The following is a 71,161-nucleotide window of genomic DNA, read 5'->3' as shown; positions in this document are numbered from 1 at the left end:
TGAAATCATACAGCATTTAAAAAAATCTGGTTTATTTCACTTATAATGTTTTCAACGTTCATCTAAGTATTTTATTACTTTTAAAGACTGATAAGCGCTTTTAAGATAATAATCACAACATATCTAACAAATTTAATTATAATTTTCTAGTGTCATTGAATTAGCTAACCTAGGTTCACGTTTCCAAAAGTATGTCTTTAAATGTCCTTTTACAGTTAGTTTGACAGAATCAGGATCCTAACAAGGTCCACACTATATTTGGTTGATATGTCTCTTAAGTCTATTTTAACCTACCATATTCTTTCTCCTTATTTTTCATGCCATTTGTTTGTTGAAGAAATGAGGTAATTTGTTCTGTAGAATTTTCCTCATTCTGGATTTGGCTGATTACATCATCAGCATTGTTTAACCATTTCCTCTATCCTCTGAATTTCACAAAAACAAATGGTCAGATCTAGGGTCCGGATTTCATTCAGGTTCAACCCCTTTGGTGGGCTGTGCACTTTCTATTACATCACAGCAAGAAGCCCTTGTATCTGATGGCCTCAATTCTTGAGATATTAAAACAGATCTATGGGTTTGGGTGCTGCCAACCCAATACATCCATTGATAATATGGCATTTAAAAATAAGTGTTCTTGCTTCTGGTGGCCCACACCTGTAACCATAGTGCTTTGAAGGGCTGAAGTGGGAGGGTGGCTTGAGCCTAGGCATTCAAGACCAGTCTGGGCAACAAAGTGAGATCCCATCTGCACCAAAAAAAAAAAAGGAAATTTAAAAATTAGCTGGGCATGGTGGCATGTGCTTGCGGTCCCAGCTATTTGGGAGGCTGAGGCTAGAGGATCACTTGAGCCCAGGAGATAAGGCTGCAGTGAGCTACTATGATTGCCCTAATGCACTCCAGCCTGGATGATAGAGAGAGACCCTGTCTCTTTAAAAACAAAAAAAGTGTTCTTAAGACTTTGTAAATGATTGTAAGCATACCTATGTGTCTGCGTCTCTATTTATATCAGTCACCATTCTTAGCCCTAGGGTTGTCTTTATTTTTCTGTAGATCTTCACAACCTCCCCAAAGTCCCTGTTCAATCTGTGATGTTCAGTAGCCACTCCCAGAATTCTTGAGCTCTCAGATTTCACGTAAGATAGCTCCCTATTTCCAATTAGTCCTTGAGTTGCCCACTCAGGCACACACATCCACCTAGAAGGAATCGTCACCCACCCATCTTGGTAGCCTGCTCCAATGTCTAAGCACTCACAGAGCATCAGTCTTCTCTCTGTCTGGTCTAGCCCTCCCTGTGAAGTTGAATTCCATTTCCTCCCATTTGGGGCTCGGTGGAGCTGAAGAGCAGCTGGCCAGCAGCCCCTGTAGATGAGGCCTGGAGAAATGATGCATGAGGCTAAGACACATCCTAGGTAGTCTACATGCTTCATGAATGTAATGGAAGATTGGCAAGGACTATAACATGTGTTATTGTAAGTTTCTAGCTGGGATTCATTATTTTTCTTTTAAAATTAAATACAAATAACTTATTTATAAAAAGTAAATATTCAGAGACTATGAACTAAACAAACAGACAAACTAACAATTTTCCAGAGTTGGCATTGTGCTTATTTTGTGCCGTTATAAATAAACAGAGTCCTACTGGTGTCAGATTTAAAAAGTCACTCTACCTCTTACACATTTTGCCTTACTAGGGTGGAAGGGTCAAAGAGCAAGGAGGGAGAAGACGGAGCAGAGACAGAGGGCAGAAGAGTCTCAGATGAGGGTGTCAGGGGGTACAGGAGAGCCTGGGTCTATAGACACAAACAGAACATGTTGCTGAAACTGCCCAGACTCTATTTCAATCTCTAGTCTGTAAAATGGAGATGAAGCGCCCCGCCTGACCCCTTTTTAGGGTTGTGGGAGATGCAGACGAGCTAATGGGTGTGAATGTGCTTTGTGGGCTGAAGCTACTGGGCCCCTTACAGGCCTACAGGTCAGGGGAAAGAATAGAGTGTTGCCAGCACCTGTGCGCAGAATTAACCCATTGGTTGATTGCCTGGCCACCTGGACTTAGCATGTATTGAACTGAATACATGTGCAGGGGCTCACAGCCATTCCGATTCTACAGACTGGTTAAGTTTCACAACAGAAATCCAGGATAATTACAGGGTTGTCAATTATTGTTTTGCCATCTACTGTTACAATTCTATTTATTTAAAAAGTAAAAGGATATTTTAATAATATCTCAACCACTGAGGATGTTAAGATGAGCAAAATAGGATACTCACTCCCAAGGAGTTAATAAAACTATAGGGAAACACATGTATAAAAATATGTACATAAAGACCAAATAGATGTGTAGCCCCTAGGACTCTTTTGCTGGTTAGAAAAACACAGTATAAAATGGCTTAACAAAAAGTGGGGACTTGCTGGTTCATACAACTGGAAACTGCAGAAAATGTGGCTGCCACCCAGTTTGATGTAGAACCTCTTGACTCTGTCCTTTTTCTCCAGTTGCACGTGGCAACCTCAGCAGCCCCAGGCTACAGCCCCTTGCCTTCAAGTCCAGCTAGTAAGTTGCCTCCAGCAGCCCCAGCCCAGTACTCCCGCAACACAGTGGCTCTACATGGATCCTGAACCCCTTCCTGGACCAACCACAGTGGTCCCTGGCCTGGTTTGCTCTGACTGGTCACCCAATGCACACGGACCAGAAATGTGAGGGGAGTGGCTTTCCCAGAGGAAAACTGGGAAACTATTACTTGAATTGGGATGGATAGATGCTGAATGGCCAAGAAACAAAAATATCGTCTAAGAACTATGGGAACACAGAAAAGGTGTGTCCATGGCCACCTTCACAAGCCGGATGACCTGTTCAGTCCCACCCTTAACAAGTTTCACTTTGGCTTAATGCTCTGCTGTCACTGACTTGACATTCGCAATAATTTCTGAACAAGGGGCTCCACATTTGCATTTAGTAATAGGCCCCGCTAATTACATGGTTAGTCCTGGATGTGACTTAACATTATTTTACCTACACAAGGAAGTGACTTTGAAACTGGATTTTGAAAGATAAAATGAAACAGTAGTTTTGCAAATGGAAAGGTTTGGGTGGCAGGAGGAGGAGGAAATTCCGTCATCGACAAGAATGTTGGATTGAGAGGCTTGATGAGAAAATGAAACCACTAGCGCCTCAAGCGGTTGGGGCTTAAAGTGCCTGTGGGGTGTGGCCCCAGTGGAGTGGGAACAAAATATTCCTTCAGTGAACTGGTATTCAACACAAGTGAAGTGAAATTTAACATGAGAAAAAATAGTTTATATTTTTTAAACTTCCATGATTCCAAATGGCCTTTACAAGATAACTCCTCTTTTCCATCTCACTTTTCTACTGCACACTAAGGCTAACTTTCCCCTGTGTAATGTAAGTGCCTACTGATCTTATCACTAGTGTGTTAGCAAGGTTAGCATTCCACTTCTGTGATTTCACCACCCAAATATTTATGAATCAGAGAGATGTTTCTAAGAACATGTTTTCCAATTGTTTACTTTATAACAATAATAGTGTGCTTTAATTACAAAGATGACGTTTTACAACCTAAATAGAACAAGCCTCAGTTGTGTGGGAGTTCATTGCTTTGGTGATAAAAGAGAAACACAGACAGTGACTCAGGTGGAACATTTGTTTCATTTTCACTTTGTGTTTCCTTTGGTTCTACATGTCAGAACATGTAACAGAGCCAAGGCAGCAGAGTGCTGTGGGGAATGTGAAAGTTAAAGCTAACGCTCTGTATGTCAGAAAGAAAGGACAAGGTCCCCTCTCACCCACTGGCTCCCTTTCAAGGCCAATGCGAAGGGGGAAAAAGAAGGTGGCTTCCCTCTAGCACACGAATGGTGAACTAGTTAACAGTCAGTGTTTTGTTCCCAAATTCTTTAAAGGAATGCTGAAGAGATAACACTCGTTCTTCTGAATTGAGAATCTCTTTGAATTCTCACTGCTGTCTTATTTCCATTTAAATTAAGCCTAAGAGGAGAAATTAATGTTGGGGTATCTGCTAAGTGCCCAGTGTGGAGCCTCTGTCTGTCTTGTTCATTCTTGGATTTCCAGCTCTTTGAACAACGCCAGGCATGCAGTAGGCACTCAATAGGTGATTAATAAGTGTATGAATTTATTCCTCACAGCACTTTTATGTGAGGAAGTTGTGGGGGCAAATTTTCAGATAAGAAAACAGAGACTAAGTGTTGGAAATTGAGGGAAAGGGGTGATTTGTCCAGCAAGGCACATCCAACACAGAGAAAATATGGGGCCTCTTCAGTGACTCACTTTTATGTGACCAGGTATGTGTCTCGTCTGTAGAACCTTGGTCAATAGGGAATGACTACAAGAAAAAAGGGGCCCTTAGAAAGTAATACCACCATCATGATCATCATCCTCATCACCATCATCGCCTGTAGACACAGCGCTTATAATCACAAAATTGAAGAACTGTAAGGAATTTCAGAATTTATAATAATAGAAACTCCCATTTACTAATGTGTTGTTATATTCTGGGTACTGACTTATCTCTATTTCTCTCTCTCTCTCTATTTAGCCAGCTAGCTATCCATCCATTCATCTATCTAGCAATCATCTATCTATCTTTTCACCCCCTGCCCCATATCAACCGTGCAAGGTGGGTCATACTAGCTTTATGTTCAATGTCCCAGGCCAGCAAGTGGCAGAGGTTGAGACTCTTGCTGCCTTCTGGAGCCCTTCCCTTAGCACAACCTCCTTGACTAACACGGGAGGAATCTGACCCTCAGAGAGGGACCTCAGGTTTCTCAGCTAGTGCAGAACCGGAACTTGAACCTTGGCCCAGGGTTGTTTCCACTTACCACAGTGTTCTCAGTGTAGATTAGAACACTTTGGATTTCTTTCTGTTTCGCTTATGTAAGTCACTGTGAGGTTTAGCAGGACAAAAACTGAGCTTATTGAATATTAATTCATCATTCCCTCTCCTACCTTAGAAACGATTTTGTTATTTCCTGGATTCCATCTTAGCCCCTGGCACATGGTAGGCGTTCAAGGAGTGCTTGATACATTTAATTAAGCTAGGATTTGATTTGGATGGAATCTCAGTCTTAAGTACCCCTTAATGGCAGGACTGGAAAAAAGTAGACAAATACAGTCTTTGAAAGACACACAGTAATATTAGTTTTTGCCTTCATGAAAGTTTATACTTTCATCTTTTAAGAATTAGCACAACCATACTATAAAACAATTGGAAAATTCAGAAATATATAAGTAGAAGAGAGAAAAGGTTACCCACTCATACTTCCAACAACTACTTTTAATATTTTATGGAAATTTCTTTATTTCCCTTATTCTATGTATTTTGTTGTTTATTGATCGATTTTATTGAGTTATGATTGTTCTGTGTTCATATGTATCTTGTTTTTTAAAATTTATTTATTTTTAATTTTTACGGGTACATAGTAGGTGTGTATGTTTATAGGGTACATGAGATATTTTGATACAGGCATGCAAGATGGAATAATCACATCTTGGGAAATGGGGTATCCATCCCCTTAAGGATTTATCTCTTGTGTCACAATCCAATTATACTCTTCTAGTTATTTCTAAATGTACAAGCAAATTATTTTGACTACAGTCACCTTGCGATGCTATCAATAGTAGGTCTTATTCATTCTATTTTTTTGTAACCTATTAACCATCCTCACTTTCCCCCACCCCCACTACCCTTCCGAGCCTCTGGTAACCATCCTTCTACTCTCTCTGTCCATGGGTTCAATTGTTTCATTTGTAGATCCCACAAATAAGTGAGAACAGATGATGTTTGTTTTTCTGTGCCTGGCTTATTTTACCTAACATAAAGACTTTCCGTTTTATCCATGTTGTTGCAAATGACAGGATCTCATTCTTTTTTATAACTGAATAGTCTCCACTGTGTATAAGTACCACATTTTCTCTATCCATTCATCTGTTGATGGACACTTAGGTTGCCTCCAAATCTTGGCTATTGTGAACAGAGCTGCAACAAACATGGGAGTGCAGATATCTCTTTGATATACTCATTTCCTTTCTTTTGGGTATATACCCAGCAGTAGGATTGCTAGATCATATGGTAGCTCTACTTTTGGTTTTTTTGAGGAGCCTCCAAACTGTTTTCCATAATGGCTGTACAATTCACATTCTCACCAACAGTGTACGAGGGTTAACTTTTCTCCACATCCTCACCTGCATTTGTTATTGTCTGTCTTTTGGATAAAACCATTTTAACTGAGGTGAGACGATATGTATCTTGCATTTAAAACTCACATTATCTCTACAGCATTCCGTAAGTTGTAACCTCTTTGTGACTATCTTTTAAAATAGTAGCATAGCACTGAAAAAAGACTTATTTAAATAAGTGTCTAGTTTGTCAATTCTCAATTATGTCAGGCTGAGCATCATTGACTTTTCCTGGTTCTTGAGGGACAATTCCTGGTCCTCATTAATCACTTTATAAGAAAGCTAGCTGGGGCAAATATTGTTATCCAAAGCCTGAGGGAAAGCACAGATTACAGCTGTGAACCAGTGAGGTAGATTTTCACGGTACTTGGTAATTATCTGTAAATTTCCAATAATCCACACTGACTCCTACATTACGCCTTAGGCCCCAGCCGGGCTCTCCTTCCTCCCTCTCTCTCCTCTCCCCCCTGAGTCTTTCCATTACATTGATATCCCCAACATGCTGATGGCTAGGGACCATTCCCTTCTTTGACATCCCACTGCTAAGCATTTTGTCCCAAAATGCACTTATTAGTCTCTTCCCACTTCTACTCCCTACAATACCCAGTCGGTTTCTTCCCACCCCAGTGCTATGCTATATAACATGTGAGATAGGGGGATTCCTCCCCTCTCCATCTACCCTAACAACCAAGCTGCTGCCAAAATCCAAAGATGTCTGCCTGGAAGTTTCCCCAAATCATCCCCTCCTGTTTTCCTCACCAGCCCTGCCTCAGGTGAGGCAACACTGCTGTACTCCCAAGACTGACCAGGTACCTGCTTAGGGTACCTGTAATGGGGAGGGCCCCCAAAAGTGAGGGAAGCTCAGCTTTAATGAAGCAATCCTGAATTTTTCAATGAAAAGATCCAGGGGGGAAAGGCTATTTTAATTTCACTACGCATAAGAGCATTGTGTTTTGTGAATAATTTTTATTTTGAGTGAACAACATATGAGAGTGGGGATACCACCATCTTCTCAGTTCATCCGGCCTCCGATGGCCTCACCTGACCAGTGTTGCAGCCTCCTGATGGCCCTCCATGGGCATCTTCCTCTCCCATCCAGCCCACCCTCAGCCCTCTACCAGCAGTCTTCTTGGAAAACATCTGCTTGTGTCCATCTGCCACTGACAGACCCTGTGACCCCCTCCCTTTGTCTCTGGGGATAGAGTCCAAACTGATTATTACATCTTCAAAGCCTATCACAGTCTGTTCTTCCCCGACTTGCTTCCCTAACGTCCACTCTCTTCCACGAATACTCCTGCTCAGCAATTGCCTCACTGTTCTCCAAACACGCTGCATGTTCTCTCCATTCTGTATTTTCATCCACTGAATGAATGCATATTCACTGTGGGTCTGGCATGTGCCTGGAACTGTGCAAAGAGCTGGAATTAAGGACAGAGATGAGTAGGGCACAGCCCCTTCCTGGCACTCACAGCCTCTTCATATGACTTTCTCTATGCCTGGAATGCCTGTCCACTTCCCTTGCCTAGAAAATGGTCAGCTCAACATCCAGCTCCACAGTCACCTCAGCCATCAGCTCTTGCCAGCTCTCCTGGGCAGAGTCGTCCTGCCCCACTTTAGCCCTTGCTGCATCAAGCTGTAACTAGTTGTTGTCAAGTCTGTCTCCCCATGAGCTGTGAGCACCTGGAAGGCAGATATGCATCACTGTGTACCTGCAGCTTCTGACACGGTATCCAGCATATAGCTGGTGCTCGTTAAAATGTTGGAGGACTAAACATACACACATACATATATATAATATATATAATACCCACTATATTGCTGCACATCTGCTTCATGTATATTAATTTGCCACCTAAACAAGATTTTTAACTCCTCAGGTCAAGAAACGCTCTTATATTGCCCTTCTATCCCCAAGGTGTCTAAGTAGACTGCTGAGAGCAGTGTCTGGTAATGGGACACAATTTTGATGCATTGATTGATAGGCATAAACTCACTGGAGTGACTCACTTTGCCCTCTGCCACTCTAGTTTCAAGTACAAGTTCATCATCTGATGATTCAAGTTCATCGTATTTTGGGAAAAGAATAAAAGTCCAAAAAGCTCTACTCAGTTCACTCAGTCGATAACAGGGCTTATGTTTGTGGTTAAAGCAAATTATGAAATAATTGCAAATTTGGCAGAGGGGAAAGTATCCCTGAGGGCACAGGGATCTGGAATTTATTAAGCATGAATCCTCTGGGACATCAGGAGTAAGAATTTTCTGGTAAGGTCAGCTCTAGAAGCATCTGTGCATTCAGCAAGACTTCGGTAAAGTGAGGGTGCTCATTTTCAACAAGGGAGGCAAGGCTAAAGAAAAGTAAACACACGTCATGCTCTCTAAGATTCTGAGGACAGTATCGCTTAATATAAGTTTTGAAATAAGTCAGATCTGTGTTTAAATCAAGTGCCTGCGAGCAATTTTCTTAACCTCTCTGTGCTTTGGTTTCCTCATCTGTAGAACCAAGATAAAAAAAACCTACCTCACATGTTATTATAAGGATGAAATAAGATACTGGGTATTTTTAAAGTGCTATTATGCCTGGCATGTAGTATGTGCTCAGTAAATAGTAATTACTAAATATGACCTGGCCACACATCAAGTTTTTTAAAATTTGTTTTCAAATCAGTCAGTAAGTCAGCCTGAGGCACAGAACTTTCCATGAGGGTCTAGACACTTTGGTGTCTCAGGTTTCCATATGACTTGGTAGCTTCAAGGATAAGGCATGAAGAGGGAAAAACGTAATCTTTATTTAATGGCACTTTTGAGGGTGAATTGTTTTTTAATTTTGGGGGTTATATAGTAGGTGTATATATTTATTGGGTATGTGAGATATTTTGATACAGGTATACAATGTATAATGAAGGTGCATTGTTCCTTAATCTCATGATTAAGGAAACAGATATAAATGAGGAAATAGATATTATCCTCATTTTACAGGAGAAACTGAGGTTATAGGTCCTTCTCAAAACAAAATAAGTGGTGGCAACAGAAGGATTTGAACTCAGTTCTATCTGACCACAGGTTCTTTCTGCCATCCCTGGCTTCTACCCTGCACCACCCCCTTTTCAGCCCCAGGGATAGTATACCTTGTCAGCCACTAGCTAAGGATGCCCCTGAAATGTTTTAGGGTGCTCTTCTTACAATCAGCTTTTTTCACCTTGACCCTAATCTTAGCAAAAGCAGCATCTCCCCGGGCGGAGGGCAAAAAAGGGGTTCACGAGTCTCAATGGCTGCTAAGGTTCCTTTTGGTATGAAAATTTATGATTCTGACACCATGGAGAGCCACATTTCCTCTGTAAGCTCAGTTTTCTCATCCATCAAATGAGGGCCCTGAACTGCATCAGAGCATCCCAAGTTTCCCGTGAGCACTTGCCAGGAGGTAGTATGTATCGTGGCTATGCACTCAGACTCAGGAGTCAGACTGCCTGGGTTGAATCCTGCTCTACTGCTCACTAGCTAGGTGACTTCTGGCAAGTTATTTACCCTGTCTGTGCCTCAGTTTCCTCATCTATAAAATGGAGATGTTCACAGGTCCATCAAAGGGTGGCCACAATAATTAAAAGCATTAACTGTATGTAAAGGGCTTAGTACATAGCCTGGAACACCCAGAATGCTACATAGCAGCATTTTACACTTAGAAAGAAGGGAGGGAACTAATCCTCTCAAGATCCCAGGAATAAAACTTTTGGCAGCCGATGCTAAACTGAGAATGTATTTGATATCTTCTCTCTTTCCTTAGAAATCCTTGTATGACTTACATTCAAATTCCATGTATCTATATATGTTTAATATAACACAACATTTTAAGGATTTTTTATTTAAGGCAGACACTCAAGTAAGAACTCCTTTGTTTATCTTATGGCCCTGGTACACCTGTGTGTGCTCATGTCCAGTTTGAGAAAGATGGAAGTGAATGACTTCTAGGGTCCTTTTTGCTATGGTGTCTTTTAGTTTTGAGAATCAACAAACATCTGCACCTGTTCAGGCGCAGACTGAGGTGACCAGCTACCTGGTAGCCACTCATGTCACCAAACTGGCATAGAGATGCTAGAGCTACCCGAGCTACAGTGAGAATTTTGCCTGAAGGCACAGGGAGAAGCAGAGCCTGGCTGCTCTAATTCTGTACCACTAGCCCATGCAGACTACATTTTCTGTTTCAAGGTAGATGAAGAGAAAATAAAGGAGGTTGAGAAGTAGAGAGGGGCAGGGATTAAAAAAGAAGGGAAAAGCGCCTGCAGGATTTTTTGTTTGGATGTTAGGAAACAAGGAAAATGCACAAGTGGTCACAATCTTTGGGGGTCCTTCCATCTTCTACCATATATATGCCCTGTGTAGCATTTGAAGGTAGACATCAAGACTCATTCTTTAACCCCATTTAAGCATCCTGAGCAATGATGGTATTTGATGCCCCTTCCCTTATAAAAAGATTTAAATTTGTATAGCATTCAAGCAAATATTAGCAACATTCTAAATTCTAAAAGTAGAGAAATGATTAAACAAATCATACAACATCCATTGGCAAGTTATGGTAATAAGAATCAGCATAGTGGTTACCTCTGGGAGGCAAAGAGGTCTACTTGTTGAGCGGTGGGTTACCAATGTGTTTTATTATCAAAATGTATACGTATATATGTGTGTGTTCTATGTAATCTTTTGCATATATGGTATACTTTATAATGACATATTTTTAAGAAGAAAGACCATATACGATTCGAGGTAAAAAGAAAAAGGGCAAATTTCAAAAGTGCATGCAATCTAAAATCATAACTATATTTTAAAATCATGTACATGAGAAAAAAGATTAGAGGGAAACACATTACAGTGCTGACAGTGTTGAGATTGTGGGTAATATTTTTTTCTTGTCTGTTTCCCAAATTTTCATAATGACAAAAAAATTATAGTAAAATTTTTCCCAAAGACATCTTTTATTTTCAAATTACTTTCACATCTACTATCTCATTTGATTCTTACAACCTAGGGAGAGTCAATGCTAAGTAGTTCCGTTTTATAGACTGGGAAACTGAGACATCATGTTTATGACTTGTATACTCACTGTATACTTACTCAGTTGACTGGAGGTAAACCTGTGAATGAATCCCAGGTCTCCTGAGTCCTACTAATCCCCTGACTTCCAGGACTTCATGTTGGATTCTGGGGTCTCCAGGATTTAATCTCTCAAATGGGAGTATCTGCCACTTGGGTTTTGGCCCTGTAGACCAAGGTAGATGTCTATGGTTGTTGATGATGGGCTACACGTAAGAAGTCCCCAGAGATGTAATCCATGCCTGGGGTGTTCTGCCACGCCCCTCTCTCACAAGGCACCTAGTCCATGGGGATGAAAACTCTTGGAAGTATTGGAGGTGGGAGAAGGACAGGCTGTGTTTAAGTTGGACAACATTTCTTAACTCTAGTTTTTGGAGGGGAAGAAAGGTTGCATAAATGGGTCTGTCCTTGTGGTATTCAGTGCCTTACCTATGATGTCTTCTCTCTCCCCATCTCTCTTAGGGTAAGTTGCCAGAAGCCCATAGGGTGGCTTTGGCAGAGGGTCCCCATTCAGGACCATCAGAGCTCAGTCCAAGGCTCCTCACTTCAGAAAAGCTGGGAGCCTTAGAAAGGGGGAGTGCCTTGCTCAAGAATATCAAAGACAGAACCAGACCCTGAACCCAAATCCCCTGCTCCTAGCCCAGGATACTTGGCAGGGCCAGCCAGCATTGAGGAGAGCCCCAGGTGTGTGGTGGAGTTGCTATGATGGGGAATGGGGACCGCTCTCATCGGTGTCTGCCTGGGCTCTCATACCCACCCCCTTATGATTGTCATTCCTGGAGATCGCTCGACTTCATCCACTATTTGCCACTGACAAGGGGTACTGAATGAGTTCCTGGAGAGATTCAGGGGTACCTCAGAAAGCTTTTCTTGATTCATAATTAATTAACGATACCACTATTGAGGGCTGACTGGGTGCCACATCCTCAGAGAAATGTCACAACAATTTTACGCATTAGGCGCTATTGTTAGTGTCATTTTTTGTTTGAAGAAATAACTTACTTAAGGTGACACAGCATCTAAGTGCTGAATCCAGAATCCAAGTGCCTTCCACACTTTGGTACCTACTGTGTGATGCTACACCTGTTTCCTGACAATGCCCATTTTGGACGCTTTTAAACTAGCAATCCCCACATTCAAACTGACTTTGTAGAAAGAGTGGGCTTCAGAAACAGAATAAAGTATAAGAAAATCGACTCCACTCCCTTTCCAAAGCAAAGAAGTAGGTTGAGCCAGGCAGACAGGGCTGCTAGTACTCTGCCGCTTCTCTGGCGGATCTTATCTTGTGTTTCTAGCATTCTGGGCGCGAATACAGTCTTAAGGTTTACAGAACAGAGTAATGGGGCAGAGGAATGTGGGAAGGGATTGTGCACTGAACTAAGAAACTGCTAGAACTATTAAATATCTCGAACTTTTTTTTTTTTTTTTTGCGTTGGTTCCCTGCAATGTTTTTCTGTTTAGATTTGGTTGCCACGAGTGGGCTGTTTTTAATTACCCAGTTCCTTCCCCTCCCCTTTTAATTTTTTCCCTTCCTTTTGCACATGTCCCAGCATGAAGTCTCCAACTCTTATCTCACGCAGCAAAACATACCAAGGCTGATCTGAATGTGGATTCCCCAGGCCAGTTCACCAGCATAAAACCTCAGCAATCTTCAAGTCTCTGCTTAACCCTCTTTCATTGAGGATTAACCCCTGAAATCACCCTAAACAGGGCTTCCTTCTAAGGCAAGACAGCCATTCTTTGGTTTGCGTCGAGAGGAGTTGTGGTGTGGAAAGTTTTTCTGTGCCCTCCTCTGCATGGCACTGCCTGTGTGTGTGCTGAGAGTGTGCACACTGGACATTGGTGGCATTAACTTAAGTCAGGGTAAAATGAGGATGCAAAGGACTCAGATGTTGATCACTCTCCTGTGGCAAAGACCTCAGGGGCTCTGCCTTGCTCTGTTCTTTTCCAGTCTCTCAATTCAGCAGGCATTTCACGGTTCTCCTGGGGGCTGAGGGGAGGGAGGCAGGCAGTAGTTTTTGTTTTCCTTGGACAAGAGTTTCATTCAAGTGGGAGTGGACTTAGTTCTCTGTCAAGATTCTTATCACTTTTAGGGTTTAGAATGTCAGGATCAGACTTCTGTGAACAGCGGACAGCATTTCTATCCAGGTGTAACTTGGAGATTCCAAACTAAGAGTAGTAATTAGAATGAAGCAAGATTGATAAAAGGAACTGGAGGCACAATGGTAATAAAAATAACCCGACCAGGGTGTTAGGGGCTTCTCCCCAACCCCAATTACCCTTCCCTTCCCAAGGCAGAGCCCCTGAGGTTTTGTGGAGGCCGGTCTGGCTGTTTATGTACTTGACGACCTAACTGGAATTTCCCCTTAAGGACGGGACCAGATCTCCACAGATTTGGCTTGGGTGTATTAATGGAATCATAGTTCAACCTGTAAACTGGTGAAAGATTTCTGTTTCACAGCAGAAAAAGAGTAAAAAGCTTCACATGTTCTCCCTCCTCTCCTTGCTTCACTTTATAATGGTGCTATTGATTCCAGGACAATCTATAAGTAGATAAAATAGCTAAGTAGAGATACCAAATAACTTCATTCAAATGCACAAACACTCCTCCATCTAATCCCGCCCGGTGTTCTCGGGGTTGCTCCGACACGCCCGGGGTTTACCTGCGCGCACTCCAGCGGGAGGGCGGGTTGTGGAGGCGTGCTGCGCGGCGCGCGGGGGTGAGGGCATGGGAGCGGAGGGTGGGGCCGGGAGAGCCGTTACCAGGGCAAAAAGTAAAGCGAAAACACCCGCCCTGCACTTCCCGCGCGACGCCGCTGGAAATCGGGTCAGGTGCAGAGCAGGATCTCTGAGGATCCCGCGTGGAACCCCAGGGCTCCAGGGCCCGCCGGGGCGCAAAGACTTCCGAGGCCGCCCTCCGCGTGTTCCCAGGCCCCTGGGGAGAGGGGTGCTCTGAGTGAGGTCGGGCTTGGCGGCGAGGAACCCCGGTGGGGGGGAATTGGGGACTTCAAGTGAGACCCGGGCTCCAGACACCTCTAGTTTCTACCCCAAATTAACAAACTATGACCTTCGGCCGCCTCTCTCCCAGTGGCAGGTGGAAAGGAGGTGTTTCTGCCCTTCGCCGTGCCCCCACACCCTTCGGCCGCGCAAGTCTCTCTCCCAGGCAGGTGCGAAAGTCCCGGGCCACACTTGTGTTCACAAAGAGTCATCCACAGGCAGTCAAGAAGGTTCCTGGTTCTGCCACTCTCTGAGCAGAAACTGCTGGGGTCGGGGAATAAGAATCAGGAAATCGTTTTTAAGGTTCAAACCCAGTTCTGCTGAGGTCTCAGCTTGAATCTCGGCTACAGGGCCCCGCCTTTCCCGCCACCCTGGCTTGAGGGCAGAGGGGATTTCTGCTGCGGGTTCCGCCTGTGGTCAGTGCGTCCCCATTCCGGGCCTTCTGGTCCCAGTCCAGTAGGCTCTGGGAGCAGAAGAACACGTGAAAGCTGAAGATGGGTTTTCCCTAAATATTGCCTGAGAGCGGGGCGACCCCCAGGCCTGGGCAGGTTCGCGAACCCCAAAGCACCTTCTCTTTCCCCCTCGTCCTGGCCGCTGGCTTCTGCCCCCTCCTACGCTCCCACCGGGTTGCCTCTGATTCCTCTGGGACTCCGATCTTTTCACGCTCTTGTTGGTTTCACTGAGACGTTCTTGTCGATTTCAAACGCTTTGTGATTGAAAAAAAAAGAAGAAGAACAATCGAACCGATACTGTCCTACCACTAGCCCTAGTCTCGGAGCCCGGAGCTATCTTGCGTGTGCGTCTCTGTGGAGGGTCCGGGGCCGCGGGCTCCGGCGCACGGTGCCAGCCGAGGGCTGTCCTCCTCTTTTGTGTTAACCGGCGGGCTTCTCGTAGTCCCCGCCGCGGAGGTCACACCCGGCGGGTAACGGCGTGGATACACCGAAGGGTGACTTTGGACACCTTCCCCACATCACAGACTAACGCTTCTGCCCCTACTCTGTTCCTGCTAGAGAAGTAGGAAGCCAGTGGGGGAAGGGGTATTTTCCTGAAGCTCCAGAAAATGACCACGCATTTTAGAGAAAGGTCGTGCCCGCTTCCCAGCCTCACCTAGTCTGGGCTGGGGCCGGGACCCGCCTCCCCACCTTCCCCGCCCCCCCCGCTCCTCAACCTAGCGGAGGGAGAGATGCCAGCGCGGTGGAGTCATGCCGCTGGCTTGGGCACCATTGGTCATGCCTGGAACACGCAGCAGCGAGTACGCACATCTGGCGGCTATCCCGGGCGACTCCGGTCCTGATATGGAGAGAGAGGGCGGGCTGGTGTGTGTCTCAGTGAGCGAGGCTGGGGGAACGTGCCTCGGCTGGCTCCTCCCCGAACTTGCATCACCAGTGCTCCCCCATCTCCACCCGCCTTCCGCCCCGCCTTGGCCCCTCCCCCACCCCCCTTCCTCCGCTCGGTTCGGCCGGTTCTCCCGGGAAGCTATTAATAGCATTACGTCAGCCTGGGACTGGCAACACGGAGTAAACGACCGCTCCGTCAGCCTGAGGGCTATAAAAGGGGTGATGCAACGCTCTCCAAGCCACAGTCGCACGCAGCCAGGCGCGCACTGCACAGCTCTCTTCTCTCGCCGCCGCCCGAGCGCACCCTTCAGCCCGCGCGCCGGCCGTGAGTCCTTGGTGCTCGCCCGCCGGCCAGACAAACAGCCCGCCAGACCCCGTCCCGACCCTGCCCGTCCTCCGGACCCTGGCCGCCCCGAGCGGAGCCTGGAGGTGAGCGCTGGGAGCCAAGGGAGTGAGCGCGACGAGGGCGGCTTGCCTTCATTCCCTTCGCGCCCCTCTAAGTAACCAGTCCGCCGACCCCTGACCCACCCCAGATCCGCGCCCCCAGTCTCCGGCTTGGAAATAACTCTGGCTTGAACTTCTTCTAAGCCACCGCTGCTCCTCGGCGCTTCGAAAAGTTTCCCGCAAAGCGAAAGAACTAACTTTCTCTTTTGACTTGGGGCGCGAAAGGTTCCTGGTGACGGAGGTCGGGCGTCCACTCTGCCGCCAGCCTGGAGCGCCGCTTCTCTGCGCAGACGGCGCTGGCTTGCGGGGCTGGGAGAGGGCGTGAGGTGGGTGGGCGGGTGCGCTGGGGTGTCCGAGGCTGCCCAGCTCGCCGTCCCGCTGCATCCCTCGCTCCGAGACACGGCACTGAGGGAGCCGATCCTTCCCGGGGTCGGCAGAGAGGCACGAAGGCCAGAGGCTTGCGGGAGGGCTGCCCCAAGCGCCGAGAGGAATGAATGGGGAAGGGGCAGGAGGGCGGGCGGCGTCGCGTGCGCGGCCGCTGGGGGTCGCCCTGGGCACCCCGGAGCGCTGGCGGCAGGACCGTGAAGGCAACCCCGAGAAAAAGTTAGCTGGGATAAGTTTGGAAGTGGAGAGCGCTGGTGTCGCGCTGTCCCAGGGCGGACGACGGGAAGGGCTCCCGGCACCGGTTGGTGTCTGGAACCTGAGCCCGGGACTCCCACACACCTGGGACTCTCACTCTGGCTTTTCCTTCGGCGGGTCCGCGGGAGACCCACCGTGGCGGGGAAGCGAGGGTGTGGAGCCAGTTGTGCAGATATTTGACAGAATGGCTTTGTGGTCTAGTGCCAGGACTCTGAGCGCTTACACTGCAATCGATGTCGTTGAGCCCCAGTATGTCGAGCCGGTAAATAAGGGCACATGGGCAGTACCGGCCCCCTCTGCGTGTTGGAGGGCACAATGCAGTGGTTGGACCAGATAACTGCTAAGGTCCTTTCTGTCTGGAGATTTTCAGATTCTGGAGTGGTGTAGTGGGAAGAAAAGGAGCCAGTGGGGGGACTTGAATGGTGTGGGTCTCTATCTAATGTCATTGACCGGTGTCCAGACAGTGGGGGAAAGGGGACTTTTCTGCAGGGCATCTTTTCCCTCACCAGTTTTCTTTCCACTGGAATCCTTCTCCTTCTTTGCTCCCCCACCCCCGTTTTCGTCTCTCATCTACTTCCTTTCCTCCTAAACGTTTTCTATTTCCTAATTTCACTGCATAGGTCACATATGCTTTTCTTACAAATAAAATAGTTACTAAATCCTTGATGAAGCCAGAAAAAAAAAAAAAAAAAAAAAAGGAGAGCCAGAAAATCTGGATGTTCTCTCAATGTACCTCTTTCGTTGTAGGTGACAGTCATATCTTCTGTTCGAAGTTTCTGTCTCCACAACTTCAAGTGAAGGCAAAAAATTGGTATTACTGTCCCCGTTGTTTTGCAGTTCGCATTGGTTGTAGAATAATGCTACAGCATACAGGCTCCTGCTTTGAGGATATCCTGGTCAAAGATGGGATGAGGTGAGGATTGCAGTTACTGTCAGAATTGTTTCAGAGACAGCAAAGAAGGCAGCACCCCACGCCCGCAGTGCGGATAAGATACAGCACCCAGCATCTGTGACAGTGCTGGGAGCCTTCTTTTTCTCTCTTTCTTCCTCCTTGCCCTTTAGCCATTATAGAATTCCTTTCTCTCCATGGCCCTTTTCTTTGATAGCCCCTCCCTGCCTCAGTCCTGTCAAAGTCTCCTCTGTGGTTGGTACCAAGTGCCCGGACTCTTGACCCCTTATCTACCTGGCTAATGGCTCTGTTCTCTGGTTGCCTTGTTGCTTGGTCCCTTGAGGTGGTGATACCTATTGGTGATGGACCAAAATGAGCAGTTGGTGGGCGGTCAGCAGCTTGGCATGGGATGGGCCACTCACCAGCTTTATGAACTCAGGCAAGTCATTTTTACCTCCCTGGACCAGTGTACTCATTACAAAATGAAAATCTGACCTAGATGATTCTATATTGAGAGGGCGTGATTTCCATTAGATAGAGTCCATGATTCCTTTCTTTTTAAAATTGGCTGGGCATGGGACAAGGCCAGTGGCTTCAAGTGTTACCCAGCCAGGGGAGGAGGAAGGACATAGTCAAGATGCCACAGAAGCTTTCCAAGGGAGAAATGGTTTATAAGTGAGAATTGCTTTTCTTTCAAATATGTAATGGAGAATGCTGGTGTCAGCAAATAGTGGGGTGACATCTACCTGGTCTGTGAAGAACCTGGGGTCAATCAGAGTACAAAAGAGGCTCTGAATGACCTGAATTTCTTGAAGGTTTTAGTTAATTCCTCACTCACAGGGCTTTATTGAATTGATAACAACAGAATGAGTTTTTCCTGAAATGGAGAAGATGGAGTCACAGTAATAATGACTACCCAGTGTGTATGTAAATCTCATATATCCTTCTTCACAGCCCTTTGGGGCAGGCAGTTTTGATCTCAAATTACAGAGGAAGAGAATGAGAGGCCCAGAAAGCCTAAGTGATTTGTTGGTGAGTGCTTAGTTTGTGAGTGGCACTGATAGGTTTAGAAACATTGTCTCTGGCCCTTGATGCCCAGCTTTGCACCTACAATCTTCAAGAGGTCTGGGAGGAAGACCAAGATATGAAGAGTTAGTGAAAGGCCAGTATTGGCTTCCTAGTAACATAAGATGGTTAGCGAGCAATGCTTAGTGGAAAGAGGATGAAAATTAAAAGTGAAAATTCAATGTAGCTGTAGCTACTAGGAAATAAAAATCTGGGAGCTGAATTTCCAGTTAAAGGAATACATGAGTAAAGTTTCACTTTCTTGAAAATGATGAAACTACCAATGGTACAACATGATTTCTGATTGGAAATAATCAAGCAGAAACAAAATGCAAGTTCTTGGTAGCAAGTCTGAACAATTTTATGATCAGCATAGAAAGTCACCTCTGATCTGAGGTCCCCAAACAATTTTTTTCAATGATCAGGATGTTTGAGGATCTCAACTTTCTGAAAAATTGTCTGACAATTTAACTTCATTTTCTTGTGGGGACACAGCCTGAGTCTAGGCTGAATCATAACTCAAGAGACTGAGTAAAGGAATAACTAGAAAGTATCCCAAGAAGTTAAGCTTTAGCCTAGTGCCAAGAAAACCCAGATCTCTACAGATACATCTGTTTTATTTTCTGACTTTTAACATTTTTACAACCATTTCTGTCCCCAAGTAAGCCCACCCAATGTTTTCCATAAAAGCATTCCATACCACTGACATTCTTCAGCTTCTTTCATTGGGACTGCTGACTTTACATAAGAAGAAGGGTCGGGGATGGGAGTCACAAACAGCAGACCCCAAGCCCTGAGAGCTCATTAATAAACCTAGTTGGGTGGTGAAATGGAACTACAGTCTACTGCAGTGAAATTCAAAGTACCCATGTAGAAGGGAGCCATTCAGGCCTCCGATCGAAGACTAGCCCAGTGGTAGCTCTGAATGTCATCCCTGAATCACTGGGTTTTTAATAAAGTTGGAAAGGGCAGGGAAACATGAATACATGGGAGAATCTTAAGCCTCTGGCTTTAGAAGTCTAGTTTCTCAGAATTTATTGCCTGACAGCGACAAGTATCCTCCCAGCATCCTAAGATTATAGGATTAAATTGAGAGAAGAACTTCAGTTCTGACTCATGACACAGGGCTTTGGGAAAAGAATTACATATATAGCCTGGGTTTCTTTGACTAGTTAAGGGCAGCTTTCATTGGCCTGGAAGTCTTGCCTCCATTGGTGTATGTTGGATCTCCAGGGGGAGTTGAAGTCAGGGTATTCTATTCAGAAGCCTTTGAGATCAAAGAGGGTGACCAGCCACCCTCCCTCCTGGACCCCACAGAGCCTCTGTCAGAGAGCCAGCCCTGGGCTGGAGAGATCTCTGGGAGGCCTAGTAATCATGGAGCTCCTGGCCAAAGGAATGTTTTCCAGGGCATATTCATGTATTAGTTCCTCAATTCCTCATAGGATATTATGGGAAAATAGGGTGATTGTTACAAGCCCTCTTTAACAGAGGAGAAAAAGCTACTGGGAGGTACAATGATAACACATAATGGAGTAAGTGGGCTTCAGATTTTCATCTTCTGACCCCAGTATGAGAATTTTGTGGATAAGAGACCCACTTGCTCACACTCCCAGAGGGCAGGTAGCAAGCAGCCTGGGTGTGCACCCTGACATAAAGATTAGCAGTTCATTAAACAGAGTTCAAGTTATCCCCAGGAATCTTTACTTAGCCTCGCCTCCATCACTTCATTTCCAGGCCTCCCACCTACCTTAAGGCCTGTCCCCCAAATATTTGCTCAGGTTTTTTGTTTTGTTTGTGCAATATAACATAATACTGGTTTGTTTTTGTAATGTATAATAATATTTGTTCGTTTTTTGCAAGGTACAAATTAAGGGCATGAATCCTGGAGCCAAACTAACTTAATTCCAAATCCTGATGCTGCCCCATATTAATTCTGTGACTTTGGACAAATGACTTAGTTTGTCTAAACCTCACTTATCTCATCTATAAAAGGGGGCTAAATCCTAACTCACTGGATTCTCATGAGGATTAAATGAGATAGTGCCCCTAAGGCTTCTGATATGAAGGAGGCACTCCTTAAATGTTTGAGACTTGCCAGAGGGCTTCTTCTCTGTCTGGACTGTGTTAATGACCACAGACTCCCTGGTGAGAGGAATGCCCAGACCACACTCATCCTACCCTCATCCCTATACTCATTGCCACTTGGGAACCAACTGCAGGGAGGAGGGGGAATGGCCACTGCTGGAGGGAGTACACAGCAGGCCAAGACTTATGGGGGACTCTTCCAAATTGGGTCCATGTAACTGTCACTACTTCTACTCTTTTTTTTCCTTTTGTCATCCTTTTGGGTTCACTAAGCTATAGAATAATAGAGGGAGATGAATTTAGCAACTACATCGCTGAAGCTTCTCCCCCAGAAGTTGGGCCCAAGAAATGGGAAAGAGAAAAGTAACCTTGGACTATGGGGGGCACTTGATTTGATGACCCCATCCCCACTTCATTTATTCAGTTGGCCAGTGAGGCATGTCGAGTCAGGTGCTGGGCCAGGCTCTGGGTAAAGCAATGGTGTAGACTCAATGCTTGCATTGGAGGAGCTCTCAGTCATTTACCAGACACAGACTGGGTCCTAGAGAGCTGAAGTGACTGGCTCAAGTCACTGCTCTTTAGTGCCAGAGCCAGCCCCAGGGTTCTCTGTCCCCACACCCAGCCTAAGTCTCTCCCTACACCACAGGTCTGAACAACTCCCCCACAATACAGCACCTTACTTTTCTTTAAGGCCTTTTGCTTTGCCAGCCTTAAGCTTAAGAATCCACCTCCCCATCCCCTGCCAAAGTCTGGGGTGAAGAAACGCACCTGGCTACAGTTACCTTTCTCATTCCCATTGCTTGGGCCCAACTTCCGGGAGAGAAGCTTCAGAGATGTATTTGCTAAATTCAAGGATTTCCCACTTTTTGCTTTTACTTCCACTCACTGATAGTTTCAACTTGATGTCAAGCCTCTTTGCAAAAGAGGCTGAAAATGAGGTTACTCATGATCTTTAAAATGGCCTCACTGATTTTTAAAAACTGTTCTTCCTCTTTCAGGACTGTTTGAGGCCACATTTGCACAGAGGCACACCAGCCAAAACTCATAGCTCTTGTGAATTCAGAGTAGCCTGAAACATCATCCCTTATAAACTTCAAATAAGCATTTTGTTCATGTCACTGAGCTGTGTGTATTTTAAGAACCTGTTTTACTTAAGATGAGGATGGCACGAAACGAAAACAAAACAGAAACCCAAGGGCTTATGGGACTTTTCTCTGAGGGTGGGGTTCTGGTGTTGGAGGTCTGGTGGAGGAAAGGGACTTGATCCCATGCCCCAGAGCCCCTGAAACAGTTTGGGTTTCAATGTGTCTTTCAGCAAAATGATGCTTCAACACCCAGGCCAGGTCTCTGCCTCGGAAGTGAGTGCTTCTGCCATCGTCCCCTGCCTGTCCCCTCCTGGGTCACTGGTGTTTGAGGATTTTGCTAACCTGACGCCCTTTGTCAAGGAAGAGCTGAGGTTTGCCATCCAGAACAAGCACCTCTGCCACCGGATGTCCTCTGCGCTGGAGTCAGTCACGGTCAGTGACAGACCCCTTGGGGCGTCTGTCACAAAAGCCGAGGTGGGTTCTACCACAGGTGTTCATTCTTTTAGCACATGTTTTGCTCACAGCCACTGTGTGTTGGGCATGTTCTAGGCAGGGGGCTGTTGTTGAGAGTGAAACAAACGAAACCCCTGCCCTCAGGGAGCTTACCTTCTCCTGGGAGGAGACAGACAATACATAACATGTAAATACATTAAGAGATGAGTGCAAAGGAGAAAAAAGCAGGGAGTGAGGCAGAGAGAACAGGTAGGGGTGGGGTTGGTGGGTTTAAAAACTTTTCAGGCCAGGCATGGTGGCCCACACCTGTAATCCCAGCACTTTGGGAGGCCAAAGTGGGATTATCGCTTGAGTCCAGGAGTTTGAGACCAAGCTGGGCAACACAATGAGACCCAGTCTCCATAAAAATATTAGCTGGGCAGGGTGGTACATGCCTGTAGTCTCATCCACTTGAGAGGCTGAGGTGGGAGGACCGCTTGAGCCCAGGAGGTTGGGGTTGCAATGAGCCATGATCACCTCACTGTAGTCCAGCCTGGGTGACGGAATAAGACTCATTTTGCTTTTAGAGACGGTGTTGCTCCATCACCCAGGCTGGGGTGCAGTGGGGTGATCACGGCTCATTGTAGCCTCAATCTCCTGGGCTCAAGCCATCCTCCTGCTTCAGCCTCCCAAAACACTGGGATCACAGGCATGAGCCATTGCACCCAGCCAGGGTTGCTGTTTTAAATTAGGAAGTCAGGGAAGGATTCACTGATAGTGGCTTTTGAGCAGAGGTCAAAAGGAAAGGAAGAAGGAAAGAGGAGAGGGAAGAAGTCATGTGGGTATCTGATAAAAGAAATTAAGGGCACTGAGGTGGGAGTATTGGTGCCTGGTGGGCTGTGCAGTGGGGCAGAGTATGGGGGTGGGAGAAAAATAGGGGCTGGTCATATTGGGTCTTACAGACTATTGTTGTATAGATGTGGCCCTGTGCTCAGAGTGAGGTGGGAAACCACAGAAGGGTTTTGAGCAGAGAAGCAACAAGATTCAACACACACACACACACACAGGCACATTTTTTTTTAGATAGAGTCTTGCTCTGTCACCCGGGCTGGAGTGCAGTGGCATGATCTTGGCTCACTGCAACCTCTGCCTCCCAGGTTTAAGCAATTCTCATACCTCAGCCTCCCAAATAGCTGGGATTACAGGTGCCCGCCACATGTCTGGCTATTTTTTGTATTTTTTTTTAGTAGAGATGGGGTTTCTCCTTGTTGGCCAGGCTGGTCTCGAACTCCTGACCTCAGGTGATCCCCCTGCCTCAACCTCCCAAAGTGCTGGGATTACAGGCATGAGCCACCACGCCCAGCCTTGATTTATATTTTTAAGTGATCACCCTGGCTGTCATGTTGAGAATGGGCAGTAGGGGCAAGACAGAAGCTGAGTGCACAGAAAGGAGGCTGTGGCAGGAATCCACATGAGTGGGTGTGGCGGGGGACTGCGTCAGGAGGGAGCAGTGCAGGTGCGGAGAAGTGGTTGGCTTTGGATCTGACTTGAAGGTAAAGCTGATTTGCTGATAGATTGGATGTGGGGTATGAGAGAAAGGGAAGACTCAAGGGTGACCGAGTTTTCTGGCTAGCACAGCTGTAAGAATGGAGCGTCCATTTGCTGCTGAGATTTGGGATTATAGGGGTTAGGGTGGTGGCAAGAGCAGGAGATCTGTCCTATTCTGCACCCCTGTGGAGATGTCAAGCAGGCAGTTGAATATGTGAGTCTGGAGTTCAGAGGAGAGTCTGGGCTAGAGATAATAGAGTTGGAAATTATCAGCATATAGATGGCACTTAAAAGCCATGAGTCAGGATGAGGCCACCTTCTGTGTCCAGTTGTTCTGAAGAAGCGTGGAGTGTGGTGGTCCCTATTTTTATCACTACTAGGACCCAAGCACCCAGACAGTAGAGCAAGGACCAGGCAGCCTGCCCCACCCTTCCCTGTAGCAACGTTCACAGCCTTGGGACCAGGTGTTGCTCCAAGTTCACTTCTGTCTTACACACTTGCACTGTTCCACACTTGGCAACCTTGCATAAGACCCCTGGAATAATGAACATGGTGAGAAGTCTGGAAGGCGGCTTCTGGTGATGTCATAGTGGCTTAAGGATGTCAGAGCTGAGGTTCCACCATTTTATTGGACTTTTCCTCGTGGTGGCAAGTGGAAGTGTTTCACGCTTACTAAACTGGCATGACTGCAGCCTTTGGGCAAGGAGTAGTGAGACTGACCTAAAAGATGGTCCTAGTTCACCACTTGCAGGTGGCACCCCAGCATGGGCCGATTAATGCCACTTTGGTTGGGAATGGGCTTAGGTGCCTTCTCTGCAGGAGCATCATAGGCTTCTCCCAAATTTGGGAAGCTGGTGCTCTGATGCTCCAGGTGAAGTCAGAGGTGAATGGGGTTTGCCCTTGCGTCTTGAATCGAAGAAGAGGCCGGGAGAGGGTGGCTAGGTGATGATCCTGAGGTCATTCCTGGTTCCCAAAGAAAGGAGATGTTTACCAAATAGAATCTGTTTCGGCTTTAAATGATTACAGTTAGTACCAATAGTTATCAATTGGCATATTATCCTCATCTCAAAATCCAAATGCATTTTCAAAATTGGCTAACTTTTAATTTACTAATATATTGCTGGTATAATTTTAACTTTGACTTTTGTTCTTCACTCACGTGTGTGTGTGTGTGTGTGTGTGTGTGTGCGTGTGTAGGGGTTTTCACACAAAAGTCTAGAGCTTTATTTTTTCGGGGTCCTTTAGCGCTAGCACTGGACCTTGTCTGCCAGCTTTTGCTGGCAGTAAAAGGCAGTGTATTTGAGATAGGTGGCATTTCTTACTACCCTTTAAATGTGTCCCTTTTGGATTTTATAGGTAGCCCCTGAAGAAGATGAAAGGAAAAAGAGGCGGCGAGAAAGAAATAAGATTGCAGCCGCCAAGTGCCGAAACAAGAAGAAGGAGAAGACGGAGTGCCTACAGAAAGTAAGTGCCTTCTAGCCTTCCCTTCCTCTCACTCATGCCTGTCCTCACCAGCTTCATGTGGCTATCAGAAGAAGAGTTAGAAAACCCCTTACCTGGTTATAATTTCCCAAGAAGGGCCTTGTAGCTGGTAGCAGAAATGCCAGTTGCAGAATAAGGAGGTGGCAAAGCACTAAACACAATGGATGTGACTGTGGATGTATAAAAGCCGGTGTGTGAATTCGTCTGATGCCCGACTCCCAGCAGCCTCGGCCGGTTCATACATGTCCATCAGCTTCCAGGCTGCAGGACATGCCAACCCAGTTAAAGAGGCTTCACTTGACTGTTTTCCTGAGAAAAGGAAGCTGCCAGCTCTCATTTGGCTCACTATGAAAAGCCTTTAATTAATCTCTTCAAACAAGTAATTTCCTTAATCCACAAGCAGTGGTTACATTTGCTTTGCATTCTTGTCTGGTTCCTAACTCTACAGTCCTTCTCCCTGGCTTAGCCAGCAAGCTGAGCCCCTGGGTGCATTCAGCCGGCCCGCCTTGAGACACACTAGGGGGTATTGCTTTTGTGGGTAGGCAGGGTGGCCGGTGGTGCCCAGCAGTCTTTCCAGTGGTTGTGTCCCTCCTCCAAATGTGGTTAGGCCAGGGCAGAGTCTTAACCCAGGTCCCACAGATCCCCAAAGGGTTATGTTGATTGCTTCAGGGGATCAGTGAAAATTAGGGAATTTCGTGTGTTGCCATATACATTTTTTTCTGGGGAGATGAGCTTCTCATTGAGATCTGTGACTCAGAATCGACTAAGCCTCCATGAGTCTGGATTTCTCCCCAGCTCCCAAGGCCCTTTTGGGTTCCAGAAGACCTGCATATGGGCTGTTGACTCATGCAAATGAGGTATCTGAACTATTGGTTCCTCTGCAGCTTCAGTATTAGTAGAGTCACAGGCGGCCTCTGTGGCATCACCAGGGCTTCTCTGAAGAAGAGGGTCTGCATTTTCCTGAACCTAGTGCTGCTCTCCCATCTCCCATCTTCCTCTCCCAGCTTGATGGGCCCCAGGGTGTCCCAGGTGCACCCCTGCATCCAGGCAGCAGTCCAGGCCACTCCCTCCTCACTGGCCCTTGGCTCCTTTCTTGATGCCTCTGTTGCTTGTACCCCAGGAGTCAGAGAAGCTGGAAAGTGTGAATGCTGAACTGAAGGCTCAAATTGAGGAACTCAAGAATGAGAAGCAGCATTTGATATACATGCTCAACCTTCATCGGCCCACGTGTATTGTCCGGGCTCAGAATGGGAGGACTCCAGAAGATGAGAGAAACCTCTTTATCCAACAGATAAAAGAAGGAACATTGCAGAGCTAAGCAGCCGTGGTATGGGGGCAACTGGGGAGTCCTCATTGAATCCTCATTTTATACCCAAAACCCTGAAGCCATTGGAGAGCTGTCTTCCTGTGTACCTCTAGAATCCCAGCAGCAGAGAACCAACAAGGCGGGAGGTCCTGAAATGACTCAGTGGGCCCTTCCCATTCTGCCCCAGAGTGGGTCTCAGACCAGGGCAAGTGCATCCTTGCCTCAACTCCAGGATTTAGGCCTTAACATGCTGGCCATTCTTATGTTCCAGATGGCCCCCAGCTAGTGTCCTGGCTGCCTTTCATCTGGATTCTACAAAAAACCAGGATGCCCACCCTTAGGATTCATGCAGAAGTGTCTGTACCTTGGGTGGGAGGGATGGGGCCATCTCCTTCACTGTGGCTACCATTGTCACTTGTAGGGGATGTGGAGTGAGAACAGCATTTAGTGAAGTTGTGCAATGGCCAGGGTTGTGCTTTCTAGCAAATATGCTGTTATGTCCAGAAATTCTGTGTGCGAGAAAACTAGGCAATGTGCTCTTTTGATGTTTGTGTCACACAACACTGAAGTGACTTTTATATGCTTTTTCTCAGATCTGGTTTCTAAGAGTTTTGGGGGGGTGTGGGGCTGTCACCACGTGCAGTATCTCAAGATATTCAGGTGGCCAGAAGAGCTTGTCAGCCCCTGGAGAACAGAATTCTCCCAGTGTTAACACAAAATCCATGGACAGCACGATGGCAGGTCCTCTGTTGCAAACTCAGTTCCAAAGTCACAGGAAGAAAGCAGAAAGTTCAACTTCCAAAGGGTTAGGACTCTCCACTCAATGACTTAGGTCAGGAGTTGTGTCTAGGCTGGAAAAGCCAAAGAATATTCCATTTTCCTTTCCTTGTGGTTAAAAACCACAGTCAGTGGAGACATATTTGGAAACCCCAGTCAGTGGAGCCTAGGTGGTGCCCAGGCTTCAGCATTATTGGATGTCAATAGCATTGTTTTTGTCATGTAGCTGTTTTAAGAAATCTGGCCCAGGGCATTTGCAGCTGTGAGAAGTCACTCACACTGGCCACAAGGATGCTGGCTACTGTCTGTTAAAATTCTGATGTTTCTGTGAAATTCTCAGAGTGTTTAATTGTACTCAATAATATCATTACAATTTTCTGTAAGAGAAAATATTACTTATTTATCCTAGTATTCCTAACCTGACAGAATAATAAATATTGGAACCAAGACATGGTAAACACATGTTGTGTTGGTTTCTGTTCATTTAAATCTGTTGGTTGTTGAGATCTAGCCATTCCCTGCCTTTCCTCCCCATTATGGGGGCTGCCTAGCTTTAAACTTCTCCAGATGTCATCCTTTGCTCTTTGGGGCATCACTAGATGGGATAGTTGACTTTCAGTCCTGTTCCTTAGTCTCGGGCACCTTATGCTCAATTTCTCATTGACAAACCCTGAAATATGGCACCAAACATATCCTTTAGATCAACAGTTTGGTGTTTAGAATTTTGATATAAAATCTGAATTGCTAGATACCTTAATTATTTTCTCAGAATGTACAAACACCTGAAACATACACCTGCTGTTCAGCTTGAACCTTTGACCCCTAACATTCTGCCACAGAACTCCTCTCAGAGAGTTACTCACTTGAGTTACATCTGTTATGTCTAAATGTGTGTCTCATTGTTGGCAAATACATATCAGAAAAGAATGGGAAGGGGTACTGGAGGAAGAAAGAGATAACCATTTTAGACAGCATGGGTGTGATAATTCAAAGAAAGGTATTCCACTGAATTTCCTGGAATTTCCAGGGCATATGATTCCTTAGGCCTGCAAGAGAGCCAGGCCCCCTTGCTTTTTGTGCTTCTCTATAACGTTCACAGGCTAGACATAAAAACTGGCCACTTGCCACTGGTGCCATTCTTCAGAGAGGCACCGTCTTCGTTAAATGTCAGATTCATTCGTGCGAATTCTGTGCCTACTTCTTTGACCTCATGTATGGTTCCTTTAAATGATCACTTATGACACAGATGTCTTCATTTTACTCTCTTAATCGCACATCAGGGGTCTTTCCTAATCTGTCAAGAGCCATCTGATGTTAATACCATTCACCACTTCTTTCAGGAGATAATCTATGTTCCTTTTCTTGGTGGAGGGGAAAACATCCCTTGCATTTACCTTCTAGTTATGGGTAGAGGCACCAGCCACCAGCCATTATGAAACACAAGACAATTTGTAAGCTGCCATGGACAACAATGGATTAGAGAGGAAGGAAGTTGGGGGCGGATGGTGGCTATGGCAAGAAAACTTGATGTGTATGGTAAGTGTAAATGAAGTTCTGTCACAAATGCATTAAAAATTGTTTTATGTAGCCAAGGTTATGTTTTGATGCTTTAATTTTAAAAAGGATGATGACTATGCATTTACCATCAAGTTATTTCATTTCTTTTGTTTCACATTTAGAGGAAAGGGAAGGTGGGGGGATCTGAGAGAATAAGCTTAGATGGGGCCACCACCATTATCAAGCACCCGGTTTGACAATGTCTTTGCACCGAGCTGTCTCCTCTTGGTAGTGGTGATGTCACACTGCCAGGGTGTGGAAAGCCACCCTCCCTTCCCTCTCTTGCCTTCCACCTGCCCCCTTGGCTTTCCCTGAAAGCTGGCCTGATACCTATTTCAGAGTCAAGAGCTTTTAAAGGGTTCTGGACAGGAGTTCTGGAATGGAATCTTTCCACTTTCTGTTAACTGAAATACTATTTTCCATCTGTATCTTAATTTCTCACCAGGAGCTTTGAATAAACCTTCAACACGCCAACCCATATCAAGCTTTCTCCTCTCTTCCCTGTCCCATAACCTCTGATTGGGTTCATATACTGTTTCTTTGTGGAGTGAACAGTGTTTCCAATTAGAATCTGCCTGAGGCCACATTTGCCCACTGAGCATCCTGTGTTCTTATGGTGGCTCTCACTCCAGAAGATTTTAACACGGTCTCATCAAACACTGCTTTCAGGAAGGAATTTACACTTAAAAGGACTGTTGAGGACTAATGCTAACAGAAGCTAACATTTATTGAGTAGGACAATACACTAAACACTTCACATGTATTATCCCATTTAATCCTCACAACAACTGCTATCCCCATTTTACAGATGAGGGAGTGGAGAGCTCAGTAACTTGCTCGAGGTCTCACAGTGGATCTTTCCAAAGCTGAAGCCTATGCTTTTTCTCAACCGCAATGGTTTCAAACAAGAGTATATACATTTGTGTGTGTGTGTGTGGTAATATATACAAAAAAATTGCCATTGTAACTATTTTGAAGTGTACAATTCAGTGACATTAAGTACATTCACAATGCTGTGTAACCACTACTATCTAGTTTCAGAACTTTTTCATTGTCCCCAAAGGAAATCCTGTACCCATTAAGGAGTCACTCTTCATTCCCCTTCCTTCCAGCCTCTAGCAACCACTTATCTGTCTTCTGTTTCTATGGACTTGCCTGTGCTGGATATTTAATGTAAATAGAATCGTACAATATGTGACCTTTCAAACAATATGGCTGGCTTCTTTCACTTAACATAATGTTTTCAAGTGTCAGCCCAGTGTATTATGTAATAGTGCCTTATTTCTCTTTATGGCTGAATAGTATTCTGTTATGTGGATACTCTACATTTCGTTTATCCATCAGTTGATAGACAGGTGTGTGTATGTTAAGAAAGAGTTAGCCTTTATCTTCAAGGACTGAATCTCTAAGGTAGGATTTCAGTCCCAATGTCAAGCTGGAGAAAAGACAGTTGGAAGCAGGGGCTCCTTCTCAGAACTTCCAGGTAACAGCCTGGAAATAACTTATTCCTGGGCTAGCTCTGTGGGCACGGCAAGGCAGGAGGTATAGTGGCACCTGCTCCCCATGGGTGTAAATGGCTTCCAAACTACTTCTGCATGGTAGAGAGGTGAGTAGAGGAGGGCCTTTGGTAAGCTCCTGGAATGTAAGCTTACAATTTCCATCCTACCCTCTTCTCCTGGCATTTCACAGGGTAGGGGGTAAGAAGAGGCATGGGGCAAACACTTGAGAAGATATCTGGGCTCCCTGACATAGGATGTTGGTATAAACATGATGGAGGGGAGGAATAGAGGTGGCCCCCTGGATAATTTAATCCCCAACTCAGCACAGCCCCTCCCTGAAGTGGTTGTCCTGGATTCTCCATAACATGCACACACACACACATACACACACACACACACACACACACAGAATTAATTATGCAACTTATTTGGCTTGCCCAAGCTTTTTTTGTAAGTTCTGTAGTGGTTCAGAAGGAAGACTTTAAAAGCAGCAACACCTGTATTCAAATAATGCCTCCACTGCCTACAAGTTCTACGAATGTAGGTAAGTTACACAACTTCAGTTTTTTTACCTGTAAGATGAGAAGAGTTGCAATAGTAGCAAACTGGAACGGAGTTTGCTACATAGTAGGGCACCTAGGAGAAGCAATCTCTCGTTATTATTAAAGGTTGAGGTTATTACTAAAGTTTTCCGTTGTCAGCATGAACTGAGATCTTTATGGAAGAGTGGGCTAAGAACCAAGACTGCCAATTCTAGGTTAAAAGAAATTTTAAACCATGTACTCAAATGGTTCAAATTTATCCCCTTATCTTGCATTCCTATAGACCCTGTCTAGTTACTGAATCTTTTGAATTGGGAGTGAGGAAAGGGAAGCAACCACACAACATTTTCTCATTTGAAAAATTTTTATTTTGGCACCCACTTGAGTACCTGGTAGGGTGGGGCTGTCCTCTATGAGGGCAATGGAGTATTAGTGAGGGGATCATGGCCCTGGCCTGGGGGATGACAACAAAGGTGTATGTGACAGCAACAGGTCACAAAGGGAAGCAGAAGATAAATATGGCCGCGAAAGGGATTTAGGCAGAAAGGGTGATCACTTACTGTCACTAGGACTACAGTTTGTAGACTCTCAGGGAGAGAGACTACAAACTGTAGTTTAAAAAACCGGAGGTGGAGGTCAGGGGGGGTTAGACCCAGAAGAAAACCTCTCTGGAGCCCACCCTGCATCTCTACATCTTGGAAGAGTCTGCAGTTCAGGCACCCTACAGAACCCCCCACAGCAATCATCCGTACTCCCACCCCCACTCCGGCCTCTGGGAGGCTCTCAGGCAACAGCAGGGGCCTGTGGGTGGGGGGTGGGGTGGGATTGAGAGACAAGCTGCAGAGCCATCTTTGTGACCCAGGAGCACCACTGGTCCCTCATCTGCCACCGAGGCCAAGGAAGACCCAGAGACCTGCCTCACCAGCCCTGCCATTGCGCTGAAAGACAGCCATGAATGGTGATTCTCTGCTGCCGTATTATACGGCCCAGAGTGGCTCCAGCATGAGCATGTTCAACACCACAATGGGGAGACTGCAGCGACAACTATACAAGGGGGAGTATGATATATTCAAATATGCACCGATATTTGAGAGCGACTTTATCCAGATCACCAAAAGGGGAGAAGTGATTGATGTGCACAACCGCGTCCGTATGGTGACCATGGGCATTGCACGAACCAGCCCCATCCTCCCACTCCCAGATGTCATGCTGCTGGCACGACCAGCCACCGGCTGTGAAGAGTATGCTGGACATGGCCAGGCCACCAAGAGAAAAAAACGCAAGGCAGCCAAGAACTTAGAGCTCACCAGGCTCCTCCCCCTGAAGTTTGTACGGATCTCTGTTCACGACCATGAGAAACAACAGCTGCGCCTGAAGTTTGCCACTGGCAGATCTTGCTATCTGCAGTTGTGTCCCGCTCTCAACACACGGGATGACCTCTTTGCTTATTGGGAAAAACTAATTTACCTCTTGCGGCCACCCATGGAGAGTAACAGCAGTACCTGTGGCATTCCAGCTGAAGACATGATGTGGATGCCTGTGTTTCAGGAAGACAGGAGGAGCCTGGAAGCCGTGGATCTTCAAGGAAAGGGGGATCAGGACCAGGTCAGCATCCGGAGCCTCCACATGGTCTCTGAGGTGTGTGGGGCCACTTCTGCTGCTTATGCTGGAGGGGAGAGACTCCAACATGACTGTCACAAACCCACTTACGTGCTCAATGTATCCACCCCCAAAACATCTATGGAGCTTGCTGAGGAGCCAGCAACAGGGGCGACTAAAGAGGCAGCAGCACCAGGGGCAGCTGCAGGGGCAGCAACAGGCACCATAGCAGGTGCCTTGAGTGTGGCAGCAGCCAATTCTGCCCCTGGACAGGTGAGCGCAGCCATAGCTGGGGTGGCCACCATAGGCGCAGGAGGAAGCAAAAGCAACATGGCCATTGCAGGCACTGCCAGCATGGCTCCAAACAGCACGAAGGTGGCCGTGGCAGGGGCTGCAGGCAAGTCCTCAGAGCATGTTTCCAGCACGTCCATGAGCCTTTCCCGAGAGGGCAGCGTGAGCCTGGCCATTGCAGGAGTAGAACTGACCAGCAGGACTGCTGCAGAAACAGACATGGATGCAGCAGCGGGACTTCCTGTCTCCACCCGGCAGAGCAAGGGCAGCCTGAGTGGACAGCATGGAAGGGAGCGAACCCAGGCCAGCGCTGAAGCTTGCAAGGAGGGGAGGGAAAGAAGGGAAAAGGACAGGGCTCTCGGAAGGCGTTCCCATTGCCGCAGGACAGGTGAAAGCCACCACAAAACAAGGGGGGACAAGATTGCCCGAAAGTCCTCCAGCAGGTCCTCATTCAGCCACAGAGCCAGGAGAGATGACAAAAAGGAGAAAGGCTGTGGCAGCCCGGGGAGCAGCAGGCACGGGGACTCGCATAAAGGTGTCAGCCACACGCCCATCTCAAAGGAGTCCAGGACCTCTCACAAATCTGGGAGGAGTTTATCGACCACCGGCTCCGAATCCAGCAAGAGACTTGGCAGGATCAGCTCTTTCCTGAGGAACGTCAGAGCCAATCTGACTACAAAAGCAGTGGGCATACCACATGGCAGAGATGTGGACATCATGGCTAAGACGGTGGAGAGGAGCACCAACGTGGCCATGGCCGAGACAGCAGAAGGTGGCCAGGGGCTGGAGATGGTTGGTTCTATGACACCGGACATCATGGAGACAGTGACCTTTGAAGCCCATTAAATAAGACCCAGAGATGGAAGCTGTAAAGGAGCCCAGAGCTCATAGGAGTGTCCCTGGAGAGCCTATTCCAGTGTTCTTTACTGCCGTTTAAATAAAGAACCATACATCTGAGAGTGGCTTGCTGGCTAAATTTTTATGTCCCACAGCCCAGCAGTGACCTCACAGTGGATTCTGTGATGTCAACTGTGCTACAGCCTGAGACCCCAGGATCCAGTCAAGGGGAGCCCCACCTCACACGCATGCTCAGTAGAGCCTAGATGAGTGCTCCAGCCTTCCTCAACCTCTTCCTTGCTTTGGTTTGCCAGGACTATGGCTGAAAGTCTGGTTGGGAGCTTGGAAGCTCTACCTCCACCATCTCCCCATCCTTTTTATAAACTTGTTCCCCCAACCCTGGAAGATCCAAAGACAAAGCAAGAACAGAACTCTCATCCCCTTGCACTATTCAGCGGAGGGAGTAAGGGAGCAGCAGCATGTGTTGGCAACCAGAGCAGGGAGGACACATTGTCTAGACTTAGCAATTCCACTCCTAAGTATACTCCCAAGAAACACACATGTTCCAGGAGACAGTCATGAAAATGTTTATAGCAAAATAATACTGGAAAGTACCTAAATTTCTGACAACAGAATTGAGAGGGGTATATGCAGTGACAAAAAATGACAGCTACACATATTATATGCATAGATAACTTTTGCTCTTTCAAAAACTTTAAAAAGCAAATTGCAGAATAAGATAAAATTCTACCTAAAGGACAGTTCAAAAACAAGATCAAATACAAATAATATGTTACATATGTGATACGTGTATGGTAAAACAAAACCAAGGGAGTGGGAAAAAATTCAGGACAGTGTCTTCTTCTGGGGTGGGAAGGCAAGAGATTGGATCAAGGAGGTGAACGCAGTCTTTCAGTGGCGTTGGGAATTGTTTTAGTTCTTAAGCAAGGAGGTAGGTACAAGGATGTTTATTATTTTGTTGGGTTTTGCATTTCAATATTGAGTTTTGCATGTTAATACCTCTGGAATCAGAATGGTCCTACAATCACCGTGGCAATTCTGATGAAGTTATTGCTCCAGACATATATTCACCCATTCCTTCTCCTTAATGCTTTCATTTTTACGCATGCACAAACGTGATCTAAGTCTGAAAGGCCCATTTGGTTAAGATTCAGATGTGAATGACATTATTACAAAAAGCCTTGGGAAAGAAAGAATGATATCCCTATTTTACAGAAGAGGACACTGAGGCTCAAGAGGGAAAGTTGCTCCTGTCACACAGGGACCTTTGCAGATCTACCAGCCCACTTCTTTATGCAAAGACCTGCCTGAGACATGGGAAGGAAGCAAAACTAGCAAATCCAAGGAGAATCAGGCAACACAAGAACTTGAGACTTACCACGTTCCTACCACCATGGTCTAAACTTTATAGAGATGAGCACCAAAATTCCTCGATTGAGAGGAGGGAATGTGGGGGCAGGGGAGATGCCTGGTGGTGAGCTGCTGTGAGTTGGCTTTGGAACTTCAGTGAGCTCAGAGTCCTTAGTTGGCCTTATCTCAAGAGTGTCCAGACCACCCTTAAGCCATGTCTGGTTCCCAGGCTTCGCTCCCCAGCCTCTGCCTCAGCTAGAAACAGACCTCCCTCCTGGAATTCCAGGCTTTGCTCCCCACAAGGGACCACTTCTGATGGGGGCTGTATCTCTTTGCAGCCCAGTCCTCACCCAGCTGCTAATAAAACACTTAAAAGCCAGGCCCAGAATGGCTTCTCCATACCAGATCTTCAGAAAATTTCTTCTGCTGGGATTCCAAAAGCAATTAAACCACACATGAGGGGGTTACCAGTTAGGTCACAGCATCCTTGCTACTTGGACCTCCATAGTTAATTCCTAAAGCTACTTTTGAGAAAAGTCACACACTTCATTATGCAGGTAAGGAGAGGTCTCTTCTGTCCATAGAAGGAATTGTAGGCATGAATCCATAAAAGAACGGGGGTTGAAAAAGAAAGAAGGCCCAAGACCTACACGCAGCCATCATTTCCTTCTGCAAAACAAGGCTCCTGACCCCAAGATGAGGAATTAATGGAGTGAGTCAAGTTATTCTTAACAAAGGGGAGAACATGCCAAAGATTAGACATGAATTGGCTCTGTGAGGAAAACAACCTCAGAATCATTAACCCAGAATTCTAGAGAAGATTGGGGGGCCTGCAGGGAGATGAATTAATGGTTTACTCTCGACCAGCTTTTCCCTTGACCCAAGTGGGGAAATTACAAAAAGATCACATCGCATTCCTTTAATCTTCTGATTTCCACACAGGCAACTGTAGGTAAACACTGGTCTGGAAGACAAAAATGCAATACAAACATTTGTACAGCCCTTAGCAGTTTATAACACCCTTTCATTACGTGTGCTCTTCTGATTCTCACGTCTCTCCATTTTGCAGATCAACAAACTGGAGTTCAGGTTATCTAAAGGACTTGCTCAAGGTGGGAGGTGATAGGGCAAAGGGAACAACTCCAGTGCAACAGCTTTTGGGCACCACCGACGTATGCTGGCCACGGGTCCCACATGGAGGTACAGAGCCGTTGGAGGACACAGGACAGGCATGTGTGTGAGTAATTATTGCAACTCTGAGTGACGGATACAATGACAGATGCACGTTTAGGGAACAGGATTTGTTCAGAGGAGGGATTTTGGGACACGAGTCAGGAAAGGCTTCGCAGAGGAAGTGGCAGTTTTGAAGGATAAGTAGGGCTGTGTGCCAGGTGAAGGAAGAATGGGGAGCAAGGGTAAAGGTAGAGGAGGTGTGGAGTGAGGGGTGGAGAGAGGGAATTAGGCCACGGAGGAAAATGTGTGCAAAGTACAAAGACTTGAAACATCACAGTGTGTTGGGGCGATTGTTGGGTAGAGGAGCAGAGGAGAGGAGGGACACAGGGCAGGAAAATCAAGCAGCCAGATCTTGGGGCCATGGGGTGCTGTGTGGATGTCTGGCCTTTGGGAGCCACTGGAGGCTGATGTCTGATGGCAGTGAGGGCTGTCTGGTTCCAGGGTGGAGACTTGATGGGCAAGGGGCTTCCTGGAGCCTGGTACCCTTCAGAAAGCCATTGCACTAATCCTGGCCAGAGATAGGAGGCCCTGAACCTAACTGGCTGTTAGGAGACTGGGGGAGAGAGTCAAGAGGTATTGAAAAGATGAAACAGGACAATTGTCTTTTCCATGCCCTGAAAGACAGAGCACACATGGGTTAGGCCTGACACTCTCCTAAAGGAGGCAGAACTGACAAAAGTGGAGACATCTTCCCTCTGCCATGACTGTTGTTCTGTAAAGGGGGCGGCAAGCAGAGGAACTCATGGCAAGCAAGGAGGAAGATGTTAAGGTGTGAGAAAACAGCTTCTAGACCCATGAGGGGCAAAACACAAGGATAGGGCAGCTGGGTGGGGCTGCGGGGCTTCAGCTCTAGAGACCTCTGAGAGTAGAGGTCTCCTGAACCCTTCCTTTCTCATCTGCTGGGAGCTGGGTCAGATGCTCTCCCATTGGGCTCTTCTCCGGGCATGAGTCGCCCAGTAGAGCCTCTGGTGGCCATGTGCTGTTACTGCAGGTCAGGGCTAGAAGGAGGGGAGCCAGGACTGAGGCTAAGACACAGTCACCCTTCCCTTTTTTCACACCACAATCAGCCTGGTGCTGATTCACTTGTAATCAGCTCAATCCCTCAGCTGGCAGCCACGCCTGAACAGGCAGCGGGCAGAGCTGCGAGCTGGTAAAGATGAGTCTCAACCAGGCAGTGTGGCTCTAGTCTCCTGGCAGTGAGGGGACAAAGCATGGAATGGCCACAAGACAGGTCTCCCGAGAGGCTGGGCTCCCATCAAGGGGACAGTGAGTGACTGCCAAGAGTCGGGGTGGGGTGGAGTTAGTGTCAGGGTCCCTCTGCAGGCTGGTGGTCATTTGAGAAACACTTGTTGAGCACCTACGATGGGCCAAGATGGGAACTCAGGCACCGTGAAGATGCTGCCATACACAGCAGTAACACAGACCCAAGCAGGGATGGCTCTCGGGCAGCAAGCAGAAGGAGGCTTTGCTGAGGAGGGGAGGTCTGAGCGGAAACAGCAGGCTGAGCACTCCTGGAAGAGGCTATGGCGTGACAGGGAAAGAGAAGGGCTTGGGCGACATGGGCCTGTTCATAGATGGCAGACAAGCTCAGCGTGCCTGGGCGCAGTGTGTGATGTGCTGGAGGAGAGCCAGGGGTGGGAGGTGAGCAGTGGGAAGAAGCATGAGAGTGTGAGGAAAATTAGGCTGCAAGGAGGATGAGATCTGGAAGGGAGGTGGAACTGACTAAAGCAGAGCACCTTCCCCCTGCAGCGACTGTTGGTTGTAAAGGGGACAGCAAGAAGAGGGGCTCATGGAAAAGCAAGGAGGAGCGTATGGCTTTCCAGGTCTCCATTCCCAAATGCTGCATAACTCCCCTGGGTCCTGTGATTTTTCACTGCCCAAATGGGAGCTATAGTGCAGGGGTGAGGGGTGTGCACAGCTGGGCTCTTCGAGAACAAAAGGTCAAAGGAAGCCCAGACTCTTCCCCTTTGCCAGTTTAGAGAACCTGAAATGTGTCATGAAGGCCCATGTCTTCCCCACACTCTCTAATGGGAGCTTTCCCACAGATGTGCCAATGTATTGATCTCTCTTCCCGGGGGCGGCTGAAGGATGAGGCCAGTCAGCATTGACTGCAAGGAACCCCAACTGGTACGCCAGTGTGCCATTCCAATGTTGTCATTTTCTGCGTATGCCATGGTCTGCAAAAGGTTGGGAAGCATCTTCCTAGACATGCACACAACACAGTGCGTGTGAACTATGAGCGCAGAAGCCAGGAGCAGCTGAGAGGCACCTTCCTTAAAGAGCTGGCCTGTTCCTCACAGCATCAATTGATGCCAATCTTGTCACCCCTGTTTTCTTTTCCCACTGACATTGGCATAGCCCCAGAGCCCTGTCTTAAAGCAATTTATACTGGTTCAAGGAGAGATGAGAAAAATGTGAACAAATATAGTATATTTTTCATAAAACTTTTCATAAAGTTAAATATATTTTTTAAAGACCTGTTCTTGCCGGGCATGGTGGCTCACGTCTGTAATCCCAGCACTTTGGGAGGCTGAGGCAAGTGGATCACCTGAGGTCAGGAGTTCAAGACCAGCCTGGCCAACATGGTGAAACCCTGTCTCTACTGAAAATACAAAAATTAACTGGTCTGGTGGTGCACACCTGTAATCCCAGCTACTCAGGAGGCTGAGGCAGGAGAATCGCTTGAATTTGGGAGGCAGAGGTTGCAGTGAGCCGAGATCCCGCCACTGCACCCCAGCCTGGGCAACAGAACAAGACTCTGTCTCAAAACAAACAAAACAAAACAAAACAAAACAAAACAACCTGTCCTTTGCTTTGAGACTATGTCCCTCCTCCTGTATCTTACTGTTTTATTTTGAAGTATAACACACATGCAGAGCAGTGCACGGGTCAGAAGCATACCACTCAACGGTATTTCACAAAGTAAGCAACCCCAGGCAGTTAGCACCCAGATGAAGAAAGAAAACATCATGGCACACCCTCAGTAACCATCTCATGATCTCTTTCAGCCACTACCCCTAAGGGTAACCACTATCCTAACTTCTAACACCATAAATTAATGTTGCTTCCTTTTCCCACTACATATAAATGGAATCACATAATAATGTACTTTTTTGACTGTGGTTTCTTTCAGCATCATGTTTATGAGATTGGTCCATGTCTTTTCTGGTAATAGTTAATTCATTCTGTTTGCTATACAACATTCCATGGTGTGAATATGGTACAATTTATTTATTCATTCTGCTGTTGATGGGCATTTGGATACTAAAACATCACTGCTTCTCACTTGACTGGAGCAAAAGAAAAGAAAAAGAAAAGATTACTACTGTGGACATTTGTACACAGATCTTTTGGTTAAAATGCTCATAAATTTTTGTAGGGTGTATACTTAGGAATGGAATTGAATATATGCATATTTTCGGCTTTAGTGGATACTGCTGAGCTATTTCCCAAAGTGGCTATGCCATTTTACGCTGCCCCAGGCATATATGAGAGTTCTGGTTGTTTCATATCTTTGTCAAAATTTGGTAGTGTTTATCTCTTTCATTTTAGCCATTCTGGTAGGATGTGGTCCCTTTTCTCCCTTTTTCATGATAAAATGTACTTTAAAAAATACAATATGGCCGGGCACAGTGGCTCATGCCTGTAATCCTAGCACTCTGGGAGGATGAGGTTGGAGGATCACTTGAGCCCAGGAATTTGAGACCAGCCTGGGCAATATAGTAATGATATAGGAATTAATTTCTTCTTAACTGCGAGTCCTTGGTAAGGTTTCTCTTTTCATGAAAAGCAGTCCCAAAATAGTTTCTTTTTTTTTTTTTCTACAAAGAGCAGCCTGTAAAATCGAGCTGCAGACATAGACAAGCAAGCTGGAAGCTTGTACAGGTGAATGCCAGCAGTTGTGCCAATAGGAAAAGGCTACCTGGGACTAGGCATGTTCAAAATGGCAGCTCCATCTTCCTTTCCTTTTGTCAAACCACATGTGCAGTAAGAAGAAGACAGTACAGCACCAGCCAGGCAAAGACCCCGTTTACATAATAAGATTAGGGTGGGGCACGCAGCCTTCCCCCAATACTATGTAAACATCATACTGGTCAAACCAATCTGTGAGCCCTACATAAATCAGACACTGCCTTCTCAAGCCTGCCTATAAAATCGGGTGTAGTCCACTGCAGGCTGGGTTTTCCCCTTTGGGAGACCCTCTCTTTCGCAAGGGAGAGAGCTGTTCTCCTTTTTCTTTCTTTTCTTTTTTTTTTTTTTTCTGAGACAGAGTCTCCCTCTGTCACCCAGGCTGGAGTGCAGTGGCGCCATCTGGGCTTACTGTAAGCTCCGCCTCCTGGGTTCACGCCATTCTCCTGCCTCAGCCTCCTGAGTAGCTGGGACTACAGGCACCCGCCACCACACCTGGCTAATTTTCTATTTTTTAGTAGAGACAGGGTTTCACTGTGTTAGCCAGGATGGTCTCAATCTCCTGACCTCGTGATCTTCCTACCTCGGCCTCCCAAGGTGTTGGGATTAGGGGTGTGAACCACTGTGCCCAGCCCTCCTTTCTCTTTCTTTTGCCTATTAAACCTCTGCTTCTAAACTTACTCCTCGTGTGTGTTCATGTCCTTAATCTTCTTGGCTCCAGATTATGAACCCAGGTATTTACCCCAGAGAACAACACTGCTTCAGTGAGACCTCATCTCTACTAAAAAAAATTTAAAAATTAGTTGGGCATGGTAGTGCATACCTGCAATTCCTCTCTACTTAGGAGGCTGAGGTGGGAGGATGATTTGAGCCTGGGAGGGGGAGGTTGCAGTGAACCAAGATTGTGTCACTGTACTGCAATCTGGGTGGCAGAGTGAGGCTCTGTCTCAAACAAAAACAAAAACGATATGATGACCTACAGAAGATGGTAGTTTTGTACTAAAGTCCTTAGTGGGCAAATGAAAAGTTGGCTTCCAGATTTCTTTTTTTTTGAGACGAGGTCTTACTCTGTCGCCCAGGCTAGAGTGCAGTGGCGTGATCTTGGCTTACTGCAAGCTCCACCTCCCAGGTTCATGCCATTCTCCAGCCTCAGCCTCATGAGTAGCTGGGACTACAGGTGCCTGCCACCATGCCCGGCTAATTTTCTGTATTTTTAGTAGAGACGGGGTTTCACTGTGTTAGCCAGGATAGTCTTAATCTCCTGATCTCGTGATCTGCCCACCTCCCAAAGTGCTGGGATTACAGGTGTGAGCCACTGCTCCCGGCCTCCAGATTTCTTTTGAAATTTCACACCTCTAAAACCTCAAAGTCTTATTTATACATTTTTTAAGGATTTTTCATTGCTGTTTGAAACAAGGGTTTAAAAAACAAACCAAAAAATCTCCTACCATCCTGTTCCAGTACTTTTTGTTTTATAAAAAAATCTAGGCACAAACACAGCAGGAATTTGGGTAGGGCTCAGCTAGGTGTTTCTTCTGCTCCCTGTGGTATAAAGTGAAATTGATCGGTAATACTTAGCTGGAGCATGGGCTGGCCTAGAGGGTCCAAGATAGCTTCATTCTCTTATTTGATAAGACTTGAGGGAAATTATTAGAAGGCAGGGTTCAGCTAGGATTGTCCACAGGAATGCCTGTGTGTGGTTTCTCCAGCACAATGGCCTCAGGTGGTCAGATTGGCTTCCCTCAGAACAAACGTCTTAAAGTAACTAAGGGAAAGCTGCTTCTGACCAAGCCTCAGAAGTCACTTGGAATAACTTCCACCACATTTTGTTGTTCATGCAAGTCTTAAGGCCAGCTCAGATTTAAAAGGAGAGAAATTAGACTGCATTTATCTTGGTAGAGAAATGACAAGGTCACATCGTATAAGAGCATGTGGGATGGCAATACTATTATGACTCTCCTAGAAAAAATACCATTTTCCACACCCTCACAATCTATCCTGCCCCCTAAGAAAGTAAACCTGGCCAGGATGTATCTGAAGAGTACTGAGAAATTGCAGCAGACATCTCTATCTTTTGTACTTTCCTTAACTCCCTCTTTTACACTCTGCCTTCTTCCACCTTTTCACTTTATTTTCTTACTTCCCTTTCTTTCCCCCACCCTTTTAGTTAACTAAACTCATAAGGACATGTCTTAATCCGTTCCTCCCCATCTCTCCTACACATCTGTAAATCTTTGATCCCTGGGTGACAGAGAGATTACTGGGATACTTAGACCCATAGCATGTCAGGCTTGGAAGGGTCTTGACTAATCCCAGATGCACTTTTACATATGAGGAAGTTGAGGCCTAGAGAAGGGACTTTCCCAAGGTCCTACTTCAAGTAAGTAGCAGAGTTCTGGCTAGCACAGCATAAAGCATAGCCTAGAGTGGGTCTCAAAGAATGTCAACAGCTTCCTTTCGGTTTCAAATGCCTGGAACTAAAGCCACTTGTTTCCGTTTCACATTAATTGCCTCATCATTCCAATGTCTTTAGGCCTCTTGGTGAAGGAATGAAACTAATGCTAACAGGACCCTGTGCCCAGAGAGGCCTGCCCCAGCCCTGGCTTTGGTCCAGTCTTCAGAGATGGATGAGGGGCTTGTGAATGGAGGAAGTTGGGATCAGTGCAACAGCCCCTGCATCCAGCCCCTGACACCCCCGACACAGCAGCTGCTCCTTTCTAATGCTGAAGTCCAGGGATTCTCTGAACTCTAACACCAACTGGCAGCCTACAGACCACTTTTTTTTTTTTTTTTCGCTCTGTCGCCCAGACTGGAGTGCAGTGGCCAGATCTCAGCTCACTGCAAGCTCCGCCTCCCGGGTTTACGCCATTCTCCTGCCTCAGCCTCCCGAGTAGCTGGGACTACAGGCGCCCGCCACCTCACCCAGCTAGTTTTTTTTTTTTTTTTTTTTTTTTTTGTATTTTTAGTAGAGATGGGGTTTCACCGTGTTAGCCAGGATGGTCTCGATCTCCTGACCTCGTGATCCGCCCGTCTCGGCCTCCCAAAGTGCTGGGATTACAGGCTTGAGCCACCGCGCCCGGCCGCCTACAGACCACTTTTGAAATCTTCTGGGCATCTAGAGATGGTGAATTTAGCTGATAATGACTGCGGTCAGGCTGAGGATAAATCTGAGGTGATATAGGCCAAAAAAAACACAACTCTCTGGTCAGGCCCAAGAGACAGCAACTCCCTCATGTTCAAGTCTGTTTCCTCTGATAACAGCTCCAAACAGGCGGAAGCTAAGGCTCGAGGTGGGGGTTGGGGGAGCCCTAGTGGGGCCACCAGACATCCCATAGCATTAACAACTGGATCTTGAGAGGAAGATCAAGGCTGTGGTAAACAGAGGGGGGTTGGCACTGTGCTCCAGAATCTGAATAGTTAATGATGTGGAGAATGACCTTCTAAGAAGCCTCCCAGAACTTTTTTTTAAATCCACCAGCACATTGCTTTTAGCTGCAAGACAGCAGCTCTGCAAATCAGTGATAAGCTGAGAGTCCCACCTGGGTGTGCTGTCACTGTGGGGCCACAATGAGAACCTCAAGGCTTCTGTGTGCCTGGGGCAGGGGGAGAAAGAGTCTCCATGGAGGACTCTGTTGATAAGAAGGTACTGAAATAATTATTTTAATTAGTATAGCCTGCAACCTCCTTTAGGCGAGTGGCCGTGTTTCTGGGTATCCAGGTCTACCACAGTTTGCCACATATTAGGAGCGCCACAAATATTTTTTATATTTGTTATAAAGACCTTCTGGTCCTCCATCCAGGCATGATGGCATCCATACATCCCCTCCTCCTGGCCTCCTTCCAGCAGATCTCCGCTAGCTCTGAGAGGAGGCCTAGGACAGGCGGAAACCCCACGAAGGATTTTTGGCTTCTCCTGGCCACAGATTCAAGACTAACAAACCCTCCCCAGGGGCCCTTGAAGGGGAGTGGTAGAAACAAGTTATGGAGGGGCCTGCGCCTTTCTTCGTGCCAGGGTCCCTCCTTCCAGCTCATGGATTCCTTCTCTCCAAAGAAAGGAAGGGGCAACTTCTTTCCCTTATACTCCCCTAAAAAAGGAAAGGAAAACTTAAAACAGGAAGAAACATCATTAAACCAGATGAAACATCATGAGCTAACAGTGCCATTTCCCAACCTGTGGTTGGCCAGCGCCTGAACCTGGCCATCATCCACACAGCCTGCTGCCGTGGCTGTAGCAACTGAAGTTGAAATTGTAAGAGCAGCTGCCACATCGGGCACGGAGCCAAGCAATTGGGAGCCCATCCGGTGTTTCTTTCCAACCTCTGCAATCTTTCTATTGCATCTTATCAGGGCTGCCGTGTGTCATCATAGCCTGTACTGAGTGTTTCCTCTCTGCCAGCCACTCTTCTAAGAACTCTACGGGGATTATCGTGCTTAGTTCTTTCCCCACAACTCTATGAAGTAGGCATTATTGTTCCCATTTTACAGATGAGGAAACTGAGGCATAGAGGAGTTACAAGAACTTATCCAAGGCCCTCAGAGGTGGAGCCAGGATTAAATCCCAAAGGGGTGACACTGGAGCCCACACTCCTGGCCCCACCACAGGCTGACTCTGCAAAATGCATGGCCTTAGGAGGCTTCCAACCTACACTGTGGTGAGTGGCTGGTCTACAGTCAGCAGTCAATAAGCTCCATGCCTTAGAGCACTGGATACCATACCAGGTGCCACTCTCTCCCCTGGCTGGGGGACAGCTCCGTTTCTGCTGCAGACATTGCCTTTCCCTCAGGCACAGGAGTGTCTTGGCCACAGGGAAAATGAGTTACATGTGTGGGTAGTGGAGCAGCTTGTTACTTCTGGAAAAACAACTTGGAGCCTCAGTCTTGCTGTAATCTGCTGTGCCTGGAATCACTTTCAAATCTGTTGTCTGTACCTGTGGGCTCTTCGTGACACCTCAGACAGTCCCAGGACAGACCTCAGCAAGAAACCCCAGTCTAACTTAACCTGTCTGGCAAAAGAAAATAGAAACAGGCCAGGTGCGGTGGCTCATGCCTGTAATCCCAGCACTTTGAGAGGCCGAGGCGGGCGGATCACGAGGTCAGGAGATCGAGACCATCCTGGCTAACACGGTGAAACCCTGTCTCTACTAAAAATACAAAAAATTAGCCGGGTCTGGTGGCGGGCGACTGTAGTCCCAGCTACTCAGGAGGCTGAAGCAGGAGAATGGCGTGAACCCAGGAGGCGGAGCTCGCAGTGAGCCAAGATCACGCCACTGCACTCCAGCCTGGGCAACAGAGCGAGTCTCCATCTCAAAAAAAAAAAAAAAAAAAAAAAAAATACAAAATTAACTGGGAGTGGTGGCACATGCTTGTGATCCCAGCTACCCGAGAGAATGAGGCAGGAGAATTGCTTGAACCTGGGAGGCAGAAGTTGCGGTGAGTGGAGACTGCACCATTGCACTCTAGCCTAGGAAACAAGAGCAAAACTCTATCTCAAACAAACAAACAAAAACAAACAAACAAACAAAAAACAAACAAGAAAATAGATACAGCCCCTGGGGAAACTGCCTGACCATACACTCTCTGCCTTTAAACAGAAACTTCCTAGATCACTACGTCCCCTTTCCATTCTCAACTAGCCATGCAGGTGCTTGCCTGCTGGCTTGCCTCTACTTAACTCCCCCAACTCTTGCCCCCTCTTACCTCTCCTTTCTGGTTCTCCTGTTTCTACACTAGGGGTCCACTTCCACGGGCTGTCTCAATCCCGACTCAGACTCTCTGTCCTCCTCCTTCTACATCTGCTCCCACCCCTGTACCCAGCTCACTCCCTTTCTCCCACACTCTGTCTTTATTCCAATTCCTTGCTTTTTCCTGGCTTCCTTGCCTTTTTGCCTTTACCCAAAACCGAGGATCCCTCCTCACCCAACTCCTATCCCATCAAACACAGCTCCCACACCTACCGCATAACTCTAATCTTCTCTCCTAGGCTCCAACACATTGAGGATGAAGCCTCAGGGTCCAGACAACAGAGGACCCCCTGGCAGGCTTCTCAGTGGGCCCAGGGTGAAAATCTGCTGGCCAAGGGGATGATGAGACCTGTTTCTTACAACTCAGTGCTGTGTGCTCTGAGGCTGAAGCTGTCTTCCTCTGCCATTTCCCAGGGTAACAGAAGCTTGAGTCTTTTTGCATTAATTCCCTGGCTTGCTTTGACTCAGAGTCCAGGACTTGGTAGCATGCTAATTTATGCAAACCAAATGCAAATGAATATAGAAAACTATGTGACCCTGGATTTAATGGAAATCAGAGTCTCCTCTTACGGGAAGACTTAGGGAAATTTTGGAATCTACTTCCCAAGAGAAATATTAAAATAGAATGGCTTTCAGTTTGGGGTCGGGGAGGGATGTGGCTGGAAGTCATTCAGAGGAAAGAGCATAGTCTGGGTTCTGTGTGCATCCTCTAAGCCACCCAACAGAGAGCAGAGGAAGAAAAAGCGTCTGGCCGCCAAGCCTGTGCCTTCTTTCTCCTGTCTTGACTCTGAGCTCTGGTTTAGCTCCACGGCACGCCCGAGAACAGAGCCTGTGGGCTGTACTGCCTCTTTGGAAACAGGGGCATTTTATTTATATCTTCTTCCCATGACAGCACTTCATTATTCTCCTCTCCTTGCATCTCCCTACACTGACCCTCTTGAACTTGGCTCTCATTGGGTATGGCTGATCGAGTGCACAGTATGTTCTAGGACATTGTTCTGGAACCCGATCAGGGGTTAAGCATTCTGGAGGTTCCTATAAAGCAGGCCTCAGAGGCTAAGAGGCAGGTCAACTCAGCCACAAAGGCTTAGGTGCCTCATTTCTTGAAGAAGGGAGAAAAGGACCACTCCATGAAAGGACAGGAGGGATGAAGGTGGCCCCAGAAGCCTCAGCCCATTCTTCTGATCCTAAAAAGAAATGTGCTGAACAGCCCCAAAATATAGAAACTGACCTCTTCTGGCCAGGAGCAGTGACTCATGCCTATAATCCTAGCACTTGGCAGATCTCTTGAGCACAGGAGTTCGAGACCAGCTGGGGCAACATGGCAAAACCCGGTCTACAAAAACACAAACAAATTAGCCAGGCATGGTGGCACCTGTCATCCCAGCTACTCAGGATGCTGAGGCAAGAGGATCACTTCAACCTGGGAGGCAAAGGTTGCAGTGAGCTGAGGTTACACCACTGCACTCCAGCCTAGGCAACACAGCCAAACCCTGTCAAGAAAGAGAAAAAAATAAAGAGAAAGAAGGAAGGAAGAAAGGAAGGAAGGAAGGAAGGAAGGAAGGAAGGAAGGAAGGAAGGAAGGAAGGAAGGAAGGAAGGAAGGAAGAGAAAGAAAGAAAGAAAGAAAGGAAAGAAAGAAAAAGAAAGGAAGGAAGGAAGGAAGGAAGGAAGGAAGGAAGGGAAAGAAAGAAAGAAAGAAAGGAAGGAAGGAAGGAAGGAAGGAAGGAAGGAAGGAAGGAAGAAAGAAAGAAAGAAAGAAAGAAAGAAAGAAAGAAAGAAAGAAAGAAAGAAAGAAAGAAAGAAAGAAAAAGAAGAAAGAAAGGGAAAGAAAAAGAAGGAAGGAAGGAAGGAGAAAATAAAAAAGAAAAGAAAAGAAAAAAGAAACTAACCTTTTCTTAAAGATCTCAAGAGAAGGAAAGATTCTTCCAAAGTCTTTGTAATAGTCCAGTAGTTCCATCAGATTTTTTTACTTCTATTAACATAAATGCTTGGTGCTGCATGGAAATCATTTTGTTCTGGTACTTTCCTTGAAGTAACTAGAGAACCACTGTTCCTGTTTATTCAGATAATAGCTCAGCAAAACCTTCACATATGTTGTGAAAATACCTTAAGACAAACTCCCCCAAGATTCAGGGACCACTTTACTGCCTCCCTGAGAGATCACCCAAACTCAACCCTCTACTCCCAGGGCATAGGAGCTGTGTGTGCTGATCCATATTCCCCTAATGACATAAAAGTTTGCTGAAGGCCAACTTTCAACTAGTCAATATTTCGAGTTGCCCAGAGGAAGGAAAAACTGTTTATCTGTATATTTAAAATGGGAAGGATGCACTGGGTATCAAGCACGTCATGTATACTATTTCCTCTAAGTCTCACAACAGTCCCATGAGATCTGTATTACTCCCATTATACAGATGAGTGAACTGAGGCTAAGAAGGTTGAAGTCATTTGCTCAAGGTCACAAAGCTGATGAATAGCTGTGGCAGAACCTTTTAATGCTCATTAGTATCCATTTTCTTCATTTTTAGACACATACTCAACTATATTTCCTAGCTCTCTTGCAGTTAGGCAGGCCACATGACTGAGTTCTGGCCACTGAAATGGGGACAGAAGTGATTTTTTCCACTTTCAGGCCTGGCCCGTAAAGACTTTGCAGATGAGCTTCCACTTCCCTTTTTCACATCACTATCTGGATGACTCAGGGTACCATGGAGCCATGTGATGAAGACGAGGGGAGCTTGGATCCCTGAATGACTACATGAAGCAGAGCACCCATCATCCTGCCCTCTGCCCCCTGCACTAGACTACGACTTAGATGAGATAAAGTTTCACTGGGTTATGCCACTGAGAGTTTATCCTCAATAATAGCATGGTGGGGGCAAGATCTGAAACCAAGCATGTCAAACTCCAAAGACCATCTTCTCTCCTTAAGCCATATAGCCACACAATATAGCAGAAATGTAAAAGTTAAACTATAAAATGTTATCTAATCTCACACTTCATCTCTCCCCCTCCATGCCTCTCCCATAACCAAGAACTAGATTCCTAGAACCAAGAACTTTAGATTCCTAAAGATTTTAGAGAAATTGCATATATAGAAACATAAAATCAAGCAAGCAACTGATAAATATTTGTTGACTGCATACAATAACATGGGAGACAAAACTGCTTTTGTTGTTATTGGAGAGCTGGAGAAACCCTTTCGGCATTCATGCCAAAAAGAGTCCTCTCCACCACCTTCCTCCAAGAACCACTTCCACCTGTGGCTCCATCCCATGGATGTGGAGCTATGAATTTACAGGGACATGGAACATGGTTGTGGCCATCATGAAAGCCTACCAAAGCCATTATCAGTGATTGATAGCTCACCATTGCATCCTGTTATCCCTGCCCCAAGCCAAAGAGAGCTGAGTAAATATCATATAGGGACTATACTATGATTATGACAAAAGAAACAGACTTAATCAACTTTCCCCCTACAGGCTGTCATTCTATCAAATATAAGCTAAAATTAATCAGTAGTTTTGGCATGATAGAATCAGACCAATCTGATTTTGAAATGAGGGACAGGAAAAGGATTATTGGCAAGAAGGGACAAATAAAGGGTAAAGGTTTTAAAATTTTTCCATTAAGATAGGAAATCGGCTGGGCAAGACGGCTCATGCCTGTAATCCCAGCACTTTGGGAGTCCGAGACAGGCAGATCACCTGACGTCAGGAGTTAGAGACCAGCCTGGCCAACGTGGTGAAACCCCGTCTCTACTAAAAATACAAAAAAAAATTAGCGAGGCGTGGTGGCAGGCACCTGTAATCCCAGCTACTTGGGAGGCTGAGGCAGGAGAGTTGCTTGAACCTGGGAGGTGGAGGTTGTAGTGAGCCAAGGTCGTGCCAGTTGCACTCCAGCCTGGGCAACAAGAGCAAAACTCTGTCTTAAAAAAAAGAAGAAGAAATCCTTTAGGTATAATTTACAGGGGCTAGGAAGATCTCTCCTGTTCCCCTCAAACATTTCCACCAAGGTCTAGGGAATAATTAATTTTTTTTTCTTCTTTTTTTTTTTTTTGGAGACAGCCTGTTGCCCAGGCTTGAGTGCAGTGGTGTAAACACAGCTCACTGCAACCCCTCATGCTTGGATTATGAGTGGTGAGCCACTGTACCCCGCGAGAGAATTGATTCTTGGTCTTAACACTTTGTCCCTCCCCCTTTAAATGCTGGGCTGGTCTCTCTGGAAGAGTAACCCACAACTGTCTTATTAATCAATTATGCTTTATTGTGATTCAGAACTTGGGGGAAGTTATAATTTATTGAGTCCTTTTAATCTACCTATTATGGTTTCAGGATCTTTAAATACATTGTTTTGGCTGAGTGTGGTGCCTCAGACCTATAATCTCAACACTTTGGGAGGCTGAGGCAGGAGGATTGCTTGAGGCCAGAAGTTCGAGACTAGCCTCAGCAACATAGTGAGAATCTCTCTCTACGACAATTTAAAAAATTATCTAGGCACGGTGGCAGGTGCCTGTAGTCCTAGCTACTCACGGGAGGCTAAAGCGGGAAGATCACTTGAGCCCAGGAGTTTAAGGTTGCAGTGAGCTGATCACACCATTGCACTCCAGCCCAGGCAACAGAGCAAAATGCTACCCTTCAAAACAACAATAACAACAACTATATATAGTTGTTGTTTTTTTTCTCAATTTTCACCTTTTACAAATGGGCAAACTGAGACTCAAAGAAGCTTAGTAATGGCCCATGACCACAGCGGCAGAAGCTGGATTTGAACTCCAGTCTGATTTCAAAGCCCTTGCTCATTGCACTATGCCAGTGTTTCTTTCTTTTCTTTTTTCTTTTGTTTTTGGAGACAGAGTCTCATTCTGTCAACCAGGCTGGAGTGCAGTGACATGGTCTCAGCTCACCGCAACCTGCACCTCCCAGGCTCAAGTGATTCTCGTGCCTCAGCCTCCCAAGTAGCTGGGATTACAGGTGCGCACCACCACGCCTGGCTAATTTTTGTATTTTTAGTAGAGATAGGGATTCACCCTGTTGGCCAGACTGGTTTCGAACTGCTGACCTCAAGTGATCCTCCCACCTCAGCCTCCCAAAGTGCTGGGATGACAGGTGTGAGCCGCCAGCCCAGTGTTTCTTGATCTAGGGTGCTCTTCAGAATCACCAAGGGGACAGTTAAAAATACGGATTCGTGGCCTTGGCCCCAGCCTCCTCGATTACTCTCCTGGGGGCAGGGCTCAGCAATCTGTGTTTTCCAACACCCCCAGATGCAAATGAAGATGAGCCAAGTTTGGGAAATATCACACTGTGCTTTGCTGTGGGAAATTGGAAGAGGATAAGTCGAGCAGGGATGGTGAGGGAATGCAGGGAGGAGGGAACAGAAAGGGACCATCTACAATGCTGCTCAGGCCTGGCCTTGCTTAGACAGACACTGGCGCCTGTCCCGGGAGTTGAACTCCTGACTGTGGAACCTGGAGGAAAAACCTCAAATCAAGAAACGGACTTTCCAGTCGGATGTTCTCCACATCTCTCCTGTGGAAAGGGGATATCATGAGTGCAGAATTCAGCTGCGAAAAGTCATCTCCAGGCCTATTTTTAAACTCACCATAAATAAAGAAAGAATAGCCTGTCAACATTCAAAATGTGCTAGTCCCTTTTCTGCTTCAATAAAACAGCCTTGATTTAGTGCTCACTACTTCCAACCCTGTGACCACTAAGAGGCAGCTGGGATGAAGTTGGCTGCCACGCAGTCTTGGAAGCCAATTCATAAAGAATGGTGCCAAAATCGGGATGAGGGTACTGTTTAGGTGTGAGGAACTGAATGGCTACCTTAAAAAATTTTAGTATATTCTTGTATATACACAGGGGCCATAAGAGCTCGACTTGGGAATTGTAATAACTGCTGCCGTTTATTGAGAGCTTAACTTTGTACAGATACACAATCCCTTATCCACAGGTTGACCATATAATTTATCATGCAAACCAGGCAATTTTGAAAGTGTAAAGGAGGGGTGGGGGAGCTATCAATAATTTCACCAGGACTACAATTGTAAAACTGGGATGTATGATCACCTGATTTATCCAAAACCCTGCAAACGTGCTTCAAGTTCAGGCTTTTTTTAGATTTTATAAAGGTAATACTGTGTACGTGCATATATGTGTATGTGTATACATACTCTATGTATGTAGGGGGATCCAGGGTAGTATCTCATAATCAAACACATTATATTTCTGCAGCAAATGTATGAATATTCGCCCCAAATTGAATAGACACATCAGGTCAGATTCTGCTGACTAATGATTTATGAAAAATACTTTTTCATGAAAGTTTTCAGAGAAACTTGGAAAATTCTTTTTTAAATTGTGGAAAGGGCTTATGGACCTGTACCAAGAGCTCTGCTAAGTGTCTTTAATTGCGTAGCAGAGACACTAGCTGTCCCACTGTAAATACCTTCTCCTTCTCCCTCCATACTAGAACCTCCAACTTGTGTTTGGATCCAAGGCTGTCTGGAGTAAAGACTGTGCTTCCCAGGCTTCCTTGAAGCTATGTGTGGTCATGTGACTAAGATCTGCCAATGAAATCTGTAAGTGGAAAGATGTGATCAGGGCTGATAGTTACCCCACATGCCCAGGTAGAGATGTACCTGTTGTTTATAGCTGGCATTCATTCTGATTAACTGAAACCCATGCCTTACTGGTCATTAAATATTTTCGAAATTACTGCCGGTGTAAAACTTTTAGGAAGTCTCCTTAAAGGGACAGGCATGTCCTCTGCCATCCTTCAGCCTTACTTCCTGCTGGCTAGAATGTGGACTCTGATCACTCACTCCACTTTGGATCATGAAGATGAAGGCCACAACCTGGAGAGGATGAAACTGAAAGCTGGAAGGGTCCTGGGTCTTGGTGACTCCTTGGATGGCCTACCTTTGGACTTTTACATGAGAGAAGAAAACCTTTTTGTGTTGTCACTGGTCGTTTGTGTTTTCAGTCTTTCTCAAAATAACTGTATTCTAGGGTTTGCTCTGACCATGCTGCTTAACAAACAACTCTGAAATCTCAGATGGCAATTGTATTTATTTCTCATTCAATAGCCTGCACATCGGATGTTGTGGTTCTGCTTCAGACTGTGGGTCTTCGTCCTGGAACTAGCCGACACTCAGGACAAGCTCTAGCAGACACTCAGGACAAGCTCTCCTCATAACCCGGAAAGCTCAGGAGATGAAGCCAAAACACACAAACCCATTTAAAGCTCCTGCTAGTGTTACTCTCATATTCCATTGGCCAAAACAAGTCACAAGACAGCTTACATCAAGGGGAGAGAAAATAGGGGAAGAGAGGATAAACACCTGCTGTTGATACACAGAATTGATACATGTGCAACCCAGGCCTACAGCTGCACAAGCACCAGGGGCTTGTGAGCATTCTAGGCTTCTTCCAGGCCTCCCAGCATCACGGGGGTGGGGTGGGGGGGACCACTGCTCCCTCCCTGATCATGGCCTGAAATTCCAAGTGTTTGCCCCCGACCCCAACGACACTACCAAGTAGGTGGCAACAGGAAAGTCTCTCTTCCTTTGACTGCCCCTCTCTACAGTCACCCCAGACCACACACCAGGCTGTACAGGTGTCTCTGGCAGTCTTTCCCAAAGGGGTGAGGGGGAATGTTAAAGATGGGAGCTCTGCTGCCTTACATTTGTGTGTCTCCCAAGGCTCCCCTTCTTCCAAACTTCCTTTGAGAATTTCTACCCAGTGGCTGTGTGCAGGTCCTTCCCACACATCCAGGAGCACCTGGCACTTCTGGAAGTTTGCTCAGGAAGGAAGTGCATTTCCTACAGCTCCCCAATAAACCTCTCCAGGGGCCTCATTGTCCAACTGCCAGGACCCACCCCCAATTCATTAACCATAAGGTTTAGGGAGGGGATTTGACAAATCAGCCTCAGCCACATCCAAATGCCTGAAAGAAAACACCAGGAGAAGTTGTGGGGGGCAGGGTGGATGTTGGGGATATTGCCAGTAGGTAAGTGGGTCTGGGGGAAAAACAGACCTGGAAGATTTTACCACTGACTATGTGACCTCTGGCAAACCAATCCCTTTTCTGGGACTTTATTTGCTTTCGTGTTATTTTATTTGTTGAAAGAAGTGATTGCCCTTGATGGCATTTAAGGTTTCTTCTAGTTCTAACAGCCTGTGATCTAAGGAGGAAGGGGTGAGAAGGAAAAGACCAGCATATGGGTGCCCAGAGGGACACAGCATGGTAGGGGCTCAGCCACCTGGGGATAGCATGAGGCTGAAGTTCAATTTCTTCAGTCCTTATCAGATTGTAGTCCTTATCACCAAGCTTAGCTTTACCTCTCAGCCACATTCAGGGCCATGGACTAAGGCCACAAAATTTGTGCACAACAGGGGCTACCTATCATGACGACTGCAGTATGTATGGCACCCCCCAGAGTTAGAGCAGTTCTGGCCTCATCGCTCACCACTCTCTGCCTCAAACCTCAGTTACAGCAACTCCAAACTACCCTCAGTTCTCAGCACACGTCATGGTGCCTTCCACAGTTCCCTTTCCCTGCTACACCACTATCCCTCGATCTCCCTCCCCCTGCCCCCACCTGCCCCTGGCTATTGCCTACTCATCCTTCAACGTTCAGCTGAGCCTCCTTCCCACCCAGGTTCGGAGCCCCTCTGCATCACTCCCACAATGCCTTATCACTGCACTCACTACACTGTATTGTAGCTATCTGCTGTGAACCTCTAACTGCTGTCCTACTAGACTCCGAGCTCCCCTGGGGACTGAGGGGAGAAATTGTGTCTTATCTATCTTATTATGCTCAATGTCTTTCACAGTACCAGACAAATGATAAATGGGCAATGTTTGATGCAAGAACAAAGAAACAAACGAACTGGGAAGGAAAACTGAAAGGAATGTCACGTGTAGATGGTACAGGTCACCTTTGTTTCTCCCCCACACCCCAGCTGCCACACATGCTACATCTGTAGTTCAGTGAAATCATGTCAATAAACACCAAGGGTGAATGGTAACCTTTGAGCTAGGGAAAATAAATTGCCTGGGGAAGAAGCTTGTTGTCTAGTAGGCAAGAAAAGCCTTCCTTAGTGATGGTGGAGAAGAGAGCAAGGTTGGGGTGCAAGGTCGACTGGGGGCAGGATAGTCAGGAAAGAAGTCTTGAGGAGAGAAGGACTTGAGGGGCCATTGGTGAGGAGGCTGGGTTTGGTGGGCAAATGGAGACCAAGCTGTCACACACCTGTGGCTTCACCAAGACAAGAAAGAGCTTGTGGTCTGGCCAGAGATGGGGAAGAGGATTTCAGTCAGAAATCTGAGTATGAGGTGTATGAGAGCAGTGGGAGGGCTCTAGCTGAAGGGGACTGAGACGCAGAGGGACCCAGATGGCAGAAGCAGGTGGCGCCCCTCCACTCCCTTCTCCCACTCTCCCTGACTGTGCCCAAGGTGTCCAGAGCTGCCTCAAGCCCGGTGGTCTAAGTAGGAGACTTGGTGATGCTCCCTCAGGGACTGGCTTCAGGAAGTTAAGTGGGCCTGATAATCTGGCGGAAATTTCTGTTTGCTTTAGAGAAGATGATTAAGATTGCCTAGTCACTGGATTTGAATACTCAAGAATGAGTTTAATTGTGAAGAGAATGTTTCTTTTTAGATGATGCAATAACTGCCATTGCTGGGTTTGTTTGCACCAAGGGGAAGAACTTAAATATCTGAAGTGTCTGAATTGTAGTGGTTGTTGGAGAGGACGTTTGACATGTCCTAAGATGATGGCTGGGGTGGGAGCCAGGGCTGTCATGAAGTGTAAAGATTGAATCTTACCCTGAAACCTCCATCAAAGAGGTCTCTTAGCACGCATTAAAACCCATGCATTCACCTGAACATACCCTATGAATCTGCACTCTCCGGAGCCAGGAGCAGCCAGTTCAGGATTTTCACTGGCCTGGCACCCGGCTCGGGTCTCACTTCACTTCCCTTCGCAGTCTGTCCGCCGAGAGACGGCACTGTGTGCCTGCACGTTTGGGCTGTGTTCGCCTGTGTGGGTGCAGGTGTGCACTTGCACATCCCTGGCTGTGCCTGGTCTTGCAGCATGCTCAGGCAAACCTCTCCCCAACCCGGGTCCGGGGCCTCAGACATGGTGAAACTGATGCTGTGCGAACACGTGTTTGATTCCGTTTAAATGGAGGTGGTGCGGACGAATTGAAGTTTTGCATCAATACAGTAGAACTTGCATAATCCAAAACCACTTGTTTCTTCTCTCTGCCTTCCCCATCCAAATCATCCCCAAATCATCCCTGAGAAGCCTCTGCTCCCATCAGTGTCGTCCCTGGGGGCCCCCATCAGAGAAGTGTGTGGGAGAAGCAGGTGCAGATGACAGTACTCCCTAGTCCAGCTGCCTCAGAAACTATTCCTGGGGTCGGCGGCGTGAGAGACCCACCCACCACTGCATGTCGTGGGCGTCTGCCCCAGCACAGAGTTCACACCCAGTCCTCCGATGGACCCCCTTGTGCGGGGGTCTGGGCAAAGCGTGGACTGGGCCACAGCCTGTGCCCCGAGCGAGTGGACTGCATTCTGAGGCACCAGCTCTACTTCTGCCCAGGCCAGGTGCTGTGGATCCAAGCACTGGGCATGGCCACAGCGAACTTTCCTGAACAAGTAGTACTCTTCCAGCTGATGCATGCGCTGGCGTTTATTATGGTTGGGCCAGTGCTGGAAGTGGAGATGTCTATAAGATGATCATGAGGATAGGATGGAACCCATACTCTAAGAACACAAATAAGGCCATGGAAACGCATATCGTGGGTATCTTCAATCAGGACTTCCGCGGCGAGATCTTCAATGTGGCCATCCTTGGCTACCTAGACCTGAAAGAACTTTGATTCTTTAGAGTCACTTTTTTCAGCAATTCAAGGTGATACTGAGGAAGCTAAGAAACGCCTACATTTACCAGAACATTTGAAACTTAAAGAAGACCATTTCTTCCAGGCTCCTAAAAACAAAATAATGAATGGCCACTGATTTTTAAAAAATTTTATTTATTCATTCACTGTATTCTAGTATTTCACTGCTTACAACTGTCCAGTCTCACCTCGGTTATAGTTGTAAAATCAAACATTTTCCTACAGCTGTGAACTAGTTTAAACAAAACAACATAGTGATGTATTGTGCTTCAACTGTTAAATTATTAACAGATTTCATTTATTTAAATACATAACAAGCTTTATTTAAAAATCAAGATTTTCAAAATGTGTTGATTAGAATGTACCACTAGAAGAGTATTAAGTGTCTTATAATGGAAATGAAATGTATGTAAGTATGGGTTAAAAGGCAAGTCACTAATCTGAGATGAGAACTATAGCTCTCATGGCAAAAACCCAGCATGTATGTACTTGTATAGCATATACTCCTAAACAGAGAAGACTTATAAAAGTAAATATATTAAATAGGAGTTTTATAGTTTATTATAAGCCTAAGGGGAAAACTCCAGACTTTGTATTTGTGATATATGATGCATTAATATATTATTATAAGCATGAAGACATTTGTGAAATTTTGTTTTTTGTCATTTTCTTTTTTTTTTTCTTCTTTCTTTCATTTATTTATTTATTGACACAGGGTCTTGCCTGTCACCCAGGTTGGAGTACAGTGGTGATCAAGGTTTATTGCAGCCTTGACCTCCTGGGCTCAAGCAATTCTCTCACCTCAGCCTCCTGAGTAGTTGGGACTACAGGGTAAGCCACTGTGCTCAGCTAAATTTTAAAATATTTTTGTAGAGACCGGGTGTCCCTACGTTGCCCAGGCTGGTCTCAGACTCTTGGCTCAAGCAAACCTCCCACCTCAGCCTCTTAAAATGCTGGGATTACAGGCCTGAGCCACTGCACCTGGCTTTAGTCATTATCTTGGCAGTCACATCGTTGCACCATTTTCATTTCTGTATAGAGCTGCCTCAGTTCTAAGTGGTCTGGACTCCCTCTGCAGATCTTTATTGTTGTTAAGACAGTAAGATAAACTTTTTTTAATCTATAGATCTCCTTTTTGTTGGATAATACTTCTTTCTTCTTCAGAGTAGATATTCTTGTAGATATCTGTAAGACTTTAACATTTTTCTTGACTTTGATTTTTTTTCCTTTTTTAGGAAAAACAAAGACACAACAGACTTCATCCTTAGGTTTCCTCAAGATTTAAGTGAACATATTAAAAAAAAAAAAAAGATTTAAGTGAACACATAGCCGTTCGTTTATATGCACCAGTTTCTTAAAAACACACACACACACACAAAATGCTTGTTTTCCCTCTAGCCTATCTAAGAGCCAATTAAACTATAAAATACTTAGAAAATTATTTATTGTTAATGTAACTATATGTTCCAGGACAAATCTAAACTGGTGTAGTTGTATACACACAATGTAATTTAATGCTAGTCAAAGAATGCTTGTAGCCTGAGAGAAAGGCATAGGTTTTGTTAAACAGTCTTCATACTGTAGATTTTTTTCCTCCTACTGACTGTGATTTTTGGCCACTTGAGTTTTTTTGTTGATATTGGCAGAAAGTTGAAATCTTTGGATATTTAGAAAATTAAGATTAAAGTGAGTTTTTATGATCCTTTCAAGAGGGTCAATGTTGAGAAGAATCCAAGTGGAGAAAGGACCAGGTTGGTTGAGGGTACCCCCAAAAGAATCTCTTTTTCACCCAGAATAGGTGCTGCAAGTCTGTCCTGCTGGTGATGCACATACTGGAGAACAAGAGGGTGGTGGAGACAATTATATAAACTTCCAGGGAGAAAAGCTGGGCAAGGGGAAGGGCATGGAGGTGGGTGGTCAGGTGTATTGGGGCATATTGTGGAGAGAAGTGTAAGAAGTATGTGGTTACTTTGGTAGTGGACACTAGAGAGCCATTGAAGGTTCTTAAAGAGGAGAGCGACATAATCCAAAAGCCAAATATGGTGGCTATGTGGACAGGATTGAATGGAGAGACTGGCATCAGGGACTCCAGGAAAGACATAATGAAGGGCTGAACATGGCCATAAAGGAATGGTAGAAAGGTCACAAGAAAGGCACAAAGTAGAATCCAGGTGACCTTGTCCCCAAAGACTTGTAGGAAGAATGCTGATTCCCTCACAGGGAACCAGAAAGGGAGGCCAGAAAGCTGGTTTATAGGGAAGAAATACCGAGTTTAAGGTACTTGTAGGTCATCCAAGTGGAGATGTTATTACTATCATTAGTATTGGCTGACAAACATTAAGAGATTACTCTCTACCAGGCACCATGCTAAGCCCTTCACATGCATTATCCAATTTAATTCTCATAACATCCCAAAGGGTAGATATTTTTATCCCCATCTTACAGATGAGGACATTACAGCTCCAAGAGATTAAGTATTTGCCCAAGTTCCCACAGCTAATAAGAACCCAGGCCCCTGACTCCAAAGCTCCTAAGCACCATGAGGCTCTGGTGCTTGGGGAAGAGGTCAGAAGCTGGTCTGTGGCCACAGAGATGACAAGGGAGCTCTTAAGAATGGCTGGGACCTCCCTAAGGAAATTCGAGAAGGAAGAGGAGAGAACGAATCTTTATGGCGTATCATTAGACAAGTCACTCAACTGTCACCATCCGTCAGCTAACCTTGAACGAGACCTCTAAGAGCAATTTCCCTATTCCCCAGGATTTAAATGGGGTTTGGAGTTGGCATTGACAACCCACTAACAACGGCTCACAAGCTCACTAGCAGAGTAACCCGTAACTCAGTGTGAAGGAGGCTGTTTGCTCCTTCCACCTTCTGATCAAGACAACTTGTTTTGCTTAGTAGGACTTCTTTTCTGGATATAAGTCTTGGGACAGAACTTTGAAGCAAAATCTGGATGCAGAGGTGGAGTGGGATGGGAGGGAGCAGGTTTAGGGGTCACTGCACTTTTCAGTTATTCCTTGGGAGCTTCAGACATAGTCTGGAGGGTAGGGGGGACATTGACGAGATGAGAGAGTAGAGGATGGCCTGTGGAGGAAGGGAGGTGGAGGAGACAGAGGGACAGGGCATGAGGGCTCGAGGGAGCAGGGCCTTGGAAGCATTCGCCCTCTCTCTGTGCTCACTTTTATCCACCAATTCCCCACTCTGTGCCTCTTCACTCTTTTTTCATCTTCTAAAAGAAAAGAAATTCAAGGGAACACTTACACTGAACCCAAATTGGTTTCCTTTCCTCCAAGTCAGGTGTCAGTGGTACCTTCCTCTCTTGGTCCCCCAGCACAATGCCTCCTCCTTCCTCATCCCATATCCCTTCTAGAGCCACATCCAGCCCAATTAACCTCAGAAACTTCTCCTTCATCAGGCTTCCCTGAACCCCATGAGGTGAGCCTTGACAACTTGGAGAAAAGCTCCTACTCCCCTACCCCCAACCCCTCTTAGGGCTTGGTGAGGAGAGGTAAGATGGGTGGGGTATAATCCCCACTCAGCCTCCCTGTCAAGTCTGTCTTCCACACTCCAGACCCCAGGGTCCAGCACACTTTGGGTTCCTGACACATGTTTGTGGAAGGAATGAATGAATGACTGGGAAAATGGACATGTAACAAAGGATGCCAGAGCAGAGCCTGCTGAGTGGAGGAGGCTTCGGTGAGTCATGGGGCTCTCCATGCCTCCAAGGCAAAGCTGTGAAAACCATTAGCTGTGAATCAAGTCCAGCAGGCCCAGAGCAAACTTCAGTCGCCCTGGCTGCAGAGTTCACACCCTGAGCGCTCACCCCCAGACCGGCAGCCTTGCCTCCTACACCCAACTCCCCCAGTGAGATCTGGTCTCAGGCCTGCCTCATTGTCCACACAGGCCAAGGGTATGGGGTGGAAGCTCCCAGCAGGCAAGGACTTTGGCTTACTCACCTGTGTACCCCCACAGATAGGCTCACAGTAAGTGCTTAGTTAATACCAAATGAAGGAAAATAGAGTTATTTGGTGTTTGTTCTGGTCTGAATGTTTGTGCCCTCCACCCCCCAAAAAACTCATATGTTGAGATCCTAACCCCAATATGATGGTATTAGGTGATGGGGCCTTATCGATGATTACCTCCCAATCATAGGCCATTGGGAGGTGATTATGGTGGCGCACTCTTGAATGGAATTAGTGCCCTTATAAAAGAGGCTGAAGAGGGACCTCTCACCCTTTCTACCATGTGAGGACACAGCCAGAAGGCAGGCTTCACCCAACACTGAATCTGTCAGTACCTTGACTGTGGGCTTCCCAGCCTCTAGAATAGTGAGCAATAAATTCCGGTTTTATGTAAGCCACCCACTCTATGGTACTTCGTTACAGCAGCCTGCATGGACTAAGACACTGCTCGTTAGGTGCCAGCAACTTTAACACACAGATGCCACTCAAACCAAACAGCAGTTTTGAAAGGCGAGTCCTCCTGTGCCTATTTTTGCTGATGAAACTAACACAAAGAAGTTAAGGGACTTCCTAACGACCACCAAGTATTTCGGTAGCAGAGACCTGGCATTGGTTCAAATCAGGTCATTTTGCTCTTAAGGCCATGTTCGTTCCACCAACCATGAATACCCAAACCATCTGGGTTCTGTAGGAGGAAACTGGAAGAGAAAATCCTGGCATCCCAGAGTCCACCCAGGTTTAGTGCACTTCCCTTCCTTCACCCCACTTGGGAGAGGCAAAGGAGGCACAGAGTAGGGAAGGATGGCAGCTCCTCCCACGTCTCCAGGTGGCTTGCTACTGAGGCCTCTTAGATGCCCAGGATGGGGGAGAAGGGGACTCTTCCTGAAACCTAGAGGTCTTGGATAAGGAATGATTGTCAAGGGTGAGCCTTCAGTCTACCCCAGGCCCTGATGGCCGCATCCTTCTGCTGGGAGCCATGCTCTGAAAGTACCAAGTGTTCAGTGGATGAGAAGAGAGAGCAAGTGAGCCTGGCAAGGATAAACCAATCCACACTTGACCCCAAAGCAGTGTGAGCTGGTTAAGAGAGTGAGCTTGGCCAGGAAAGTCAGTCAAGACGGAAGCCCTCAGAAGACAGCGCCTGAGACACGTTGACATCAGCCCAGCCGGCCTCCACCCGCACGCAGAGGTGTCTGAGACGCACTACAAAGGACCCAGCTGGGTCAGCAGATTCCAACTGAGACTGTACTCTGCCTTCCAGAGCTGTGTGCCTGTAAGCAAGTCACTCACCTCTTAATGTACTTCACAAGATTGTTATGAGCATCTGAAGAGATGGGGCATGTGAGTGAATCCCTGCCCAACAAAATATATGGAAGAAATAGAAAAAGGCATTCAACTAACATTTGGTAAATTGAACTGTTCTTATGTCTAGCTAGATGTGGGTTTCATAGTTTTACTTGACTGGATTTGGGTTGCATTTCCTTGTATGTCCTCATTTTCTCTTTTGATTTTTAAGTGGGGAATGACAATAAAAATTCATTGAAGGTCTAGTATGTGCTAGATTAGTCCTTCTCAAAGTCTGGTTTCTGGACAGATTACACCAACATCCCCCGAGATGCAAATTAGAAGTGCAAATAAATTATTGAGCCACACCACGGTCCTACTGCTTCAGAAACTTGAGGTGGGGCCCAGCAACTCTTGTTTTAATAAATCCTCAGGTGATGCTGATGCACACTAAAACTACCATGCTAAGTGTTTTACATGAATAATCTCTTTTAATTCCATAAAAGCCTAAAGAGGTGGGAAGCATAATAATATCCCTGATTTACAGAGGACAAACATGGGGTTTGGTGAGGTTAGTGGCCTGTCCCAGGTCCTCACCTGGTAAGGGAGCCCCAGGTCTATGTAACCCACACCACTGCCCTCTCCCCTCACTACCTTGATGCCTCCTAGAAGTGAGACGCTTTTGTTCCAAGAGGGCTTCCTGCAGGCAGATGTGGGAGCAGGAGTCACTAGTGACACTGGAGCATTCTCCCGGGCTGATGGGTAGAATAGACAGTTATTTTTATTAGGTTTGCAAGACCAGCTGGACTGTTATCATCTATGGGACTAGACAAACATCTAGCACTAGGACTGTCCCATTCCTGGGCTGGAGCTAAGAAGGCATGGCTACTCGTTTGCAATATTCCCGGAGCACCTACCATCTGCTAAGCATGAGCTTCCCCAACACTGAGACCTGTTGTAACCACTGAAGATTATGTCGCCTTCAAGGATGGATTAAGTTCCTACTACTTGAAGGCACTGTGCCAGAGGCTTTACAATATATTCTCCTCCTGGTGTTACTATGCCCTTTAACAGATGACACCGTTGAGACCCAGAGAGAGGCGCGAACAACAGCTTATAAGCAACGGGGCAGGGTTCTGGCCTGCGTACTCGAAGGATGATTTCTTCCATTATGCTATCCTTTGAGAAGACAGGAGGGAGTAGGGGAAAACGGTGGGGGCTCCCAGCAAAAGGACAAGAGGCCCTCAGGGCCTGGGGTAGAACTGGAGGCCCACTCTTGACAACCAGTCCTTACCCAGGAGCACAGAGCCAGGCAAATCTGGTCCCAGCACCCATGCCCGCTTCCCCTCCTGGCTCGGTGACGCAGGAGAAAGCCCCCTGGGACTCACCGCTGGTCGGAGAGCACCTGCCGCTGATGGGAAGAGCTCCGGTTTTCTGTGTGCGCCAAGAGGGCCCAAGGCAAACCTGCCAGCAGCCACGAGATGGCGCTGAGATCCAGGAGACTCCGAGCGCTGCAGCCACCCTCTCCGAGGCTGCCCCTCGGAGGACCCAAGCGGTTGCGGAGGACGCTCTCCCACTCCCCACTGGGATTCCTCTTCCCTCCCTCCTCCTTCCTCGCCGCCTGGCCCTGCGAAGAGTGGAGGCACCATCAGGGAGCCCTAGGCCCAAGGGCGGGCTGGGACTCCCCAGTGACTCCTAGGCAGCCGGGGGCAGCTGCTTCTCCCCTCCCATGCCCTCCCTTCCTCTTTCCCTGTGTTCCTCCCCAGCCCTGCCAGTCAGTCCTGGGCCACTGCTCTCCCACAGCACAGCTGAAGCAGGATCGCAACTCGCAGACTTAACGACTGCACAACTAAACATCAAAAATGAACTCTTCGTTGGAAGACATACCTCTGCTTGAAAACTCAGCCATCGAAGTTCCCCCTCTGTGTCAAAAATAAATTATGCGTAGAAGCCAGAGTCCTCTCCCATCAGGAAAACCATGCATGTGCGTGGGTCCGCGCGCGCGCACATGGAGAGGTAGAATTTTGAGTTGAAAATCTGGATCTACCATGAAAAATCGTGTGACACCAAGCAAGTTCTTTAGGACTCTTTGAGCCTCAATTTTCTCATCCATAAAGTGGAAATACTACTAGTAATCACTTCATGGGCTGTTGGAAAAATTAAATACATCTAAACCATTTAGAGGTGCTTTGACACGTTGTAAGTATTCAGTAAATATTATTTCTTTTCCTCTGACAGTTACGGTGTGTGTCCATCATCTGGCATTCAATGCAGGCAGCCTTGTGTTTTTGGCTAATTTCTCCTATAGGACATCCCACCCCCAAGGGCCGTGTCTTGCATATCTGTATGCTCAGGAGCACCCAGCACAGGCTCTCGCCTGGTGCATAGTAATCAGAGTGGGCCATAGTGACCACCACAAACCACAGCCTCTGGCTTCAATTCTGCCTCCCTCCTGTCTTCTTTCAGGTGCTGGCTTCGTGCACAGCCCTGCTGGCGCAGTTATCGAGTGTCCTCACCTCCACTTCTCTGCTTTGGGGCGGGTCGTGCCCAGCTTTGAGTGGTGAGAGCTGTAGCCTTTTGCTCTCTGCTAGGCCAGGGAGCCCCTTCTGAGAGGGTGACGGGGGCCAGGGTGGTGGGGGTATGGTGCTTGTGTTGTGTCCTGGAGAGAGTGTGCGCCACATAAAGCCTGCTAGAGCAGAGGAGAAGAACCTGCCCCGACACCTTAGCCTTGACCCAGTTTCGTATGGTGTGAAGCCCTTGCTTCCGCTGTGATCGGGTCCAAAAGGTTAATAAGTCAATTTGTAGAGGTCTGTGTCTGGGAGTTCTTTGGGGTTTTTATTTGTGTCTTTCCTGACTTTTCTATCTCTGAGAGTCAGGTCTTTCCTCCACATCTCTGTCTTGCACTGCAGTTCCCCAGTGCGCAATCATTCCATGTGTGTTGACTGACTGCCAGACACATTGGCTCTGAAGGATTTACCAAGCTGGCTCTCAGTCATATATATATTTTTTTAATTTTTGAGACAGGGTCTCACTCTGTTGCCCAGGCGGGAGTGCAGTGGCACAATCATAGCTCACTGTAGCCTCAAACTCTGGGGCTCAAGCGATCCTCCCACCTCAGTCTTCTGAGTAGTTGGGACTACAGGTGCCTGCCACCACACCTGGCTAATTTTTATTTTGTATTTTAGAGATGGGGATCTCGCCATGTTGCCTGGAGCTGGCCTCAAACTCCTGGGCTCAATCAATCCTCCCTCCTAGGCCTCCCAAAGCACTGGGATTACAGGAGTGAGCCAACACACCTGGCCTCAATCAGATCTTTAACCATCCAATTTATTCAATTACGTCAGAGGGCCACCTGCTGAAGCTGTTCACAGATTGCTCTGATATCATTGAAAAGCTAACCACATATGCAAATGAAGTGTTGGAGGTGTGAGGGTGGCTTGGGGTAGAAAGTGCTTCTGGTTCATCTAGGAAGGCTTCCTGGTGGGGGAAGGGCAGGGGCTGAAGTTGTCACTGAAAAGGATGCAGTTTGATACCGTGAGGGGGGTGGTGTGGTTTTAGGCCATAACCCTCCCTTTCCTGGTGCAGGTCCTCACATGAGTCATTCCAGAGTTCCCTTGCTGGTCACTGGGAACATTCTAGTGTGTGACCTCTCTCTGGCAACAAGCTGAGTTCCTGGAAAACAACAATCACGGAGAGACAGTCTACCACCTCTACCCTCTTAACTCTTCCTTAGAAATCCTACTGTCTCCAGCTGGGAATGAATGGAATGAAGGTCAAGGATGAAGTAATAATCAAATACTGGGTTTTGGGTGCCCTGGTAACTATCCGGTTTCCAGTTAGAGTTCCTGGGTGACATCTTCTTTCCGGAGGAAGACAGAGTCAAATGAGAAACATGAGTTGAGCCCAGGGGAAAGGACCATCCGGGAGATGCCTGAGGGGCTCCAGGGCATTGTAATCTCTTGCTCAGCTGGCAGAGTGGGGATGACACGGCCAGCTGCTCTCTGGAGTCCTTGGCCTTCCTGTTTTCCTCTGAGGACTTTGAGTGGGGAATCTAAACCATATGTCTCTGATTCATTTACTGTGAACTCATCAAGTTGCAGTTTGGCGAGAGTCCTTGGATGTCTCGGAAGAGCTTTTGGTTTGGTTTCATTTGTTCTTTCTAGTGCTTTTCCTTTGAAATAGGAAGTTTATGTTTGCCAAAAATAAGCTGAAAAGCTAATTTGATATTGGATCAGAGCAGAAAAAGAAATCAAGAAGATATTATCCTTTGTGTTTCCCTATTTTTAACTTTGCAATGCAGGCAAGTCATAGCTGACATTTAATTCTGCGGATTGGGCGCTATCATTATCCCCATTTTACAAATGAGAAAACTAAAGCCCAGAGTGGTTAAGTAAATTGACCAAGTCCACATAGCTAGTAAAGTGGCAGCTTTATATACGTGCACAGTAGCATCACCAAGGGCCCGTCATGCTTTTAGGGGCTTATGTAAATATTTTAACTTCTTTTAAAATCAGAAAAAAATGAACTTGATGTTGAAAGAGAATTTAATGTATTTGTCTTTCTACCAACACAGTCATATAAAGTTTAACTCTTTCGGAAGCAGGCACCATCTTGAGTACCAGGGAGAATGAGACAGAGAATGGAAGGAACAGTGGTTGGGTGTCCACTGCGCTCGGCAGGGCTGACCACTGTGTGAAAGTGGCCCGGATGCCAAGTCAGCCCCCTCAGTGAGGGGACTCAGCCCACACCCTAAGATAGAGCAGACTGTATTTAATAAAGTGCCACTGAGCTTGGACTAGGTAGATCACACGAGGCTTCACGAAGGAGCTGGGATTTGAGGAAAGGGTTAAACACGAAAGGATGGGAAAGTAGACACAATTTGAGGAATGGAGAATTCCCTGTACTGGTGGAGACTGGGGGTAGCTGATGTAGAAGTTGTACTGATTATTAGTTAAAACTCAGTTTCTAAACTACTTTTGAATTGTATTTTGTTTGTGTTTCACATTGAAGATCTGCATCTAGCTGTTACTTGTTTTCATTCTGTCAGTGATAATTAAAGCTCAATTGTTACTTAAACTCACAAATGATTATCTTCTGTAATAGAAAGGTAAACAGGACTTTCGCTTTTTTTCATTTTGTTATTTCCTGTTAGAGGTTAACTAATATTCATTCTTTAGCAGTTAATGTCTATATAGCAGACGTAGATATAGCAGGTATAGATATTGCTGTTTAGCAGCAATAATTAGGAAATTGTCCAAAAGGTCATAGGAAACCATCTCACTTCCTTATTTTTGCACCAAAATGAAATACCGAACATTACAGTGTGGTTTCCATGGAAGAGACTCATGGTTTACAAACAGTGCCCCTCAGAGATAGGACTTGGTAAAGACGCCTTGGGGGACAAGGGGGTAGGCAAGGCGGGCAGGGAGTGGCCAGTGGGTGAGCAGCGGGTGGGTGCTGAGGTCCTTTTCCCTGCTTTAACATGATCAGGTTGTTTACATATGTTAGGGTTTCTAGAAAAGATTTCATGTTTTAAAAGGGGGATCCTTTAAAAAAAATAAATTTGAAAACCACTGCTATAAAAACTTTAAGAAAGTTAAAAACACTAGGAACTAGGTGGTTTATTTCTTTATTTCTCTGCCTATGCCAGGAATAACTTAAGATGGCTTATACAAATATTAATACAAATCATTCAGCAAGTTTTTTAAAGCAAAGCAGTAATGGAAAGAAGGAAAAATAGTGGTAGAGAAGTCAGACATCCCCAGGGCAAGGTTCATGCACCAATGTACCCGAGGAGGAGCAGGCCAGCGGGGCTGGGCGGCACAGGCTGCAGCTGGCAGGTGTGGTTCACAGAAGGGTCACACAGACAGAATCCATCCTCCCTCTGCAGGATGAGGAGATGGTGGCCTGGGCAGAGCCCTGATATCCTGTGGAAGCTCCTAGGATATTAGTGAGAGTTCCTTGGAGTTTTGTTTGACTTTGCAGAAGCGCATCCTTCTCCATCCCAGCCACCATCTTTGTCCTTTCCTTCCCTAAAGACGCATAAACCATGGCAAGTGGAGGTCTCTGTCTGCCCACCCAGCTGTCCTCAGTCCTCTGGCCACACATCCTTCACACCCTAATCACCCCTCAATCAAAAATTTTCAAAAGCCAAATTTGATCATTTGTCTTGCGTTTACTCTGGACCAGGTACCGTTCCAAGTACTTCATACATTCAGCCTTCCATGTCTGTGGGTTCAACCAACTGTGGATAGAAAGTATTTTTAAAAAACCAAACATCTGTACTGAATATCTACAGACATTTTTTCTTGTCATTATTCCCTAAACAATAAAGTATAACAATTATTTACATAGCATTTACATTGTATTAGGAATTATAAGTAATCTGGTGTTGATTTAAAGTAAACAGGAGGATGTGCATAAGTTAATGCAAATACTAAGCCATTTTATATCAGGGACTTGAGCATCTCTGGATTTTGATGTCCATGGAGACTGCTAGGTAAGTTACTGTGTGGTTTCTCCCTGAGTCATCAGGGCAGGGATGAAGTTGGAGGAGCAAGGTTTTCCTGCCAGTATTTGGGTTCTCTTTACCCAAAGAAACCAATCCACCGAAGGTACTGAGAGACAACTGTATGTGTTAACACTTTTGATTCACACAACATCCCTATGCGGTAGGTACTATTATCATCCCCATTTAACAGATCAAGAAACCGAGGCACAAAGAGGTTAAACAACTTGCTCAAAGTTACACACCTGGTAACAGAGCCGAGATTTGAATATAGTTTGGTTCTGCATTCTTTTTACTCTACCCATGGAGCCCCAATTTCCCAACTCATTACAGCCTGCTGGTTGCAGAGTGGGAAGTTACGCTGTCCCTGAGGCTGAAGTCCCAGGTTTTACCCTCAAGTGAGCTACTCGGTCACACCTTGGCCTGTCCTGTTTGGGGGCCACAGATGGCACCTTGCAGTCTGTCCAGCCATTTGTTGATATTTGCAGATCCCAAAGAAAACCCAAGGTTTGAAGGAGTGAGGGCGCAGGGCAGGCTTTTCTCACAATAGAAAAGGCAGCAAAGAAGTAGGATATGCAAGACAGGATCTTGGTTTCTCTATGGTTTTGTCTTATTAATAATAATTAATATTATGACAGATACCACTTAGAGCCAGACACTGTTCTAGGCATTTTACATTCATGATCTTATTTAATCCTCAAAGCAACAGAGCAAAGTAGGTATTATTAGTCTCACTGTAGCAGGAGGAAATTGAGACCTAGAGGCCACAGTGAATTCATCTCTGCTTTTCCCCAGGCCATAGCACCCAAGTTTTCTATGTGGTCACCACCCTTGTGCTCTCTACACCCATTTGCACAGAAGCTCCTTCATAAGGGTTCTCAGGATCTGTATTTGCTTCTGCTCCTGCCTGTCAGTTCCTCAAAAGCCAAGGCTGTGCTCACTAGTTCTCTTCATGTCCTTCCTCTCTAACCCCAAGAGCCCCACATAAAGCTTTTGGTAAGGTAGGCTCTGGTTCGATGCTGGGCTTCACAGCTAGGATGACATCAGCAGCTGGCACTGCTGGTGGAAATGCAGAAATGGGGAAACCGTCAAAAACAGAGTGGCCTGATCCTTCTTCACCCCCAACAACTCCTAACTTGTATACATATGCATAAAGGATGAATCTGCCTAAACACCCTAGAAAAATGCCTACCCTTGGACTTCCATATAAATCATCATGCAAATGAGGCAGCAGCTGTGGGCCTGGTTGCTGGAACCATTTGTGTCCTCTCACACCTAAAGAAAACTCAGATACTAGTAGGAAAACCCCACTCCTCCAGCCTCATCCCTGCCCTGATGACTCAGGGAGAAGCCACACAGTAATCTACCTAGCAGGCTCCAGAAGCAGCCTCTTCACTTCCCTGCCAACCCACCTCACCCACCCGCACCCCCACACAGGCAGGGGGAGGTGATAATAAGCAGGCTCTTACCAGCTGTCTTTGCAGGAGCAGCAAAAATGATTACTCAGCCTTGTTCAGGAGAACACACTCTCCCATCCCTGGCTAATTCTTGGGGGTGTGGGGCATGGGAAGGAAACTGGTGTCAGGCTGGCTCAGGTCTTAGAAAAGTGTCATTCATCTGGACAGTGCACAGACTTTGTAACAACTTAGTGATGGAACCAAAGCTTACTTTTGTGCCATTTATGAGGGAACTAATCTATAAGCAAAGGATCTCAACTATTTGCTCATTTATTCAATGTGTACATGCGAACACAATAAAGGAGAGCTTAAAAAAAAAAAAACCCTAAAAATGGCTATTAGCATGAAATATCAGCTGTAGCACTTTAGCCTGTGGGAGAGAATTTGGCATTTTCAAGTTGTTTCAAGGGTCTTGAGTTTAGTAAAAAAACAGACTTAGAAATTTCAAATAATTCTTTTCTCTTTATTGAGGTAGATTCACAGAACCCCCTTCTTGTCAACCTCTGTCACTCTATGCAATGAAAATACATAGCCTTCAAAAAAAAAATAAAATAAAGGCACTTGTGTTTTACAATTTTTAAATAATTTACTTCCTCAAATTTTCAGAATATCTTCCCTACCTCAATTATTCTGAATGAATGAGATAACCCAAAAGAATGCTTTTATAAAGTGACTTTGGCTTTGGAATGTATTATTTGGGATGTATTTGTAAGTCCTCTACATTCCAAGTTTGGTCTGCAGACCAGCAGCATTGGCATCACCTGGAAGCTTGATTGAAATGCAGACTCTTCAGTTCCTGATTCTGCTGGGCCAGGAGCTGCAGTTTAGCAAGATCTCCAGGTGCTTTCAATGCACATTGAAGTTCAAGAAGCACCTGTTGGATATTGTCCTCATGGGCAATGACTTGACTTGCAGAGTTTTTGCTTTGCTCCCAATGATGCTAGAAGGGCTGGCTCTCTCTGAGCAAGTGGCAGTGTTCTGAGGACAGCTGGTACTAGACCTTGTTGGGGTTTGGCCTCAAAAACAGATCAAGTGGGTGGGTTCACACACCGTGACCCTGGCAGCTGGCCTCCAGATCAGTAGGAGCAACA

The 71,161-nt window shown here is 46.4% G+C and overlaps 2 protein-coding genes and 1 pseudogene across 3 annotated transcripts; all 3 read left to right on the top strand.

Annotated features, from left to right (window-relative positions):
* The first annotated feature begins 15,732 nt into the window (after window positions 1-15,732).
* Window positions 15,733-27,834, top strand: ATF3 (activating transcription factor 3). Of its 2 annotated transcripts, XM_030936390.1 has the most exons (5): window positions 15,771-16,053; window positions 17,545-17,620; window positions 22,062-22,305; window positions 25,168-25,275; window positions 26,414-27,834. In XM_030936390.1, the coding sequence occupies exons 2-5, from the start codon at window positions 17,565-17,567 to the stop codon at window positions 26,609-26,611; spliced, it is 606 nt and encodes a 201-aa protein (XP_030792250.1). In that variant the 5' UTR covers window positions 15,771-16,053; window positions 17,545-17,564; the 3' UTR covers window positions 26,612-27,834. The 2 variants fall into 2 exon arrangements, with proteins under 2 accessions (XP_010364403.1, XP_030792250.1); XM_010366101.2 differs by lacking the exon at window positions 17,545-17,620 and having other exon boundaries at window positions 15,733-16,053.
* A 3,648-nt stretch (window positions 27,835-31,482) lies between these two features.
* FAM71A (family with sequence similarity 71 member A) lies at window positions 31,483-33,821 on the top strand. Its single transcript, XM_010366099.2, has one exon. It carries the CDS (start codon window positions 31,926-31,928, stop codon window positions 33,708-33,710), a length of 1,785 nt encoding a protein of 594 aa, XP_010364401.1. The 5' UTR covers window positions 31,483-31,925; the 3' UTR covers window positions 33,711-33,821.
* A 22,510-nt stretch (window positions 33,822-56,331) lies between these two features.
* On the top strand, window positions 56,332-56,979 carry LOC104664572 (annotated as a pseudogene).
* The last annotated feature ends 14,182 nt before the right edge of the window (window positions 56,980-71,161 follow it).

The sequence above is a fragment of the Rhinopithecus roxellana genome, chromosome 8 (assembly GCF_007565055.1).
Source record: "Rhinopithecus roxellana isolate Shanxi Qingling chromosome 8, ASM756505v1, whole genome shotgun sequence".
In the NCBI taxonomy this organism is placed as follows: domain Eukaryota; kingdom Metazoa; phylum Chordata; class Mammalia; order Primates; family Cercopithecidae; genus Rhinopithecus; species Rhinopithecus roxellana.
Note: the sequence above shows the minus strand (reverse complement) of the source record. Positions and strands in the feature narration are given on the sequence as shown.

Coding starts and splice junctions, on each gene's coding strand:
- FAM71A (XM_010366099.2), top strand. CDS start 31,926: ATGAATGGTGATTCTCTGCTGCCGTATTATACGGCCCAGAGTGGCTCC.
- ATF3 (XM_030936390.1), top strand. CDS start 17,565: ATGCTACAGCATACAGGCTCCTGCTTTGAGGATATCCTGGTCAAAGAT. Junction 17,621..22,061: donor CTGGTCAAAGATGGGATGAG/GTGAGGATTGCA, acceptor TGTGTCTTTCAG/CAAAATGATGCTTCAACACC. Junction 22,306..25,167: donor CGTCTGTCACAAAAGCCGAG/GTGGGTTCTACC, acceptor TGGATTTTATAG/GTAGCCCCTGAAGAAGATGA.